Source organism: Heterodontus francisci, unplaced genomic scaffold, assembly GCF_036365525.1.
Source record: "Heterodontus francisci isolate sHetFra1 unplaced genomic scaffold, sHetFra1.hap1 HAP1_SCAFFOLD_54, whole genome shotgun sequence".
NCBI classification, from domain to species: domain Eukaryota; kingdom Metazoa; phylum Chordata; class Chondrichthyes; order Heterodontiformes; family Heterodontidae; genus Heterodontus; species Heterodontus francisci.
Genome location: NW_027140250.1, coordinates 2,886,061 through 2,958,149, shown reverse-complemented (window position 1 = coordinate 2,958,149; position 72,089 = coordinate 2,886,061).

Genomic DNA, 72,089 nt, shown 5'->3' with positions numbered 1-72,089 from the left:
ACCATTAGCAGCTGAGATACTGCCTTACCAGGAACTCCAATTGCTGCAAGTGCTGGATTGTAAATGTCTTCTATCTGATGCATTACTGGATATCCCATTTCTGTGAGAAGCAGAGACTTCTGTTAGCCTGAAATCCACAGCTCCAGCGGTCACTCTGAGATGATCCATTCCAATCGGTCCTGATTTATACAGGGGATAAGTCTCCACTGACACGGTTATACCCCTGATCATTGCTATTAGTTACACTCACCTGAACAAACACATTACATCAGCAGCTTTGACTCTGATGTAAATAATGTGGTAGATAAAACAAAATCATTTCAATGTCAATGGCATTTTCTGAGTCAGTCCTCTGTCGGGAATAATCCTGAAATCTGCACTCATGCGACATGGCTGCTACAATTATGAGTGGCGTCATTTATATTTTCCATATTATTGCATTGACCTTGTTCACTCCTGGCATTTCCATTATAAATTTAACTGATCTGTCTGCAGTGGACACTGAATGTTGAGGGTAACAGCCTAAAAACTACCGTGAGTGATATTCCGGGACAGACACGGTACATATCCATTAAGAAGGCACTCTCATCGTGATAATATCACTGGTCAAGTAATCCAGAGGCCCAACCTAATGGCCTGGGGACAGAGGCTCAAATCCCACCATGGCAGCTGTATAAAATAGGAGCGGCTTTCCCTCAACGTATAAACGGGATGGAGCTCTCTCTCTCTCTGTATAAAGTGGAGGGAGCTCCCTCTCTACGTATAAAGAGGAGGGAGCGCCATCACTACCTGTGAAGTGGATGGCGATTAAGGGCAAAGGAGAGAGGGAAAGGTAAACAAATGGAGAAATGGAGAGAAGAACGAAGTGAAAGACTGAGGGACAGTAGAGATAGTGAAATTAGACCTTGGCAGAACACCAGTGACAATACCCATTGTCTGACTCATCCGGTATTGGGGATTTAGTGTGAGTGTTTTGGGCTGAGTGTTTGCTCTAACTGTAGTGACATACCCAACAAGCGCAAGAATTACAGATTCAAAATTAACCATGGAATGGCTTGAAGCATTGCTGTCCATGGAGAGAGGGAGACAGAGATGGGTGGAGAGAGACACAGACAGAATGGGACAGAGACAGAGGGAGAGAGACAGAGTTAGAGGGAGAAAGACAAAGAGACAGACAGATACAGAGGGACAGAGACAGACAGAGAGAAGGAGAGAGAAAGACAGAGGGTGAAACAGAGACTGAGTGATAGACAGATAGAGAGAGTGTGACAGGGCGAGATTATAGGAGAAACTTTAGATCTGATAATGCTTGAAAAAGAGAAAATTAAAAACTAAAACCGGCTGTGTGCAAGAGCTAATTTTGAAAGGAAACATTGGGAATTTAGTGTGAGTGTTTTGGAGGCAACTGTTGGATCAGTGTTTCATATTTTCAAACTGCAGGGACATTTAATGTTGTTGAAAAAATATTATCAAAAATTGACAAACTTTAGAAGCAGGGGAAAGGGGAGACAGGTGTGAGGGGACCTTGACAGAACCTCAATACAATCCCCATTATCTGCTCAATCCTGTATTGGGGGTCCAGTGTGAGAGTTTAGGGAGTAAGTGCTGAACAGTTTTTGATATTTTCAAACTGCAGTGACGTTCCCAGCAAGGGCAAGAATTGCAGATTCAAAATTAACCAAGAAATGGATTAAAACATTTCTGTCCAAGGAGAGATAGAAGGAGAGATAGTGTGAGTGAGGCACAGGCACATTCATGGACTGCGGTGGAGAAAGAGGGAGAAGGAGATCGAGGGAGAGAGAGAGATGGAGAGAGACAGACATGAGAGGGAGAGACAGATAGAGGATGAGACAAGATGTAACGATCAGTAACAATCCTCATTCTCTGCCCAGTCCTGTATTGGGAGTTTCGTGTGAATGTTTTACGGGTGAGTGTTGGATCAGTGTTTAATATTTTCAAACTGCAGTGACGTTCCCAACAAGGCAGGTATAGAATAGAAGAGCAGGGAGGTTATGCTGGAACTGTATAAACCATTGGTTAGACCACAACTTGAGTACTGTGTGCAATTCTGGTCACCTCATTACAGAAAGGATGCAATTGCACTCGAGAGGGTACAGAGGAGATTTACGAGGATGTTGCCAGAACTGGAAAAATGCAGCTATGAGGAATGATTGGACGGCCTGGGGTTGCTCTCCCTGGAACAGAGAAGGCTGAGGGGAGGTATCATTGAAATGTGAGGGGCTTGGGTAGAGTGGAGGTGAAGGCTCTATTCACCTTAGCAGAGAGGTCAGTGACAAGGGGGCATAGACTTAACGTGATTGGTACAAAGATTAGAGGGGTGCTAAGGAAAATGTTTTTTCACCCAGAGGGTGGTGGGGGTCAGGAACACACTGTCTGAAAGGGTAATTGAGGCAGAAAACCTCACCGCATTCAAAAGGAGTCTGGATAAGCACCTCATGTGCCGTAATCTACAGGGCTACGGACCAAATGGTAGCAGGTGGGAATAGAACAGGTGGATCACTTTTCGGAAGGCACAGACACGATGGGCCAAGTGGCCTCTTGCTGTGCCTTAAATTTTCTATGATTCTAAAGGAAAGAGTTACTGGTTCAAAATTAACCCAGAAATGTGTGAAAGCATTGCTATCCTGGGACAGAGTGAGGAAGGGAGAGATGAAAAGAGAGAGAGAAGCAGAGAAAGAGGGAGCGACAGAGAGATAGGGAAGACACAGACAGATATGGAGTGGAGACGGAGACAGGGGAGATGGAGACAGGGGAAACAGAGGGGAGGGAAAGTCAGACAGAGAGGGATGACAGAGAGACAGATGGAGGGAGCAGTAGAGTGAGAGATCGGGAGGGACGGACAGAGGGAGAGGGAAAGACAGACAGAGGGACCGATGGAGATGGAGAGAGAGAGAGAGAGAGAGAGAACGACTGGGAAATAGAGGGAATGGGGGAGACAGGGATAGAGGGAGAGACAGAGACAAAGAGAGAGAGGGGAGGGACAGGGATTGGCAGAGAGAGGGACCTAGAAAGAAGGAGAGACCGAGAGAGAGAGAGGCAGAACGAGAGAGATGGAGGACGGGAAAGAGGCAAGGACACTGGGAGGGACTGAGAGAGACGGGGAGACCGAGAGAGAGAGAGAGACAGGAGAAAGAGATAGAGAGAGAGAAAGACTGTAAAGATAGAAACATAGAGCGAGACAGAGACAGAGAGTGGGGAGATTACAGCAGCAACTTTAGGTCAGTTATTTTAACTTCGGTGGTGGAAAACCTCCCGAAAAAATAATTCGTATCATTACCAAAAGTCACATGGACAAATGTGAGTTAATTAAGGAAAGGCAGCATGGATTTCTTAAGGGAACATCATGTATGACTAACATAATACCTTCCTCTATCCTCGTCACAGGTGCCTTACATTCTGTTAGTTAAGGTCAAACTTCTGTTCCTCCCGGTATACCCAATGTTTTTCCCGTGCACGCCAACCCATCTACTCCCGCATAATACAAATTTAAATCTTCTCACTCTCCTTTGTTGGTTCAAATTATCTTGATCTGCTGAGCAAAGTTGTTTCTGGCCACGGGACAGTCGTCCTGCGTCGACACTGCTTCAGGTGCGTTCATTCATCGTGACAGCTCCGATGCGGGTTCACCTACAGTCCCAAATATGGTCAATCCAATAGCAATGAATTGTATCACCCTCTTCATTGTGGGCTGGACCTGTCATCGGCAAGTGTAATTTCTGCTCTTATTTACAGTTTCCTTCTTAGCCTATTTTAAGTCCAGTCTCTCCATACACTGAGCCAGACTGTCTGTATCTTGTTCCCAATTTGTTTCTGATTCTAACCGTCCATTTCTTCTAGCTCACTTACTTCCCCTGTTTTCTTTATTTTTCTTTCGTTTTTCCTTCGATTTCTGTCTGCGTGCGGATGTACAACATCAGGTTGTCTTTCAAACACTTCCGCTTGGATCCGCAGTTGATCCTGCTCTTGATCTCCCTGACCTTCGATCGGAACATCGGTAGCATCAAACATCACATGCCAACTGTGATTATCTTGTTTATCTCCTACTAACTTTAACTGATTAATGTGATACCAGCCACTCTTATCTGGTGCCGTCAATACTTTGTATACAGATGCGCTAGCTTTATCTACTATCTCATAGGGACTGGTGAACTTTGGACTCAAGAATGAGGTGGGCTGGTATATTCTGATCATTACCCTTTGTCCGAGGTCCAACTCTATCGAGCTGGCTTTCGCATCAGAATAAGCCTTGCTTTGCTGTCTCTTCTTTCCTTGTTGGTGAACTGCTACGTAATTTGCTTCTCTCACTGTTTCTACTAGTTGTTGCACACATTTTTCTGATATAATACTGTCCACCTTGGGTTCAGAAAAGTTCAAACCTACCAACCCCTCTATCCCTCTCATGTCCCTTCCCGTCATGGTTTATAGGGAGTGTAGCCTGTTGATGAAGCTGCGGTATTCCTGATTGCCATAACACATAGGGCAGAACGACCTGCCAGGTCGTCTTGTGCTGCTGTACCATTTTAGCTATCATGTGTTTTAATGTCCGATTCATTCTTTCCACAATTCCACTAGACTGTGGTCTATAGGGTATGTGGAATTTCTGTTTGACCCCAAAGAGGGTCATTACATTTTGCATTACTTGTGCTGTGAAATGTGTTCCCTGATCTGATTCTATGCTTCGGGATAAACCCCACCGAGTGAGCGCCCTGTCTAACAGAATTTTCGCGGTGATTTTGGCTGTATTTGTTCTGGTTGGGAAAGCTTCCACCCATTTGGTAAACGTATCTACTATCACTAGAATGTACTTAACCCCTCCTGGAGTGGGGGGTAGGGGACCTACACAGTCTATTTGTAAATTAGTCCAAGGCCCTTGTTCTGGTCTAGTATGCCGGAGGGCCCCTTTTTTGACATTCCTATCGGAGTTGTGTTGTGCACAGATCAAACAATACTTGACGTAGTGTTCCACATCACCTTTCATCCCAGGCCACCAGCACACCTCCTTTATAATTTCCAGGGTACTCTCTATCCCATTATGTCCCCAGAAGTCATGGTACTAGTGGATTATTTGGTTTCGTCCCCCCTCTGGCACTACGAATTTTCCTTCACATAAAACCACTCCGTCCTGAATTTAGACCCCCTTGTACTCTTTCTATGTGTCTGACGCTACTCCTTCCATCAGTTTTTTTCAATTCTCCATCTTTCTTCTGCTCCTCTGTTAAATCCATTACCTTAACCTGTTTCCCTTTCTGTTCCCCAATGTCCTCAATCGGTGGCTGCCATTCTTGCCCACTAACAGCACCTTGTTTGGCTAGTTCATCCACTTTCCTGTTCCCTTCCAGTGTAAGTTTTGAATGAGCCTTCGTATTCCCATATCTTTCCCCTGTGCTCCTTCAAAGATGTATCTTAATAATGGGGCGGCTGGAAGGGGCTTCCCAACCGCTGAGACAAAACCTCTCGCCTCCCATAAGGGCAAATGTTCCGTGAGGCCTTTATAGACATACATGCTATCAGAATATATAACTGATCCGGGCGGGAGGTATTCTGGGTGGACAAGCACATATGCGACGGCTGCTAATTCTGCCGCCTGCGTGCTCATGGATTTAGGCAATTTCAAGGCTGCGCTAGATTTTTCCTGACCATGTTCGTCTTCTACATATATCCCGCACCCAGTTTCCCTCTTGCCATCCTGTACTGATGAGGAATCATCCACAAAAATATTTAAGTGGGGTTCTTCTTTTTCCTTTGCATCTTTTCTTTCGGGCCCTGTTGCTTTCTCCGATCCACTCCTACCCCCTCCTCTTTGTTTTGAAACAAATGGTCCCTTGGGCATTTGCTATCATGAATTACCACTCATGTTTCTCTCCTTGATACACTAGGTTGTCTGTAAACATCGTGGTAGTTTTTACTCCTTTTACACTTATATTTCTTCCTTGTAGCAATAGTGTCCACCTAGCAATTCGTTTCTGACATACTGACCCGTCTTTGATCCTACCGTCTAATAGTAACTGTACGGGAGTATGTTCTGTCAATATTCTAAGTGGGGTCAGTCCCACTATGTAAGTAAAATACTGTACTACCCAAAAAACGGCTAACAAATGTTTCTCACACGTCATATACCCCTGCTCTTACCGGTGAAAGCATGCGCGATGCATACGCTACTGGTCTTAATTTCCCGTGTGTCTCCTGTTACAGAACTGCCGAAAGGGTGGTGTCTGTGGTAGCCAACTCCAATAAAAGCGGCTCAGTTGGATTTGGGGTTTTCAGAGCAGGCGCAGAACCTAGTGCCTGCTTTAAATCTGAAATGGCCTGTGTGTGTTCAGTTTTCCACTCCCACGGGACATTCCTTTTCAATAGTTCCATTAATGGAGTCACTTTTGTAGCGAATCCATCAATGTGGCCCCTGCAATATCCCACCAAACCCAGGAAGGATCTCAATCCTTTTACATCCCTCGGGACAGGGAGACTGTCAACCGCTACTGCCCTTCGTTGGTCAATTTCTCTCTTTCCCGGTGTCAAGATCATTCCCAAGTAAGTAACCTACTGTGTCATAACCTGCGCTTTTTTATGGTTTACTTTTAGTCCCAATTTGTGCAACAATTGTCGCAATTCACTTCGTAACTGATAATGTTCCTGTTGCGTTTCAGTTTGTAGCAGTAAGTCATCTACATACTGCACCAGACATTCATGCTTTGAGAACCCTTTTAAACCTTCCCTTGGACGTTGGTGAAATATAGACGGGGAATTATGAAATCCCGATTAGGACGGTCCATGTACATTGCTGTCCTTGGAAAGTAAACGCAAATTTATATTGGCATACTTTCTCCAGTAGAATAGACCAAAAACCGTTACTTATGTCTAAAACCGTGAACCACTGTGCATCCTAATTTTGTTTAACTACCGTCTCTGGGCTAGTTGCTACGGTGGGAGCCGTTAACAGGGTTACCTTATTTAATTCTCAATAGTCTATCGTTAGTCACCAGCTACCGTCCGGTTTCCTCACTGGCCAAATAGGCGAGTTGTTAGTGGAGGCTACTGGTCTTAGTATCCATTGTAGCAGAAAACTCTGTATCACCTTTCCCACCTCCTCTTCTGCCTGTTTCGGAAAACCATACTTCTTCTGTGATTTGGGGTCTGGACCCTGTATACACACACTCCTGGTCATTTTCCCACAATTATGTTTATGTCGATCAAATGCTACTGAATTCCGTGTGATAATTTGTTGTACTTCACTTTCGATACTCATTTGTTCTGGTCTCGTCCACAGTTCCCCGAACATGCAAACCCGAACCTGGTATTCTCCCACCGGGACGGATGTGTGATCTGTACCACCCATGCCCAAGGGCATTTGCGAAATCGCGCAATTAACAGGGTCAAAACAGAGTCCCGCTTTAGCCATATAATCACACCCTAATATATGTGCTTGTTCTCTGGGTAACTGAATGAGAACCACTGAGTGTTCTATTGCTACGTCCCCCACACTGACTTCCAACGGTACACTCACATATCCCACTTGTGAATGTCCTGTGAATCCACGTAAAACAAGTTTACTTTGAATTTTCCGATCTACTTTATTAACATTTGTGGTGTTTACGGTGGTTCGGGATCCTCCAGTGTCCCAAAGGAACGTGACACGGCGGCCTCCAACCCTACGTTCACGAGGGGTCTCCCTGTGTTATCCCACCGCTTGTCACACACCCATAACGGAGAGGCCTGCGACCGTCATTGTGGTTCAGGCTACAAACCCGAAGACGGTGCTATCTCTAGTATATCACATTGAGGATTTGACCTGTTCGGTCCTCCCACGGGTAGGCTCTGGCGTTTGTTCTGGCCTCCTCCCCGACCTGCATTTTCTCATCTCGGTTTTGGGCATTCTCTTTTGAAATGTCCCTCCTGGCCACAATTATAGCAGTGGGTCAGCCTGCCCTGAGTTCTCCCTGTTCCTGGCACGGATCCTCTCCCCATGCCTCTACCCCTTCCTCCTGTCTGAAAGGCTGCGTGGGTGCCACCTGTGCAGTTCCCCTCCCTTCATTTCTCCAGGTTATTGTCTTATCTTTTACAGGCATCCTCTTTCCCCCAGGGGCCTTGGAGAATTTTCTTGTTTCCTTCTCCCATGCTCTAACCATCCTCTTGAGTACCCAAGCCTCTGTGTGCGTGTCATCAGAGGGATCAAATTGATCTCGGGCCCTTCTTCACTCCTCAGTGCCATGCGACACCAGCGTTCTCAGCCATCGCTTTCTAAACTCTGGCGTTGGATTGGCTGTATCTAGGTTTGCACCATACACCCCTTGAAACACTGCCCAGATGCGGGCCGCAAACGCGCGACAGGGTGGTCACCTTTTCTTTGATAGCATTTCGTTAGCGCCTCTACTGGGTCCCTCTGTTAGCGTCCATGAAATTTAATACTTGTTCTTTTAAAACCTCATTTGTGCCTCTACCGAGTTGCTGCTCCTCCGGTAGGGCGGAGTGTATGTGTGGATGAAGGCACATTATAATTAATTTTCTTTCTTCAGCATCATCTAAGCCGTGTATTCCTCTCTGTTGACTGACCGCTTGGAACAGCTCCCTGGGATCATTCCCGGGTGCGCACGTCCCAATATCTTTCGCAATATCCCTCAATTGTTGCACCACCATTGAAGTGGAATATGTCATACGCGGGCCAGCTGCCACCTGGTCATCTGCCCCTTTCGCTGCCCTAGTGGTCACAAGGGGGGCCATGGGGGCCGATTGCTCCTTTGGCTCTGCTTCATATGCTGGCGGAGGATCCTCGGGTAGAGGGTCTCCGTCATCATGGCCGTATCTGGCCGCTTCGTCTGCTAACTCAATCCAATCTCTGCCCCTTCACCATTCTCCTCACTTCCGTAGGGTGCAAAAGCACATATTATAACTCTCTGCACGGCTAGCTGTACTTGCAGTCTTGATATGCATTTTTTGACACTTTGTGTGATCACCTGTATTACTTCCTTTTTCCTGAGCTGCTCTCTAAATCACATTCATGGCAGTTTTTAAATCACTGCATTGCTGTATCCATTCTTCCACCTCAGCTTTAGCTGCTTGGGCTGCTCCCTCTCGCCTACTTTTTTCCGTAACTAGTTTTTTGCACTGTAACTGATATTGGTTAATATGCATCAAATCCGCACTTCTCTGTCCCTGTAAATCAGTTACTTTTTCACTAAGGCGGGCTGCCTCCTCATCGAGTTTTTTAAATCTCTTCCTCTAATCTGTTCTGCTCTTTTTGAGCCTGCTGTTAGCATTCTATCCATTCCTCAAGTAAACAGCCGAAAGCTACTGACTTCTGCATTTTTAAAGAATTCCTAACTGACATCTTTGCTTGTGCAATTTTCCAAAGGGCTTCTCCTACGGGTTTTCCCTTGTCGCTAGTGTGATCTGCATACTCCCCGTATTGCGGCCACTTCCCTATTACGATTTTTTGGAGGAGTCCCTTCCAATCAAAACAATCCAAGTCTCCGGGGCTTGGAGATTCCCTTTGATTCGTCATCTTATGTTAGTCGCTACGAATTAACCCCTAAGTTCCTGTTCTCTCTGTACTTTCCCATTTCGGTTTGGCTCGAGTCTGCCGCTGATTCAACGGAGAGATTGATCCTCGTGCCCACCCATGGACGCCAATTGTGTAAACCATGGCGCGGAGTCAACTCCCCCTTGGCCCATTTATTCCCTTCACCCACTTGATCCTGGCCGTCACGTGGGACTAAGGCCTCTTAATTCAGGTTCAGGCTGGGTGTTTGGGATATCAGGTTTACAGGAGAGCCACCCTCCACCTGAACCACCGGCGACAGTTAATGGCTTAGTACAACGAGGAGGAAACTCAGTCCTTTCTTTTACTATCAATTTACTTTATTCACGTTGTTGTACAAGGCTTATACACTTAGTTAAACAAAAGCATGCAACTCAAACTGGGTTATACAGTTAATAACAAAGCTAGCTAGAATTGATAAGCACACCCATTAGGTTCCTCTGACCTTTCCCTGACCTAGTCACAGAAAACAAAGGATAATACCCGAAAAAAGGGGAGAGCTGACGCTGGTCAGGCGTTCCGTTCTCTCTCTCTTTTACGTCGTCGCCGCGTTGCTCACGCAGGTTCCTGCACTTCTGCGATGGTTGGTCTCCGGTGTTTCTCGCTGGCTCTATGCCTGAGAATCTCTATACTTATTCTCTTTCTTATCTCTTCAAAACTGTGCTGTCTCTTCCCGGTTGGTTTTAGCCTATTCACCTCAGTCGTATTTTCTCCTTATTGGCCCAGGCCCAAGACCCCGGTATCACACCGTGTGCAAATAAGGCTCTATTCCTGTGATCTCTACTTTGTCTTGCCACATAAATTAATTAGTTCAAACTGGTTTATACCAGCACAGGCCAGTGCCTGAACTCCGGTTACTATAGTTCATGAACTGTTCAACATTTTGTAACAGACTCTGTATTTCTTGCAGCCCCTGGCCAACAGAGTCCAGCTCATACACAATGAGAATAGCCTATATTGCCATATCATAATCTGCAGGCGCCTCTTCAGGAAGCATGGAATAAACGTCATGAGCTCTGCCTACCATGCTGCTTTGCATAAGCAGTACCCAGTTTTCCTTCAGCCAATTCATCTGTGTGACTATGTTTTGAAATCATATGAAAATGCCTTTACGTCCCTTTACTCAAACTTACGAAGAGCCTGCATAAATTTAAACAGCTTTGCGCTGTGTCCTGAACAGACTTCAGATTTTTTCTGGCACAAGTTTTCCCTGGAGTCAGGACCACCCTTCTGTCTTAATTCCATCTCTTTTAACCAAAATTCCCTCTCTTCTCTTTCACTTTCTCTCTGAAGTTCGAGTTTTCTTATTTCTATTGTATGTCCAGCAAATTCTACTGCTTCACACTCTGACTCACGTCCTTCCTGTCTCACGTCTTCTTTTTCTTATTTGTTCTTCTAATTCCAGTTGTGGGGCTGTTATGTCAGTAATCTCTGCATTTCTGGCACCTTATTTCAATTGCAGCTCAATTTTGTTGCCTATTCTTTCAGTTTGTTCTTAGTTAACGTTTTCAAGTCATTGAGGGAAACATTCTGCTTTCCCAAAAATGCTGCTGCAACCGTTAATGCCATTGCAATGTTATCGACTGTACTTTATTGTACAAGACACTTGGTACCTTTTATTTTAGGTAATTGGTGTTAATCGAGTTTCCGGTTGATTTGATCCCAGACACAAAAGCCCAATTTGTATGTTATCCCAGAGATGAGCAATTAATATCATTCCAAATGTGAGCTCTCCAAATTAGTCTGATTCTGATCCCAGACGCGATCCACCGAAATAAATATGATTCAATTCCGCATGAGCTCCAATTAAGATATGTTATTACCGCGCAGGACAAAGCCCCAAATTGAAATATATGTTTCAGATCGTCGTGGGAGCAACACACTGTCAATTCATGACCGTCGCTCCACAGATCGCCGAGTATTACTGCAACCCTTACAAATCAGAGAAAGCACCGCAAAATGAACACTGCAGTATCCCCTGAATAAAGTGCACCAAATCAGGTATCAATAGATAACAACAAATTGACTATTTAAAAAAATCTTAGACACGACTAAGATAAAACAATGTCTAAAGACATTATAACTTCTTATTTAAGGTCTATCTACCACATTCTGATATATATACTAACACTGACTGCAATTCAGTTTTTAATCAGCTGATAAAAATAAAAATAAAGTCTTTGCAAGTTACATTCCTGATGAATGGAATCGTTCAATGTTGAAACAGTCAAGGGTGGTTTGAAGTCTTCACAGTGGTACAATGGGGAAAAAAAGTCCTTCAAAAAAAATAAATTCAGCAGTTCAGCTGCTGGAGCATTAACTGTCCCTTTCGTGATGAATACAGCAATACCGTTAATTTGTTGAGAAGGAAAAGATTTTCTTATTTTCTCAGGGAATTAATTTGGCTTGTTGTTTGGTAGAATCATTAGAGTGAAAACAGAGCTTCGGTTGTTAGAATTTTGAGAGAGAAATAACCTAGCTCCTTCCGTTCAAATCACATCAGACCTCTCTCTCTGCTCAAACTCGTCTGTACCAGCTAGATTTCAAAAGTCAAATTGCAACACTGAATCACGTCACCTCTCCCTTGCTGCTGTTGCATGGCAACCAGAATGCACTCTGGCAGACTGAGTGTCTGGAACTTTCTGTCTTAAAGGTGCACTGATATTTTTACAGTTCTAAAGCCACACACAATATTTCTGATGAGAGAAAAAAAGACTGTGACCACATACTGGGAGATGTTGGCTATGTCGTCCTGTCCTTTACGGAAAGATCTAAATGCATAGAAGTTCAAAGAAACTGTGTTTTTACCTCCACTTGTAGCTCCATCTGCACCCTGGTCTGAGGCGCCAGCTTGTGTTACAAGAGGTGGCACAGCTCGGTGGACACATCCTGATTGAATTAGAGTCAACTCACAGACAGCTCTTCGGTTCGCTGTAGGTAGGAAAATTGTTATTGTAAACCTGGGCTGGCTAGGGCAGAGCCCCCTCCTTCTCCATCTTTCCAGGGCTTCCCATCTCTGCAGCCTCTGCTCCATTTGTTGGTCATGTTAAAGCCTAGAGGCACTGTAACTGCAGTCCCCATACCTCGTCCAGAGTTGGGTCACTAAATCCTCTTGCCTCCCTGAATGTTTGCAGCAGCTCAAAGCACAACCACCAGAAAAGCATTCACAACACCTCCACTAACTTTTCAATAGCAGAACTAAGTCAAAAGCCCCTCACCTGTAAGTTGGATTCCTGCTGTTTTTAAATAACACTGGAGGGGTTCCTCATGCTGCTGAATACATGTTCAGCTGAGCGTGACTAACATAGGCAACCAATGGGCATGCACAGACTAAGTTCCAAAGATATGCGTCAAAGCTTCTGGAATAGTACACATAGATGGGTCACTGGGATCTTTTAGAACAGTTCTTTTCAGGTGACATTGAGAATTAATTCAGCAGGCTTTTCTTCAAAAATAGAAGACGATATGAGTTCAGACAGAGGACTTCCCAGGCTCTTTTAGAGAGGTGGTGGGAAGCTGGGCTGGGTTTTGGTCTCCTCTCCTTCCTTGGGAATTGTCTTCTCTCCTTGAAAGTTCTCTCCTTTTTCATACAGTACAAATCCATCACAAAACAATTCAAAAGCGAAGCCGACAACAGGATTGACCATGTCAACTTTTTGACCGCCATTAATCTTGACCTCTCAGTTCTTTGTAAACAACTTCTCCAGGTGTTCAAAGTTCTCTGTTGTTTATTGAGCTGGAAATCAGGTGGTTTCCTAACAAGGCGTGTTTCCTTCTAAGACGTCTAAGTGCCCTTTAAAAAAAACATTTCCGTGGACTGTTTTTCAAAGTTAAGTGGCCTTTACAAGAATCCTTTTGAGAACCCCAAAGGTTAATATGTCCGCAATCTTTCAAAAATGAACTATAGAACCATAACAAAACGATGGCATAGAAGGAGACCATTCAGCCCTGCTTTATTTTACTCTGTAGGCTACCAGATCAGCAGGGAACCTTAGATTTGGCAGTACTACGCCATTTCATTGTGGGAACATGTCTAAACTGTGCCTGTGGCATCTCGCTTTTGAATACCTCCCACTGGTTTGTCAGTAATTCCCTTTAGCAGCTGTATCAATTCCACTCTGCCTGGATTTAGTTACTGGGTATGGCTCACGCTGCTCTTTGCCTCTGGTTACTGAAATCCTTTCATTGCTCCCTGACCTTGCTTACTAGGGTCCTGCCCTCACTAATGCCCAGCTTCAGTTACTGAGCGATGGCTCTTGTTGCTCCTTTGTCTCTGTCATCGTGCGCGAGCTCTCATTGCTCTCCAGCCTTGGTTACTTGGCTCCCGCTCTCACTGCTCTGTGGCCCCTGTTGCCGGCCGCTGGTTTTAACTGTTCTGTAACCTCAGTTACAGGGCTCCCCAGCCATGGTTACCGGGCTTCTGCTCTCAGCGCTCATCAGCATCAGTTACTTGTCTCTGTCTCACGCTGCTCTCCAGCTTCGTTTATAGGGATCCAGCTCTCACTCATTGCTGGTCTAAGTTAGTGGGGTCTGCCTCTTAGCAATCCCCGAACTCAGTTACTGGGCTCCACCTCTCACTGCTCCCATGCCATATCTGTGCATGAAGAGAACGAGGATAACTATGGAAAGGGCAGGGCCTATCAGAGATGTGCAAGGTAACTTATTTTGGATGCAAAGGATGAGGGCAGAGTTCATAATGAGTACTTTGTCTCTGTCTTCATAAAGGAGAGACATGATGACCACATTTTGTTTAAAGAGGATTGTGAAATTTTAGATACAATGAGCATAATGAGAGAGGAAGTGATCGAGGGTCTGACATCCTTTGGTGACTGGCCTCCAGCTCTCGTTGCTCCCCAGACTCGATTACGGTGTTCTGCCTCTCACCCCTCCTCATGCTCAATTACTGAGACCGGCTGTCACTGTTGCCTCGTCTCAGTAACTTGGATAAAGCTCTTGTTGCTTCCTGGCCTCTGTTACCGGGCTCCATCTTTCATTGCTCCACAACCTCGCTTACTGTGCTATGGCATTTGCTGTTCCTGGCCTTGGTTACTGAGCTCCAGCGCTGACTGTTCTCTGTCAAACCAAAAAACCAAATCTTTGGTTTTTGCTGCTTCCCAGACTCGGTTACTGGATATTGGCACCCATTGATCCCCTGACTCGGTCACCAGTCACTGGCTCCCGTTAATCCTCTGCCTCAGCTATTTGTATCCGGCTGTCACTGCACCCATGCCTTAGTCACTGGGCTCTGGATCTCACTGTTCCCTTGCGTCAGTTACTGGGCTCCAGCTCTCAGTGTTCCCCTGCCTTAGACACTGGGCTCTGGATCTCACTGTTCCCTTGCGTCAGATACTGGGCTCCAGCTCTCTCTTCTCCCCAGCCTCTGTTACAGGGCTCTGGACCTCCTGCCTCAGTTTCTGGGCTCGTCTTCCCATTGCTCCCCTGCCTCGCTTTCTGGGCTCTATCTCTCATTGCTCCCCTGTCTCAGTTTCTGGGCTCCATCTCACACAGCTTCCTTGCCACAGTTATTGGCTCCAGCTCTCATTGCTCCCCTGCCTCAGTTTCTGGGCTCCAACTCACACTGTTCCCCTGCCTCAGTTATTGGCTCCATCTCTCATTGCTACCCTGTCTCGGTTTCTGGGCTCCAACTCTCATTGCTCCCCTGCCTCAGTTACTGGGCGCCACCTCTCATTGCACCCCTGTCTCAGTTTCTGGGCTCCAGCTCACACTGCCTCATTGCCTCAGTTATTGGCTCCAGCTGTCATTACTCCACTACCTCAGTTTCTAGGTTCCACCTCTCATTGCTCCCCTGTCTCAGTTTCTGGGCTCCACCTCGCACTGCTCCCTTGCCTCAGTTACGGAGCTCCAGCTCTCATTGCCTCCCTTGCCTCAGTTACTTGGCTCCACCTCTCGCTGTTCCCCTGTCTCAGTTTCTGCGCTCCACCTCGAACTGCCCCCTTGCCTCAGTGACGGGGTTCCACCACTCATTGCTCCCTTGCCTCAGTTATGGGGCTTCAGCTCTCATTGCTCCCCTGCCACAGTTACTGGTCTCCACCTCTCACTGCTCCCTTGCCTCAGTTACTGGGCTCCAACTCGCACTGCTCCCTTGCCTCAGTTACGGGGCTCCAGCTCTCATTGCTCCCCTGCCACAGTTACTGGGCTCCACCTGTCATTGCTCCCTTGCCTCAGTTACTGGGCTCCAACTCACACTGCTCCCTTGCCTCAGTTACGGGGCTCCAGCTCTCATTGCTCCCCTGCCACAGTTACTGGGCTCCAACTCACACTGCTCCCTTGCCTCAGTTACGGGGCTCCACCTCTCACTGCTCCCTTGCCTCAGTTACTGGGCTCCACTTCTCATTACTCCCTCCATCAGTTAATGTGCTCCACCTCTCATTGCTCCCCTGCATCAGGTTCTGGGCTCCACTTCTCATTACTCCCTTCCCTCAAATACTGGGCTCCACCTCTCATTGCTCCCCTGCATTAGGTTCTGGGCTCCACTTCTCATTATTCCCTTCCTTCAAATACTGATCTCCACCTCTCATTGCTCCCTTGCCTCAGTTTCTGGGCACTAGCTCACACTGCTTCATTGCCTCAGTTATTGGCTCCAGCCCTCATTACTCCACTGCTTCAGTTTCTGGGTTCCACCTCTCATTGCTCCCCTACCTCAGTTACTGCGCTCCACCTCTCACTGTTCCCCTGTCTCAGTTTCTGGGCTCCACCTCTCATTGCTCCCTTGCCTCAGTTACGGTGCTTCAGTTCTCATTGCTCCCTTGCCTCAGTTTGTCGGCGGCACCTCTCATTGCTCCCCTGCCTCAGTTACTCGGCTCCACCTCTCACTGCTCCCTTTCCTCAGTTATGGGGCTCCAGCTCTCATTGCTCCCCTGCCACAGTTACTGATCTCCACCTCTCACTGTTCCCCTGTCTCACTTATGGGACTCCACCTCTCATTACTCCCCTGCCTCAGTTTCTGGGCTGCACTTCTCATTACTCCCTTGCCTTTTGGAAATGGACTCCACCTGTCGTTGCTCCCCTGCCTCAGTTTATGGGCTCCACCTCTCACTGCTCCTCTGCCTCAGTTTCTAGGCTTTTGCTCCCACGGTATCCAGCCTCATTTCTGGCCTTCGGCTCTCGTTGCTCCCCTGCATCAGATACTGCTCTCTCGTTCTCACTGCTCCCCGGACTCCATTAGTGGGCTCTGCTTCTCACTGTTCTCCAACCTTGTTTACCAGCCTGGAGATCTGAATGCTTTGATGCCTCGGATACCGGGCTCTGAGTCTCGCTGTCCCGGATTTGAGTACTGGCCAGCCACTCACATAGCACCACGGCCTCCTTTGCTTGGCTCTGGTTCTGACTGCTGACTGTTCACCATCCTTGATTACTGCACTCCAGCTCTTTCCACTCACTGTCTTTGATTACCCGACCCTTGCACTCATTGCTTCCGTCCTCAGCTAGGGGTTCCAGCTCTCACAGCGCCCTGGCCTTGGCTACTGGACCCCTGCCCTTGATGCTCCCTGATCTAGATTACTGGGCTCCAGCTCTTACTGTCACCCAATGTTTCTCACAGGGCCCTGGCTCTCACTGTTCACCACATTTGGTTACTGGGCTCCATCTCTTGCCACCTCCAGACCTCTGTTACTGGGTTCTGGCTCTCGCAACATTCCACTGTAGGTTACTGGGCTCCAGATCTCGCTTCTCCCTGGTTTCCGTGAGTGTACTCTGGCTCTCACCGCCCCCTGGACTCGTTTACATGGCTCTGGCTCTAGTAGCGTGCTGACCTCGGTTACTGGGCTCCCAGTCACGCTGATCCCCGGCCTAAGTTACTTGGCTCTGGCTCGTAGTCTTCCCCGTTGTTGGTTACAGGGCTCCACCTCACCAGCCTTGGTTACTGGGCTCCGGCACTTGCTGTCCTTAGGATATGTTACTGGTATCTGGTCCCCACTGCTCCCCGTCTTGTTTATTGGTCCACAGCCCTTGCTGATCCCTTGTCTTCGTTATTGGACTCCAGCTCTCACTGCTCCCTGCTATTGATTACTAGGCTCTGGCTGTTGCTGCTCACTGGCCTCAATTACTGGACTCCACCTCTAACTGCTCCCAGCCTTAGTTGGTGGATCGTAGCTCTCGTTCCCATGGCCTCTTTTACTGGTCTCTGGTTCTTGCTGCTGCAACACTTCAATTACTGGGCTCCAGCTCTCACTGCTCTTGATCATCAGTTACTGCTCTGCGGCATCCCACCAACTTCTGTTGCCAAAAGAGGGCAACGGGTGATGACATGATGGCACAGTTGGTAAATAGGGTAGATCGGAGGGCTGTTTGTTTGGGAGGGCTTTGAATGTAGTAAGAACAGCAAGGCAAGAGGAAATGTGTGGGCATGGAAGGGATGGAATGGGAGATGGGGATTTTTCGGGAGAAGGGGTATGATGGGTATGCGTTGGGACTGATATGAAAGGGATTAAACGAATAGGCTGGGTATGGTATGAGAGGGATAGCATTGGAAGGTTGAAGGGGATGTCGATTTAAAGATATACTGATACAATAAATATAGTAATGTCACTGAAAATATTTTCCAGCTCTCTTCTAGTATGCAAGAAACAGTAGTGGTCCTAGTATGGAACTATGAGGAACACCACTGCCTACCTCACTCCATTCTGAAATTAGCCTTTCACCACAATGTTGATAAAAGTACTCCTGAACTCTGATACTGTCCTCATCAATATGTACTGGGTGCTAATTTATTATTAACCTTTTATTGTGCATGTTTAATGTAATTCTCTGATTTTATTTACATCTCAGTCCCCCTCTGTTTTCAACTGAAATTCCACTTTAATGCTGCATTTGTAAATCCAATCATGATTATTTAACGTATTCCATATCTCCAGCAGAAAGTCTGCCAAAGATACAATGAATAGATCCGTGCTGAATGTCATAACAAATGAACAAATGTCAGCCTGAACTCCTCAAAAACTGTTGATTTAACTCCCAACCTGATGTATAGTTTCCCTGATAATTGCCCTTGTCAGTAGTTAACCTAGTAAAGATTAGAATTATTTTTCTCGTTGATTTTTACAGTGGACTCATTTCCAATCATATGTTTTGAAATAATTTATTTCCTTGCTGCGTGATACAGATGAGGGAATCTCACAGTCAGTCCAACAAATACCTTTCTCTAAAAGATCAAAATACTGCAGATGCAATAAATATGAATTTTAACAGAAAGCACTGGAAATACTCAGCAGGTCTGGCAACATCTGTGGGATGAGAAGCATAGTTAACATTTCAAGTCGATGACCCTTCGTCAAAACAGGGAGTGCTTAGAGATGGAACAGTTTATTTTTTTAGCCAGACATGGAAAGGAGTGAAGGGCAGAATTATTATCAACATTAAGTTCAACAATTTCAGCATCATCCTTAATTTGTTTAATCACTCCGGCCTTCCAGCGTATCACAGACCTTCCTGTTTGTTCGTTCCGGTCCAAGCATTTCAATACAGATCTGGATACATTATATATTTGTAAATATTCATAAATCCTGAATCAAATGTTTAACTTTGCTCCCAGTTGATGTATAATTTGTCTGTTCATTTCCCTTCCTCACAGTTAACTTGCTGACGATTGGGATCCTGTCTCGGGGAAAGTGTGGTCTCTCCAAATGTGCCACTCGCTACTTCGTGGCGATGGTAGTGGCAGGTTTACTGGTTGTTAGCCTCGACCTGATGTTGAGGCAGATTCCCGTGGTTTATCGAGAACAGTTTATTTTCCTGCGGTCCATCCAGATATGTAATATCCACGCCATCCTGCTTTACACAACCACAGACTGTTCTGTCTGGTTCACCGTCATTTTCACCTTTGATCGATGTGTGGTCATTTGTTGCCAGAAGCTGAAAACCAAATATTGCAGTGAGAAAACGGCAGCTGTGGTTCTGGCAACAGTGACTGCGCTGAGCTGCTTAAAGAATATTTTGTGGTATTTTATATTAACAGGTAGGTATTCACTGATGAACGCTCCCTCGTTTTGCATTGTCACAGCGGATGTTCAGGAATCTCTGGTCTGGGTAACAATTGAGTCCTCCCATCACATTCTAACCCCGGGGTCTCATTTGTAGTGATTCTGCTGCTCAATGCTCTCTCTAACCGTCAGACACATTTTAATGAGCAGCAGATTACGCAGGAGACTCCGGATTCACCAAAGTGGGGTGAATCGCAGAGACCCAGAGATGGAGAGCCGAAGTATATCCATCATATTACTTTTAGTTGTCTCAGCCAACTTCATACTGTTGTGGGCAGTCTTTATGCTGTATTCAATATGGCAGCGAATGTGGGATTTGGGGTCTGTGCCTGTAATTCTACCATATTTTGTGCTGGAACTGGCCTTCATGTTGCAGTTCCTGAGTTTGCTGCATAAATACTATTTATGCTGTGAAACAAAATCAGTTCAGAGAGCAGTTGAAGAATGTGCTTAAATATACCTTGACTTCAATTATTAAATTAAATTATTAAATGATGAAAGGAAATTAATCACTGACTATTTCCAGCAGCCTGCAGGCGGGGCCTGTCACTATGATGACAAGGTGGGAGCGGAACTTGTCGCTATCATGCTGGAATGGAGAACGGGGCTTGTCACTTTGGAGACAGGGCAGGGGTAGGGCCGGTACCCATGGTGACAGGGAGTGGGAGCGGAATCTGCCTCGCAAGGTGACGAAACAATAAACAGGGACGTGTCCAGACGTCGGCCGGCCCCGCCCCACGACACTCGCGAATTAGAGTGGACAGAGAAAAGCGTGTGTGCAGGTCTGGGCTCCAGGTACGATATATGTAGAGGGAGGAAGGAAGGCTGGATAATTAGTGTGCACAGCTCTGCAGTCCAGATACAATATATATAGAGAGAAAGAGAGGCTGGGAAACTCTATCTTGCACTTACTTCGTGACTGCAGATACCTGGAGCCAAGCGATAGCCTCCTCATTTGCTGATAAGGTGATTAAACTGCCACTTAGTCTCTAGAGGGGACACTCCTTGGTAATGTGCAACATTGTTTGGGTCCTTCCACAAATTCATAACGGTTTTACACTGAGGCCCCAGCAATGAAGGTTGGGTGCACAGAGGTCCTGGCTTGTCCTGAACCTGTTTAGCAAGGACCACTCTCCCTATAGTTGCTCAAAGACTGCTATTCGACAGAGGGGGTTTATCACAAGCAACTTGTTATTGACTTCTCCTTTTCCCTATTCCTTGATCCAAAGGATGTCTGCTGGTAGATCTTGCTGGGAAGTTTTCTCCATTAGGGGCGCCGAGATGGAAGGTGGGCAGTATATGGATTGAACATGTCATTATGGAGCGGTAAGTGAGGTTCAAAACGCATGGTTTAAATCAGCTTGTAGGTTTTGGACAGTCAACAGATGTGTAGGGGAGTGGTGTTTGCGAGGAAAGGAAGCTAGGCCAGGGGGGTTGAGATAGGGCAAGAACTGAGGTCCGGACTGTTGTTGCAGCAGGAGGCTGGATAAGGTGTACGTCCAGCTCTGGATTTCAGATACTAGCTATATAGAGAGAGGGAGAATGACTGGATAAAAAGTGTGCACAGCTCTGTGATCCAGATACTAGACAAATAGAAGGAGGAAAGGAGACTGATAAAGGATGTGGAACGTTCTGGTCTCCACTTACTAGATATATAGAGAGAAGGAGTGAATGAGGCTGGATAAGGAGTGTGCACAGCTCTGGGCTCTATTTCCTATATATAGAGAGAGAGATAGAGGGGAGGAGTGAGGATAGTTAACAAATGTGCACAGCTCTTGGCTCCAGATAGTAGATACAGAGAGGGAGGGAGGGAGGCTGGTTAAGGAGTGTAAACTCTGAACACTACATACTGCATATATAGAGGGAGGGGGATGCTGCATAAGGTGTGCGCACAGCTCTGCTCTCTGGATACTAGCTATAGAGAGGAAGGGATGCTGGATAAGGCGGTTGTAGAATTCCGGGCTTCAGGTTCTTCATAATTAGAGGGAGTGGGGGAGGCTGCATAAGGAATGTGCACAGCTCTGAGCTCCAGATACTAGATATATGGATGGAGGGAGGCAGTCTTGAGAAGGAGTATGTGCATCTCTGGGCTCCAGCGATAAGATACATAGCGGCATCTAGAAAGGCTGGATAAGGAGTGTGCACAGGTCTGGCCTGCAGATACTAGATGTATAGAGAGAGGGATGGGAGGAATGGATAATGAGGGAGACATTATAAAGATTGTGCGCAACTCTGGGATCCTGATAATAGACATAGAGAGGGAGATAAGGAGGCTGGATCAGGAGTGTATTTAGCTCTGGGCTCCAGATACCTGATATATAGATGGAATGGGGCTGGATAAGTAGTGTTTGGAGCTCTAGAACCAGATACTAAGTATATAGAGGGATGGAGGGAGGCGATAAGGGATGTGTACAGCTCTGGGTTCCAGTAACTAGATAGATAGAGGGAAGGAAGGAGCCTGGATATGGAGCATGTGTAGCACTGGCATTCCACTGCTAGATATATAGAGGGAGGGAGGGAGCCTGGATAAGGCATGTGCACACTTTTGGACTCGTAATATTAGCTATATAGAGGGATGAAGGCTGGAAATGGAGTGCTCAGCTCTGGCCTCCCGCTACTCGATATGTAGAGGGAAGGAGGGAGTCTGGATAAGGAAAGTGAACAGTTCTGGACTCACAATACTAGATCTATAGAGGGAGGGCAGCTGGATAAGGAATCTGTACAGCCAGACTTCAATAGTTAATGATATTAAAGGTAAATGGTTAATTATGTTAAAGGTAAATAGTTGAAGGGCTTTGTTTAATTAAGGATCGGAATTGAATATAAAGTGAACCTGCTGGACAAAGTGCGGTTGCTGAACAGAAGGCAAAGCTATGTAATGCGGTATTCTTTGAATAAACGGAGCAGGCAGGAAAGAATCTGCAACGAGCTTCATTCTTCACTGTTTGTCCTGGATCCATTTGATGTAGCAGCAGAGGATGGTTGCTTAAAGCTGAAGATTGGAAAGTGAATTTTCTTCAGCTATATGTTTGTAATCTGGATTACTTCCGAGACGAATGTCTGAATCCAAGCGTAAAGTGTCAGGATATGATTCCTACTGATACTCTCTGAATATGAACCTTATGACCAATGGAAAAATGACTTAGATATGTGGACACAGAGATAAAACAAAAGAAAGCCTTGCCTCTGTCAATCCAGCAAAAGCAAGATAGGGTGCAAAGTATTTTGTGAGCTGGATCCTGGCCATTTGCACACTGAGGCAGGTTTCAAACGTCTATTAAGCTTGATGGACACAATTTATAACAAAGCTGATCTATTAAACACATTCCAGCCATGGTCAGATTGTGATAAGTAGAGAAATATAGATGGGCATATCATAGAGAAGGTATTGTATAATGTAATGCACAATATAACAGAGCGCATAAATTCAAATTGGACATTCCTTGTTCAGTGCATGTTTTTAAACTGTTTGGTTGTGCTAAATTGTCACACATGGTTTAGGCTCCTCGTGTTAACTGGAGTGAGATTCTCAGACAGAGACACAAGTTTGGATCAGATGTCTGATGCTTAAACAAAATCCTGAGAAAACAGTCATTTCCATCAGCATTCATGGTAAAAGTGGGAAATTCGGTGGTGTCACAGAGGATGGAAAACTGAATGGTTGCTGCATTTCGAAATTGTTCAGATACGGGGCGCTGGTGCCACTACAGTAGAGGAATCACAGACAAAGGTCATGAGGACGCATATATTTTTGGCAGATCTGACAGACAATAAGAATAGAGTAACAACAATGCACGAATGAACCCCAGGAATGCCCACCGAATTTGGAGCTGCTGTTTCAGATGTGATTCAAAATATCATTATGTAGTAAACTGTCCAAAATGGAACAACACCGATTTCGAGGCGTTACTTGACAAAGAAGTGGAAGATAATGATAGTGATCAGGTTGAGGGAATTGTACTGGTCGGAAGAAATTTCACTCCGGTTATATGTGTACTAGTTGATGATTAATTTCATTGCACCATGTTGGAGAGTTGTTATACATCTGCAGTATGTGGAGCAGATTGGTTGAAATGCTGTTTAGATTTGTTAGGTAGTAAGGACTGAAGTACGGTCAGAGAGGATGAAAGTTCTACTTGCTTCAGGGTCGGAGATGACAACACATTAAAGGGTGGTGATTCCATGCAAAATATCTAGAGCAAGCCACTTTATATATGTTATATCCAGCGCGATAACTTGCTGCTGAGAAAACATTTCATGAAAAAGGCCAAATTAAATTGAACATAAAACATGATAAAGCACCAGCTCCAGCGCTGCCACATTTCTAGTTGGACTGAGAACATACTGATCAAGGAATTTTCCGTGGACACATTTCAGAAATTCATCACCCTACTTACCCGTTTTGTACCTCAACTCTAAACAAATAAGTTCTGTCCTTTCCCCTTCAAGGACACCCTCCCCTTTCAACACTGCAATGTCTTCCCTAATCAGTACTGTCACTCCACCTCTTTTTTTTTCTCCTTCCCAATCTGTACATCATTGCACGTTATGCAATCAGGCCTCACTATGTTTAAGCCACGTTTCCGTTATTGCCATTACATCTTATTCCCTTACTACCATTTGTGCGTGTCGCTCACCAACCTTATTCAGCACACTTTGCATACACACTCATACATTGTAATCCAGTCTTTACATTCCTCGTAGTCTCTGTCAATCTATGCCCATCGGATACGGAACTATTCCATTCTTTGGTACTGTTTAACACTCTCACAGTATGCACCTTATTCGGATTTTCTACTTTTATATGCTGGTGCCAATCCCCTTGCCAATTTAGTTTATACACTCCACAAGCATACCGGTGAATCTCCCCATGAGGACATTGTACCTTGTCCTGCTGATCCACAACCTGTCTCTTTTGAATAGGTGCCTCCTGCCCAGATCTGGTCCAATGCCCGAAGAATCTGAAGCCCTACCTCCACCGCCATGCTTCAAGGCATGCACTGATCCTCTCTATCTTCCTAGTTCTACTCTCGCTAGCGCGTAGTATGTAGCTCTTTATCTCCCTCCCGAGTTCCTGAATATCTGACTGAAGGAACTCAATGCATGCCATTTCTGTGCTACCGGTCGCAAATGGAGGAGTTCGCAGAGACAGGAAAGGTTGCAAAGGCTGGAGGGGTTTTAAGAAACATGGAAAATCCAGGGGCTGGAGGATGCTACAGAGATAGGGAGTGTTTTCGGGGCTGGGGGAGGCGAAAGGCAATAGCGTGGGTTGTAATGCTGCAGCAGGTTACAGCGATAGAGAAGTATGTAGTCGCTGGAGGAGGGTAGAGCGTTAGAGAGGCTTGTAACGGTTGGATGATGTTACTAAGACAGGTGTGTTGTAGGAGTTGAAAGACGTTACAGAGGTAGGATGGGTTGTAGGAGCCATATGAGTAGACAGTGTCAGGGAGTATGGGAGAGACTGCAGGGGTTTACAGGGATAGGGATGTTTTTAGGCGCTGAAGGAGGTTGCAAACGTAAGGAGACGTGTAGGGGTTGGAGGTGGTAACAGAGATATGGAGGTCTGTCATCCAGTAAGAGATGACACGGAAAGCGAGTGCTGTAGAGGCTGGAGGAGGTTACAGAGATAGGGAGGGTTGTAAAAGCTGGAGGAGTTTACCATGATAGGGAGTATTGTAAAGGCTGGAAGCGTTTGCAGAGTTAGGGATGTTTGTGGGCAGTAGAATATTACAGTTATAAGGAGTGCTGTAGGGGTTGGAGGCGGTTACAGAGATAGGGAAGGTGGTAGGGTCTGGGAGACGTTACAGAGCATTAGAGGATTGTAGAAGCTGGAGGAGTATACTATGATAGGGAGTATGTGAGAGTCTGGAGAGGATTATAGAGATAGGGAAGTTCGAAAGAGCTGGAGGATTTTAAATAGATAGGGAAGATTGCATATACTGCAGCTTTTTTACATAGAAACGGAAGGGTGTTGGACTGGAGGAGGTTACAGAGAGTTGGAGTGTTGAAGTGGCTGGAGGATGTTACAGAGAAATGGAGTGTCGTAGGGGATGGAAGTGGTTACAGGCTTATGGAGGGATGTACAGGATGGAGAATGTTATGGAGATAGTAAATAGTGTTTACATTGGATGAGGTTAGAGGGATATGTGGTGTTGAATGGGCTGGAGGAGGTTGCCAGAATGGGGAGGGTTGTCCTGGCTGGAGGAGGTTAGAGAGGTAGGGAAGGTTGTAGTGTCTGACGAACGTTATAGAGATAGGGAGCGTTGGTGGCGGATGGAGGATGTTACAGAGACAGGGTGCGTTGCAGTGGTCACAGGAGCTTGCAGTCATAGGGATGTTTGTAGGGCCACAGAGAGTGAGAATTGAAGCGGCAATAGGAGTGCACAGGCAGATGGAGTGTTGCAGAGACTAGAAGATGTAATATAAATATGGAGGGTGTAGGTGGAGAGCGCTTGAGGAGTTTAAATAAAGTGGGAATTTTGAAAGGACCAGAGAAGTTTCAAGAGCTAGGGAGGGGTGTAGGAGCTGGAGGAGTTTACAAAGGCAGGGATGTTTTTTGAACTGAAGGAGTTTACATAAATAGGGAGTGGTGTAAGGAATGGTGGATGTTACAGAAAAAAGGAAGGGTTGTAGTGGTCGGAGGAGGTTACAATCATAGGGAGCATTGTAGTACTGGAAAAAGGCTGCACAGCGAGTGGGAATTGAAGGGGATATCGGAGGGAACAGAGATCTGGAGCGTTGTAGTTCTGGACAATATTGCAGAGATAGAGAGGGTTTCAGAGACTGGAGGAGTGATTTTTTCTTATTCATTCATGGTATGCGCGCATCGCTGGCTAGGCCAGCATTTATTGCCCATCACGAATTGCGATTCTTGAACTGCTGCAGTCCATGTGGGGTAGGTACACCCACAGTGGTGTTAGGAAGGGAGTTCCAAGATTTTGACTATGCAGCAGTGAAGGAACGGCAATATAGCTCCAAGTCAGGATGGTGTGTGACTTGGCGGGGAACTTGCAGTTGGTGATTTTCCCAGGCATTTGCTGCCCTTGTCCATCTAGGTGGTAGAGGTCGCGGGGTTAGAAAGTGCTGTCAAGGTTATACAGGGTTGTAGGGTCTGAGGAAGGTTACAGCACAGGAAGGATTGCAGGGTCTGGAGATATTACAGTGATTGAGAGACTTGTATCACTTCTGAAGTTTACACAGAAAGGGACTTCTGATAGAACGAGATGAGTTTATAGAGGCAGGGAGGGGTGTCAGACCTGGAGGTACATACAGAGAAAGGGAGTTTTTTTCGCGCTGGAGGAGTTTGCAGGAATAGGGAGAGGTGTAGGGGCTGGAGGAAGTTAGAGAGATAACAAGGGCAGTAGTGGCCAGAGGAGGTTCCAATCATCGCGAGATTTGTAGGCCTGGAGGAGGTTACACAATCAGCGAGAATTGAAGAGACTGTCAGAGGCTACAGAGATGTGGAGGCTTGTGGTGCTGGGCAAGATTGCAGGGAAAGGAAGGGTTGCAGTGGCCGTGGAACGTTATAACGATACGGATGGTTGTACAGGCTAAGGAGGTTCCCAAGGCAGGAAGGATTACAGGAGCTGGAAGATGTTACAGAGATAGGGAGTGTTGAAGGGACTTGAGGAGTTTATAGTGATAAAATGCGTTATAGACTCTTTAATAGGTTGCATAGATAGGGAGGGTAGTAGTTGCTCGCGGATGTTACAGAAGTAAGAAGCGTGATAGGGGCTGGAGGAGATTGTGGTGAATGGCGGATTGTCGAGGCTGGAAGAGTTTGCAGAGCATGGAATTATTCTAGAGGCTGATGGAAGTTACAACCACAGGGAGCTTTGTAGGGACTGGAGCATGTTACACATATAGGGATGGGTGGAGGGCCCGGAGGATCTTACAGAAGCAGGGAGGGTTGTAGTGCTGTGGGAGGATACATAGAAAAGGAGGGCTTACGTGGTGTAGGAGGTTTCAGTGATAGTGAGGGATATAGGGGTTGGAGGAAGTTGCAGACAAACTGAAGGTAGTAGAGTATGCCGGTCGTTATGGTAATAAGAAGGGTTGAAGGGTCTGGAGGAGTTACAAAGATAGGGATGGTTCTCGTGCCTGGAGGATGTTACAGAGGTAAGGATTGTGTCGGCCTGGATATGATAGAAGATTATGCGGATTATGAAGAGAACTGGGTATGGTTGATGGAGGGAAACATTTTCCTGCTGGTGGTGGATTCAAGGCCAATGGGACAGACCCGTCAATCAGGAGTGAATTTAAGAAACTGTTCTTTGCACACAGGATGGCAGGTTTGTGGAACTGTCTTCCAGAAAAATGCAATAAATGCTGGTGTTCAATTAATCATTTTAAATCTGAGCTGGATGGATATTTGATCGCCAAGGGAACTAAGTGGTATGGGGAACTGTGTTCGGATACCAGACTGTTCTGATTGCACTGAATAGCAGAACAGGCTCAAGAGGCTGAAAGGCTTCCTGGTGTTTCTATATATATAAGTATTCATCACACTAAACAGAGCAGGTTGGCTCCGGTTATTCTGTATATTGAATGATTTTCATTCATTTTTGGATGTATTTGCAGACTCACGGTAGATGTGCCTGCCATCCAGGATTATCACAATAACACCAACATCTTCATCTACCCGCTTCTAACCTTCAATTCTCCTCCACATACGGGAAATGGTTCCACTACACAACGGGGTAAATGGATACTGGTTTGTTAGTGTGCGATTGTGAGATTGCGAGTGTGTGCATGCGTGTGTGTGAGAGCAAGAGAGAAAGAGAGCACGGGTTTGAGCATGAGTGCCTGTCTGAAAGTGTACATATATGAGTGTGAATGTGTGTGTGAGTGCGTGTCTCCGAGAGTGTGTGTACAGATTGTGAATGTGTGTGTAATAGGGAGTGTATGTTTGTGTGTGAGTGTATGTTTGTGAGTGTATAGATTGTGAATATGTGTGTGAGAGATAGTTTATGTTTGTGTGTCAGTGTATGTTTCTGTGTGACGGAGTGTGTGTATGTGTGTGTATGTGAGGCTATGTTTTTGTGTGAGTGACTATGTGTATGTGAGTGTATGTTTTTGTGTGAGTGACTATGTGTATATGAGTGCATGTTTGCGTATGGATGACTGTGTGTATGTGAGTGTATGCTTATGTGTGTGTGTATGTTTTCACAAGCACTACTGTGCAAAATTATGATTTTTTTTTATTCCACCAGCTGGAAACATTTTTTTTTAAATGGAACTGATAAAAAGTGACTGCTAGCAGGTAAAATTGCCACTGCAATTAGCATCACAACTCCATTGCATCAGGTGGAGACGAATTGTCTGACAAGCCCCTCCAGAAACAATGCCCTGGGAATATGGAGTGAATTAATTATCCATTCCCCATTAACAAGACATTAAAGTCAATCCCTTTGGAATTGAGTTGCAAGAGGGAATACACACTAAGCCATAATGTTGAATGAGTGGGCAATGGGCAATGAGGCCGCATGATGTGCTTGTTTAAGTGACTTTTTTCTCACTGTAGAAACCAGACAAGCAACTAGACACCAGCTAGGTAAGGCCCATGTGGGATCTCTCTCTCTCTCTCCCTCTTTCTGTCTCTCTTTCATTCTCCTTCTCTCTCAACCTGATCCAGCTTACAAGCTTCGAACCCTGCCTGCTGACAATACCCATCTCGGCCAATCATTGCTGCAGATCGGCACCCGGTGACTGAACTGTCTCTGTCGCTGTTCTCCAGGAAAATCCGAAACTTGTGGTGTGGGCGGGTCGGGGGGGAGTGGGGTGGGATACAGAGTGGAGGTGCAGTAGGGGTGATGCACAGTGAAATATGCAAGGGAAGCTGAGACAATCTGGAAGGCAGATCAGAGATAGACAGGTTAAGGCAAAAGTGAACAATGAAAGGCTGTATTGCATCTGTTCTAACGCAAGGAGTCTTACTAGCAAGGGAAATGAATTGAGGGCGTCGTTTTACAAATGGGAATTTGTTATTATTGCTATCACACCAAGATGGTGGAGGGAATGGCAGCTCAATATTACGGGTATAGAACCTTCAGGCGTGACCGGCGAGGGTGTTAATGAGGAGGTGGTGTTGCACTGTTGATCAAGTAGTCAATCACTGCTGTAAGGAGGGATGATATCTTGGAATGTTGCTCAAATGAGGCCAAATGGATAGAAGTTCAAAACAAAAATAGGGCAATCACTTGGCTGGGAGTGCACTACAGGCTTCCAAACAGTCAGGGAGAGATAGAGGAGCAGATGTGCAGGCAAATCACAGAGAGGTTTACAAAGAATGGGGCAATAATAGTAGAGGATTTCAACTTCCTCAATATCAACTGGGATAGTCATAATGCAAAAAGATTAAAGGGGGCAGAATTCGTAAATTGCATACAGGAGAGCTTTTGGAGTCAACACGTAGAAATGCCGACAAGAGAAGGGGCGGAACTGGACCTAATCCGAGGAAATGAAGCCGGACAAGTGGTACAAGTGTCAGTGGGGGAGCATTTCTGGGATCATGACCATAACTCTGCACGATTTAAGTTATTTATGAAAAAAGACAAAGAGGGACAGAAATTAAAATTCCTGAATTGGGGGAAGGCTGATTTCAATATGATAAAACAGTATCTGGCAGAAGTACACTTGGAACAGCTACTTGTAAGAAAGTTTACATCAGACGAATGGGAGTCATTCAAAAAGGAAATAGTGATAGCTCAGGACCCACATGTTCCAATAAAGATGAAGGGTAGGACCAACTAGCCTAGGGAACCCTGGGTGCCAAGAGAGATAGAAGGTTGGATAAGGAAGAAAAAAGAGGCTTATGGCAGATTCCAAGCCTGCAAAAAGCGGAGGCCCGAGAGAAGTTTAGAGAGTGTAGGGGGTACTTATAGAAGTAATAAGAAGTGCGAAGAGTGGGCAACAACAACACTGGCGGGCAAGATAAAGGAAACTCCCAAGGCCTTTTATAAGTATATTAAGGGCAAGAGGATAAGCAGGGAAAGAGTAGGGCCCATTAGGGATCAGAGTGGCAATCTGTGTGTGGAGCTGGAGACATAGGTGGGATTTTAGGTGGTTACTTTTCCTCTGTGTTCACTATGGAGAAGGACGATGTAGGTGAAGAGATCGGGGGTCTTGGGGGGCGGCGCTTGGTGGGGGAGATATACTTGAACAAATTACCATTGAAATGGAGGAAGTATTTTCTGTTTCAGCGGGCTTAAAATTGGATAAATCCTCAGGCCCAGATGAGATGTATCCCAGGCTGTTATGTGAGGCAAGGGTGGAGATATCACGGGCTCTGAAACAAATTTGCAAGTCCTCTATTGCCACCAGAGGACTGGAGGATAGCGAATGTGAGACCATTATTAGGCCAGTGAGTCTCACATCAGTGGTTGGGAAACTATGGGAAAAAAATCTGAGGGACAGAATTAATCTCCACTTGGATAGGCAACGAGTAATCAAGGATAGCTCGCATGATTTGGTCAGGGGGATTTCGTGCCTAACGTACATGATTGAATTTTTAGAGGAGGTGACTAGATGTTTAGGTGAGGGTAAAGCAGTTGATGTTGTCTCCCTGTACTTCAGTAAGGCTTTTGATAAAGTCCCACATGGAAGATTGGGTAAGAAGGTCAGAACCAAAGTGATCCAGGGCAATTTGGCAAATTGGATCCAAAGTTGGCTTCGTGGAAGGAGGCAGAGGATGATAGTCGAGGGTTGTTCCTGCGAGTGGAAGACTGCGTCCAGTGCTGCAAGGTTGGAATCGGTGCTGGGACCCTTGCTGCTTGTAGTGTACAATAATAACTTAGATGTGGATATAGGAGGTATGATCAGTAAGTTCGCAGATGACACGAATGGTGTCGTAAATAGTGAGGAGGAAAGCTTGAGCTTACAGGATGATATAGATGGGCTGGTAAAATGGACAGAGCAGTGGCAAATGGAATTTAATCCTGAGAAGTGTGAAGTGATGCTTTTTGGGAGGACTAACAAGGCAAGTTAATATACAATGGGTAGCAGGACCCTAGGAAGTACAGAGGGTCAGAGGGACCTTGGTATACTTGTCCTTAGATCACTGAAGGCAGAAGCACAACAAGATAATGTGGTTAAGAAGGCTTATGGGATACTTGTCTTTATTAGCTGAGACATAGAATATAAGAGCAGGGAAGTTATGATGGAGCTGCATAAAAGACAAGTTTGCCCACAGCTGGAGTACAGTGTACAGTTCTGGTCACCACACTATCGGAAGGATGTGATTGTAATGGAGAGGGTGCAAAGGAGATTCACCAGGATGTTGCCTGTGCTGGAGCATTTCAACTATGAAAAGAGTCTGAAAAGACAAGTGTTATTTTTCGTACAGCACAGAAGGCTGGTGGGGGGTGGGGGGGGGGGGGGGAGGTGGGAGGGGGAGCCTGAATAAGATATACAAAATTATGAGGGGCATTGATAGGATAGATAGGAATCAACTTTTTCCCCCTTAGCCAGGGAGCACAGATTTAAAGAAAGGGGAAGGCGTTTTAGTGGGGATTTGAGGGGGGCTGGAATCTGGAATATAATGTCTGAAGGTCTGGTAGAGGCAGCAGCCCTCACAGCACTTAAGAAATATTTAGATGAGCACTTGAAACGCCATAGCAGACAAGGCTAAGAGCCAAGTGCTGGAAAATGGAATTGGAATAAATAGGTGCTTTACACGAATGGCCTGTTACTGTGCTGTATATGTCTATGGCTCTATGGCTCTATGGCACTATACTATCCACATCTGCAAGCTAGTAGCCTCAGGATTACCGAGTTCATCCGGGAAGAGCACTAAGTCTCCAAACCAGGACACTTTATATCCCAGTTTATTGCTCAAGACTCCACTTAGATCAGTCCAACCCTCCCAATTACGTGACATATTTGTCTTTGTGCGTGTGTGTGCATGTGTGTGTGTATAGGTGCGTGTTTATATGTGTTCTTGTGTGTGAGCTTCCTGGGGTATTCAGTATTTAGGAAGGATGGACAAAAAGCAAAAGGCGGTGTAGTTGCATTGCTGGTTAAAGAGGAAGTCAACGCAATATTGAAGAAAGATATTAGCTCTGACGATGAGGAATCTGTATGGGTAGAGCTGAGAAACACTAAGAGGCAAAAACACGTTAGTGGGGGTTCTATATAGACCCCTGAACTGCAGTGGTGATGTTGGGAATGGCATTAAACAGGAAATTAGAGACGCATGCGATAAAAGAACATCTGTAATGATGGATGACTTTAATCTGCATATAGATTGGGCAAATCAAACTAGTCAAAACAACGAACAGGAGGAAATCTTTGATTGTATACGGGATGGCTTTCTGGACCAATATGTTGAGGAACCAACTAGAGAACAGGCCATCCTAGACTGGGTACTGTGTAATGAGAAAGGAATATTTGACAATCTAGTTGTGCGAGACCCCTTGGGGATGAACGACCATAATATGATAAAAATCTTCATCAAGATGGAGAGTGACGTAGCTGATCCCTAAAGGACATTAGTGAACCAGATGGCCTTTGACAACAATCGACAATTGCTTCATGGTCACACTAGACTAGCTTTTGAATTCCTGAATTGAATTCAAATTTCACCATCTGCTGTGGTGGGATTCTAACCCACGTCCCCAGAGCATTAGCCTGGGCCTCTGGGCTACCAGTCCAGTGACATTACCACTACGCTACCGCCTCCCCGTCACTTAAATGAATGACAGTGGAAAGGCAGTGGCAAACATTCAAAGAGCGCGTGGATGAACTGCAACAATTGTTTATCCCTGTCTGGCACAAAAGTAAAATGGGAAAGGTAGCCAATCCATGGCTTACAAGGGAAATCAGAGATGCCAAGGAAGAGGCATATAAATTCGCCAGAAAAAAACATACCTGAGGATTGGGAGAATTTTAGATTTCAGCAAAGGAGGACGAAGGGATTGATTAAGAAGGGGAAAATAGAGTACGAGAGAAAGCTTGCCGGGCACATAAAAACTGACTGTAAACATCTGTATAGGTTTGCGAAGAGAAAACGATTAGTGAGGACAAATGTAGGTCCCTTCCAGTCAGAAACAGGGGAATTTATTATGGGGTACAAAGAAATAGCTGACCAACTAAATGCCTACTTTGATTCTGTCTTCACCAAAGAGGAAGCAAATATTACACCAGAAATGTTGGGTAACACAGGGATTGGTGAGAGGGAGGAACTGAAATAAATCAGCATGAGTAGAGAAATGGTGTTGGGGAAATTGATGGGATTGAATGCCGATAAATCCCCAGCGCCTGATGGTCTGCATCCTAGAGTACTTAAGGAAGTGGCCCGAGAAATATTGGATGCATTGGTGGTCATCTTCCAGATTCTTTCGATTCTGGAACAGTTCCCACAGATTGGAGGGTAGCTAATGTAACCCCACTATTTAAAAAGGGAGGTAGAGAGAAAGCAGGGAATTATAGACAAGTCAGCCTGACGTCGGTAGTGGAGAAAATTCAAAAGTCCATTATCAAAGATTTTATAGAAGAGCAGTTGGTGAACAGTGGTCGAATCGGACAGAGTCAACATGGATTTATGAAAGGGAAATCACGCTTGACAAATCTGCTAGAATTCTTCGAGGATGCAACTAATAGAGTTGAGGAGGGGGAGCCAGTGTATGTGATTTATTTGGACTTTCAGAAGGCTTTCAACACGGTCCCAAATAAGAGATTAACGTGAAAAATTAAAGCGCATAGGATTGGGAGGTAGTGCATTGCGATGGATAGAAAATTGGTTGGCAGACAGGAAACAAAGAGTAGGGATGAATGGGTCTTTTTCCCAAATGGCAGACAGTGACTAGTGAGGTACTGCAGGGATTGGTGCTAGGACCCCAGCTATTCAAAACATATATTAATAATTTAGATGAGGGAACTTAATGTAATACCTCCAAATTTGCCGATGACACAAAACTGGGTGGGAGGGTGATTGTGAGGAGGATGCAGAGAGGCGCCAGGGTGATTTGGACAAGTTAGGTGAGTGGACAAATGCATGACAGGTGCAGTATAATGTGGATAACTGTGAGTTTATCCACTTTGGTAGGAAAAACTGGAAGGCAGATTATTATCTGAAGGGCTCTAAACTGAGAGAGGAGATATGCAACAAGAGCTTAGGGGTTCTCGTACACTGTAGGTCGCTGAAGGTATGCAGGCAGGTCCAACAGGCGGTAAAAGAAGGGAAATGGTAAGTTGGCCTTCACAGTGAGAGGATTCGACCACAGGAGCATGGATTGCTTGCTGCAAGGGTGGCCTTGATGAGGCCACACCTGAAATATTGTGTGCAGTGTTGGTCTCCTTATCTGAGGAAGGATGTTCTTGCTATGGAGAGAATGCAGCGAAGGTTTGCCATCCTGATTCCTGGAATGGTGAGACGTATGAGGAGAGATTGAGTCGGTTAGGATTACATTGGCTGGAGTTCATAAGAATGAGGAGGGTTCTCATAGAAACCTATACAATTCTAACAGGATTTGACAAGGTAAATGCAGGAAGCGTGTTCCCGATGGTGGGGGTGTCCACAATCAGGGGTCATAGTCTAAGGATACAGGGTAAACCTTTCAGGACTGAGATGAGGAGAACTTTATTCACTGATAGAGTGGTAAACCTATGGAATTCGCTACCACAGAAATCAGTTCAGTCCGAAATATTGCATGTTTTGAAGAAGGAGTTACATATAGCTCTTGGGTTTAATTGAATCAATGGTTATGGGGCGAAAGCGGGAATAGTTTACTGTGTTGGATGATCACCCATGATCATAATGAATGGCCGAGCAGGCTCGAAGGGCCGAATGGCCTACTCTTGCTCCAATTTTCTATGTCTCACGTCTCTATGTTTGATCAGGAGCTTTTAAAAGTTTCATGATGTTGATATAACCGGTCCTGGATTTTTTAATGGATGTTTTCTCAGTGATTAATGATGAGACGTCTCATGGTCTTAGTGTTGCAAGGGACCAGCACAATGTCCTCGCTCCCCGATGGCAAGGTTCAATTTAACTAGGAGTTCAATGTATTTAATGGTTATCACTGTTATAAAATATTTCTTTCCCATTCATTGTGTGTCTGATGCTGCTTCAGAGGTCTGGCTACTGAACTGATTTTGCTGCTAACTCTTTCACATCTCCTTCTCTGCTTCATGGTGGAGCCTTTACCATCACTGGAGTACATTGTAAAATAGAAAACATTGATATGATGTTTTATTGGTTCACCCTCTATCAGTTGGAATCAAGAGTCTCCCATTAATCTGTAGATTATCAGATGCACTCTGATGGTGGTGTTTATTAATTAAACAATCTCACATTCTAGCGGTGTACTTTATTATTCCAGGAGAAGGAATTTCAATGATTGTGAGGTTTTTATGAAGGAATCTTTTTATCCTGTTTATTCCATGCATTGCAGATGAGATGAAGAGTGTAGCTGAACAAGTGGAGACTTGAGTGTTCTGTCGACACATTAAAATTATTCACAGACGTTTCACTATTGAACAAACTGAATCTGCGATAAAATCATTGAATACGGGGCTGGTAAACAGAACACATGTGTAGAATGTTAGGAATAAAACGTAAGTGAAAAGTAGCATTAAGTAACAGTTTGCAGAGTGTAATTACTCCAGAGAGATAGGGAGGGCGACTGAGAGAAAGAAGGGGAAAAGAGCAGGGGGAACGAAACCGAGGGAAAGAGATAAGCAGAAGGAAAGAGAAAGAGAAAGAAGCAGCAGCGTGAATAATTCACTATCATAAAGTGTTGGAATGTCCAGAACAATTAGTGAGAGAAACTGTGAGTTGAATTTGTGTGTTGTCAGATTGCGTTAATGTTACTGTTGGACTTGATCCTCTGTGTTTATTTGTGTCAGGTCCTCACATATTTTTATAGGAAGTTCCTATTCTTTACTGATTGACTGCATAAACACAATGGAATCAAATCTTCACAGATATTAATTTATTATTTAAGTTCTCAACTTTCAAATCTCTGTGATTGCTGAAATCAGTAAAATACGAGGCTGATATCAGAAATTTCTTTCAATTTATATTTAATTGCCTGTACAAACTAAATCTATTGACGATATTGCATAACCAATGAACTGTTCGCCAACACCAATAATCACAGGGATAATTGGCTGAATGTATTAATTGAGAACAGTTACTGGGATCCATCGACTAGATTTCCTCTAACACTCTGCTGCAGTCTCTCCCTGTGAATCTCAGCCTCTTCACTCACTGTATTGAATTCTCTGTCTCCTCATCCACTGCTTCACTTTATCCACTTTCCCAAACCATCTGCTCCTGTCTCCCTTCCAGATGCAACAGGTCTTTTACCCTGTCTCACCTCCAAATCGTATTCACTGCCTCCTCTGTCAGTTGCCTTGTCCAACCTAAATAGGATCAGAGGAACATAGGAGCAGGAGGAGGCCGTTCAGCCCTTCGAGCCTCCTCTGCCGTTCTAGATCATGGCTGATACGAACACTCAAACTCAGCACTGCAGTTTTCAGCCTTTTCCAATTTGGCAACAGTACTAGGCGGTTCTCTGAAGCCAGAGTAGCAAAGTGACTGCACTTCCCGCTGTCCCCAAACCCTCCCGAACAACAGTCTGGAGCCAAATTCCGATTTAATCCATTGGATTACATCTCTGTAAAACTCCTTCTCATTTCCCCACCGGCCCTGCATCCTCACTCAGTACTTTCAGTCGATCCAGTGCTAAGTTTATTGCCTTTCTGTATCAATTTCCCAATTCATTATTAATAATTGTATTTCACACAGCGAATCTACAGCTGCTATGAAGCAATAAAAAACATTCAAGCTCTTTCACTCAGTTTGGATAAATTAGGAGAGACTGTTTTCAATAGCAGGGTGGGGGGTGGTGGGGGAGGCGCTGCGGTCAGAAAGCAGAGAACATTGTAAATTGCCCCTAGTGCAGGTGGGTGCTAGGAGAATTGAGGGAAGGTGGGGATGGGAGAGGGAAATGGGATTAATGTAGGAGTAATATAAATGGGCGGTTGATGCTCGGCATGGACGCGGTGCGCCGAAGGGCCTGTTTCGGTGCTGTATCTCTCTACGACTCTGTGACTCGATAACACAGAATAAAGGTCAATAATAACGTGAGAGCTATACGTTTAGAGAACCAGGGGACATAATCCACAGCAAGTTGTTCTGGTTTGGAATTCACTGTCAACAGATTGGTGGAAGAAGATTTAATATGCACGATCAAAAGAATTGAATTTGGACAGTGATGAACATGCGGAAAAAAAACTCAGAATCCTCCAGGAAAGCAGAGGACAGAAACAGTCAAGATGAAAAGTTATACAAGTGACACCTATTACAGCAACAAAATCGTTTCCAGATTTTTGAGTTAATTATTGCTGAACTTTATAAAAACTGGAGTTGAAAAGTGAAAGAGCTTCCATACAATTTGTGGTCAGTGGTCGATTTCCAACTTTGTAATTTTTTGTAACTTTAAACTGGCAAATGTAAAGAAAATTATTTTGAATAATTCCAAGCTAATGCATAAATGCAGCAACATCAAATAAAATACAAATAATCATTTACAGATACAACTGTAAATATGAATCCGAATTGTTGTGTGAAATGTCACCAGGTGGAGAAGTTCTCTTGGCTGCATCATTTAACTGGTTCTAGTTTGAAGGATTGTCAGCCAGTGGAACTGAGATTCCTAATAAAAACTGTCTGTTCCTCAAACTGCAGGAAACCGGCCTCTGCAGCAACAAGTATTTGCCAGAATTTCAAGTTAGTTATAGTTGCAGTTTCTCTAAACTGGAGGCGGCAAGTGAAAGACATTTAATACAATTTGTGATAAATGGCCATTTTCTAAAAAATGTCCCTCCAGGTTTTATATTGCAGCAGCGTTTTTTATTTCTACCTTCAGTTATTACTGAGGTTTTGCGGGATCGCGAAAGATACACACAAACAGACAGTGTCCTGGGTTGTACCATTTATACCATTGGCTGAAATATCCTTCCCCCATTTCCTGTTTACAGAGAGAGCGAGGGGGGGGGGGAGGGGAGAGATTAAGACGAGGGAGGGAGAAAGAAAGTGAGGGACATTAAAGATTTAAAACTCACTATCCCACGCAGTCTTTGCTCTATCATTGGACTCTCAACCCTTCCCGCCATCAGTCCAGAGAAAATAACTCATAGAAACAGCTGCAGAGAAGCAGAGAGAGAGAGAGAGGGAAGAAGAGACAGCCAGAGAGCCAACTTGGACTGTCCCATATTTGGGAGGAAGTGCCCAAGTGGAGGAGGCTGAGAGCTGTTGGATGAGCCGTACTTTGGGAGGACTTGGTGTTTGAGTGATAGGTTCTGGGATATATGAGGACAACGTCAGGCCCCATTCTATTTTTTTTCATGTGGTGTCCGAAGGTGCGTTTCTGTATCCCAGTCTCTGTATCTCTGTACCCAGGTGAATTGGAGCTAACTAAAGTGTGTGTGTGTGTGTGTGTGTGTGTGTGTGTGTGTGTGTTTGCGCGCGTGTGTGTGATTCCAGCCTGAATTACCCTCTCTATCTCTGTCTTACTCGCACCTTTTAACTAAATTCCCACCCTATGGCCACCCTGGCCCATAGTCATGCCACCATGGACGAGCTGATGGTGGGAAGGGTTGAGAGTCCAACGATGGAGCAAAGACTGCGTGGGATGGTAATTATTAAATCTTTAATGTCCCTCACTTTCTTTCTCCCTTCCGTGTCTCAATCTCTCTCTTTCATCTCTCTCTTTGTGTGTCTGTTTCTACCACTGTGTGTGTCTCCCTCACTGTCTCAGTCTCTCCCTCTCTCCCTTTCAGGCTTTTCAATCTATCTCTCTCTCACTCTCTCTCTTTCTCTCTCTCTCTCTCTCTCTCTCTCTCTCTCTCTCTCTCTCTCTCTCTCTCTCTCTCACATTTTCTTTCTCTCCCTCTTTGTGTGTCTCTCTCTTTCACTTTATTTCTGTCACACACTCCCAGGCTTCCTTTTCTCTCTCTTTCTCTGGCTCTCTCTTTCTTTCTCTGGCTTTCCCTTTATCTGTCTCTTTCTCTCTCACACTCAGTCTCACTCTCTCTCGCAGGTTTTCTTTTCTCTCTGGTTGGTTCTTTCGCTCTTCCTTTCTCAGCGTTTCTTTACTTCTCTCTCACACTCTCAGGCTCTCTGTCTCCCATTCTCAGGCTTTTCATTGTCTCTCTTTCTCTCTCGCTCTCTCACTCTCAGTCTCTCTCTCAGTTTCTCCCACTCTCCCTCTTTGCCTCTTTTTCTTTTCTCTTTCCCAGGAATTTTATCTCTCTCTAGCTCGCTCTTTCTCTGACTTGCTGTTTCTCTGGATTCCCACCCCCCCCCACCCCCCACCCCCCCCCCCCCCCCCCCCCCCGCTCTTCTTTGCCTCTTTCGCTTCTCTGGGTTCCTGTCTCTTTATTTCGCCCTCTAACTCTTTCACTCTCTTCTCGGCTTTGTTTTCGAGTACTTTTCTCTGCTTCTTAGTATTTCTTTCTTTCTCTGCTTTTTTGCCCCCTCTTGTTCGCATTATTTTTTCTTTCTTAGGCTCTTTCTCTCTTTCTTTTGCTTTTTCACTCACTCTCTCTCTCTCTGACTTTCTATTTTCCTCACTCTCTGTGGCTTCCTTTCTGGCTCTTTGTCTGTCCCAATGACTTTCTCTTTGACTGTTTCTGTGACTCCCTTTCTCTTTCTCTCTCTCGCTCTCTGGCTGTCTAGTCCACCCTCTCTTTCTGCTCTTCTCTGCAGCTGTTTCTCTGAGTTCTTTTCCCTGACGTTCTCTTTCTCTCTGGCTCTTTCTGTCCCGCTCTTTTGCTCGATCTCTTACTCTGTGACTTTTCCAGTTTTTCTAGATTTCTTCACCCATTCCTGCAGGATAGAGGAAATCTGCTGAAATGGTCAGACACTTAGCAGGTTAACTTCAGTGCTGAGAATTGCAAAATGATGCATCTTGGAAGGAAGGCTGAGGAGAAGCGATATAAACTAAATAGTACAATGTTAAAATGGGCGCATTGACAGAGAGATCTGGGATTTCATTTGTGTCACTTTTTATATCTTAAAGATTTAATACGGGCTTAAAATCTTTCAGTTGAACAAAGAACAAAGAAAATTACAGCACAGAAACAGGCCCTTCGGCCCTCCAAGCCTGCGCCGATCCAGATCCACTATCTAAACATGTCGCCTATTTTCTAAGGGTCTGGATCTCTTTGCTTCCTGCCCATTCATGTATCTGCCTTGATATATCTTAAAAGACGCTATCGTGCCCACGTCTACCACCTCCGCTGGCTTCGTGTTCCAGGCACCCACCACCCTCTGCATAAAGAACTTTCCACGCATATCCCCCCTAAACTTTTCCCCTCTCACTTTGAACTCGTGACGCCTAGTAATTGAATCCCCCACTCTGGGAAATAGCTTCTTGCTATCCACCCTGTCAATACCTCTCATGATTTTGTACACCTCAATCAGGTCCCCCCTCAACCTCCGTCTTTCTAATGAAAATAATCCCAATCCACTCAACATCTCTTCATAGCTAGCGCCTTCCATACCAGGCAACATCCTGGTTGACCTCCTCTGCACCCTCTCCCTCTAATCTTCCAAAATGCATCTACATTATTTTGGTAATGTGGCGACCAGAACTGCACGCAGTATTCCAAATGTGGCCGAACCAAAGTCTTATACAACCTTAACATGACCTGCCAACCCATGTACTCAATACCCTGTCCGATGAAGGAAAGCATGCCGGATGCCTTCTTGACCACTCTATTGACCTGCGTTGCCACCTTCAGGGAACAATGGACCTGAACACCCAAATCCCTCTGCACATCAATTTTCCCCAGGACATTTCCATTTACTGGATAGTTCACTCTTGAATTGGATCTTCCAAAATGCATCACCTCGCATTTGCCCTGATTGAACTCCATCTGCCATTTCTCTGCCCAGCTCTCCAATCTATCTATATTCTGCTGTATTCTCTGACAGTCCCCTTCACTATCTGCTACTCCACCAATCTTAGTATCGTCTGCAAACTTGCTAATCAGACCACCTATACATTCCTCCAAATCATTTATGTATATCACAAACAACAGTGGTCCCAGCACGAATCCCTGTGGAACACCACTGGTCACCCGTCTCCGTTTTGAGAAACTCCCTTCCACTGCTACTCTCTGTCTCCTGTTGCCCAGACAGTTCTTTATCCATCTAGCTAGTACACCCTGGACCCCATGGAACTTCACTTTCTCCATCAGCCTACCACGGGGAATCTTATCAAACGCCTTACTGAAGTCCATGTATATGACATCTACAGCCCTTCCCTAATCAATCAACTTCATCACTTCCTCAAAGAATTCTATTAAGTGAGTAAGACATGACCTTCCCTGCACAAAATCATGTTGCCTATCACTGATAAGCCCATTTTCTTCCAAATGGGAATAGATCCTATCACTCAGTATCTTCCCCAGCAGCTTCCCTACCATTGACGTCAGGCTCAGCGCTCTATAATTATCTGGATTATCCCTGCTACCCTTCTTAAACAAGGGGACAACATTAGCAATTCTCCAGTCCTCCGGGACCTCACCCGTGTTTAAGGATGCTTCAAAGATATCTGTTAAGGCCCCAGCTATTTCCTCTCTCGCTTCCCTCAGTAACCTGGGATAGATCCCATCCGGACCTGGGGACTTGTCCACCTTAATGCCTTTTAGAATACCCAACACTTCCTCCCTCCTTATGCCGACTTGACCAAGAGTAATCAAACATCTGTCCCTAACCTCAACATCCGTCATGTCGCTCGCCTCGGTGAATACCAATGCAAAGTACTCGTTTAGAATCTCACCCATTTTCTCTGACTCCACGCATAACTATCCTCCTTTGTCCTTGATTGGGCCAGTCCTTTCTCTAGTTACCCTCTTGCTCCTTATATATGAATAAAAGGCTTTGGGATTTTCCTTAACCCTGTTTGCTAAAGATATTTCATGACCCCTTTTAGCCCTCTTAATTCCTCGTTTCAGATTGGTCCTACATTCCCGATATTCTTCCAAAGCTTCGTCTTTCTTCAGCCTCCTAGACCTTATGTATGCTTCTTTTTTCCTCTTAGCTAGTCTCACAATTTCACCTGTTATCCATGGTTCCCTAATCTTGCCATTTCTATCCCTAATTTTCACAGGAACATGTCTCTCCTGCACGCTAATCAACATCTCTTTAAAAGACTGCCACATATCAAATGTGGATTTACCTTCAAACAGCTGCGCCCAATCTACATTCCCCAGCTCCTGCCGAATTTTGGTATAGTTGGCCTTCCCCCAATTTAGCACTCTTCCTTTAGGACCACTCTCGTCTTTGTCCATGAGTATTCCAAAATTTACGGAATTGTGATCACTATTCCCGAAGTAGTCCCCTACTGAAACTTCAACCACCTGGCCGGGCTCATTCCCCAACACCAGGTCCAGTATAGCCCCTTCCCGAGTTGGACTATTTACATACTGCTCAAGAAAACCCTCCTGAATGCTCCTTACAAATTCTGCTCCATCTAGACCTTTAACACTTAGTGAATCCCAGTCAATGTTGAGAAAATTAAAATCTCCTATAACCACCAGCCTGTTGCTCCTACATCTTTCCATAATCTGTTTACATATTTGTCCCTCTATCTCACGCTCGCTGTTGGGAAGCCTGTAGTCCAGCCCCAACATTGTTACCGCACCCTTCCGATTTCTGAGTTCTGCCCATATTGCCCCACTGCTCGAGTCCTCCATAGTGCCCTCCTTCAGCACAGCTGTGATATCCTCTTTGACCAGTAATGCAACTCCTCCACCCCTTTTACCTCCCTCTCTATCCCGCCTGAAGCATCGATATCCTGGGATATTTAGTTGCCAATCATGCCCTTCCCTCAACCAAGTCTCAGTAATAGCAATAACATCATACTCCCAGGTACTAATCCAAGACCCAAGTTCTTCTGCCTTACATACTACACTTCTTGCATGAAAACAAATGCACCTCAGACCACCAGTCCCTTTGCGTTCATCATCTGCTCCCTGCCTACTCTTTCCCTTCGTCACGCTGACTTCATTATCTCGTTCCTTACAATCTTTAGTTACTACCTGCTTACTGTCCACTGACCTCCTCATTTGGCTCCCATCCCCCTGCCACATTAGTTTAAACCCTCCCCAACAGTGTTAGCTAAAGCCCCCCTAAGGACATTGGTTCCAGTCCGGCCCAGGTGTAGACAGTCCAATTGGTAATAGTCCCACCTCCCCCAGAACCAGTCCCAATGTCCCAAAAATCTGAACCCCTCCCTCCTGCACCATCTCTCAAGCCACGCATTCATCCTGACTATTCTTTCATTTCTACTCTGACTATCACGTGGCACTGGTGGCATTCCTGAGATTACTCCCTCTGAGGTCCTACTTTTTAACTTGGCTCCTAACTCCCTAAATTCAGCTTGTCGGACCTCATCCCGTTTTTTGCCTACATCATTGGTGCCTATGTGCACAACGGCAACTGGCTGTTCACCCTCCCCCTTCAGAATGTTCTGCAGCCGATCTGAGACATCCCTGACCCGTGCACCTGGGAGACAACATACCATTCTGGAGTCTCGTTTTCGACCACAGAACCGCCTATCTACTCTCTTTACAATCGAATCCCCTATGACTACAGCCCTTCCACTCTTTTTCCCTCCCTTCCGAACAGCAGAGCCAGCCACGGTGCCATGAACCTGGCTACTGCTGCCTTCCCCTGGTGAGCCATCTCCCTCAACAGTATCCAAAACGGTATACCTGTTTTAGAGGGAGATGACCGCAGGGGACACCTGCGCTGCCTTCCTGCTCTTTCTCTGCCTTTTGGTCACCCATTCCCTTTCTCCCTCAGCAATCCTAATCTGCGGTGTGACCAATTCACTAAACGTGCTATCCACGACCTCCTCAGCATCGCGGATGCTCCAAAGTGAGTCCATCCGCAGATCCAGAGCCGTCATGCGGTCTAACAAGAGCTGCAGCTGGACACACTTCCTGCACGTGAAGGAGTCAGGGACATCAGCCGTGTCCCTGAGCACCCACATTGAGCCAGAGGAGCATAACACGGGTCTGAAATCTCCTGCCATTTTGAATCTCAAGCTTAACTTAGATGAAAGAAAAGGGAACGAAAAGTGTTTACTAATCACACGGCAAAAAAATATTTAGAAAAAGCCTTACCTTATCTACACACCACAGAGTCCTTTTTTTTTGGTTAGTGGAGGAGTGCGGGTAGGAGACACTACAGGTGTAGTGTCTCGGGTTCAGAAACGGCCCACATATATAGGCTTTTACTTACCCAGAAGCCCCCTGGTCCGCCGAAAACAAAAGGAAATTAGGTTTCAGTTGAAACTTACCTTCCCAGCCGATCACTCGCTCGCAGTCTCTGCTCCCGAATAAGCTGCTGCAATGAAAGGTAAGTTATTTTAAACGGCCCAAATACATAGGCTTCGTACTTACCCAGAAGCCCCCTGGTCCGCCGAAAACAAAAGGAAATTATGTTTCAGTTGAAACTGACCTTCCCAGCTGATCACTCGCTCGCACTCTCTGCTCCCGAATAAGCTGCTGCAATGAAAGGTAAGTTATTTTAAACGTAAGTTGAATCTAGCTTCACCCAGATAAGTGTTCGCAAATGGGTTGGGAAAAGTGACAAAAGCTGTTTCTATTCAGATATTCCTGCACAGTGGAAGTGTGAGCTATCTTTGCAAATGCAGGAATAGGGATGTCTGAATGGACCTGCAGGTTTTGGTTGATGCAATAAGGTGAGAATTTGATCTGTGTCCCTTGCAGATGCACAGAATAAAAGGTATTTACAGAACACCACATGAAGGAGTTTACCAATGTCTGACAAACTTCAAAGATTTCAGACAAATGGAAGAAGAGGAGAAGGGAACAATGTACAAAACCGACAGACATGCAACAGCAGTAGGAACATTAATCACTCTAAAGGTGTTTTAATCTGAAGGCCTCAACTCATGATTGATAAAGCAGGAGTTCAAATCCCACACTGGGCTGCTGTAAATTGGAATTCTGTTTTTGTTTAAAAAACACATATATCTGGAGTTATAAAACTTCTAGGATGGAATTATTCACTCCTGTCTACGATTGCAAAGCCCGTGTGTGTCTCAATTTCGCTGTATTTCTTAATGATTTAAGATGTTGGGGTAGAATGCCACATACCCATGTTATAAATGACACAAAATGAGGCAGCACTGTGTGCAGTGTAACTAAAAGCACAAAACTGCAAAGAGATATTAATGTCTTACGTGAATGGGCAAAACTGTGATAGATAGATTTCAATGTCAGCAAAAAAAGACTAGAACAGAGTACTTAACAAATGGTGAAAAGCTAGAAACACTGGAGTTCCAAGGAGACGTGAGAGGTCCATATCCATTTGAGTGCCGCGCAGATATACCAGAAAGATAACTGGACTCCAAGGGTTAAATTACGAGGTGATAGTACACAGGGATGCATTGCATGGAATTTAGGAGGATCAAAGTGATTTGATCAACGTTGCTGAGATATTAAGGGGAACTGATGGGTGGATTGGGAGAAACTATTTCAGCAGTTTGGGAAAATAGTAACAGGAGTAGGCTATTCAGCCCATCGTGCCTTCTCTGCCATTCAATATTATCAAGACCTTTTCCCACACCAGCTTCATATCCATTTTTCCATTGGTATTTAGAAATCTGTCAATCTCTGCTTTAGATTTTTTAGATTTTTAGATTTAGATATACAGCACTGAAACAGGCCCTTCGGCCCACCGAGTCTGTGCCGTCCATTAACCACCCATGTATACTAATTCTACACTAATCCCATATTTTTGCCACATCCTCACCTGTCCCTATATTCCCCTACCACCTACCTAAACTAGGGGCAATTTATAATGGCCAATTTACCTATCAACCTGCAAGTCTTTTGGCTGTGGGAGGAAACCGGAGCGCCCGGAGGAAGCCCACGCAGACACAGGGAGAACTTGCAAACTCCACACAGGCAGGACCCAGAATTGAACCCGGGTCGCTGGAGCTGTGAGGCTGCGGTGCTAACCACTGAGCCACTGTGCCACTAAGCGTACTCAATGACTGTGTTTCCACAGCCCTCTGGGGTACAGAATTCCAAAGATTCACAACCCTCTGAGCAAATAAATGTATCCGCATATCTGTCCTAAGTGGCTTCCCCCTTATTTTGAAATTGTGTCCCTTGGTTCTAGACTCCTTAACCAGGGGAAACATCTTACCTGCATCTATCCTGTCGATCCCTTTAAATATTTTGCAGGTTTGACGAAGATCACCTCGCGTTCTTCTAAATTCCAATGAATATAAGCCCAACCAGTTCAACTATTTCTCATAAGACAACCCCTTCATCCCATGAAGCCTAGTGAACCTTCTCTGACCTGATGCCAGTGCATTCAGGCCTGAGCATTTGTCCACTTTCAAAAGTGCCAAATACCTTAATATTTACCCTTTCACTCTGTTTAGCCCATCCAATATTTCACACTGTTCATCTTTAACTACAATGTTGAACTACATCGTTCCCCCTCTTTTATGAAGACAAACACAAAGGTTTCATGAAGAACCATGCCCACATCTCCCACCTCCACACATTCCCTTTTTGGTCCTTAATACCCTATCCTTAGTTATCCTTTTGCTGTTCATGCATTTGTAAAGCAAAATTGCTTTTTCCTTGCTTTTACTTGGTAATATTATTTTCTGACTATCTCTTAGCTTTCCTAATTTCCTTTTTACTTTCAACCTTGAACTTTCTTCACTCCTCTCGTCTTTCTGTAGCATTGAGCTCCCGCTATCTGACATAAACTTCCTTTTTGTGCCTTATCCCATCCGGTTTGATCCTTGATATCGTTAATCATATAGTTAGTTACAGCAATTCAGTAAGGATTTAACAAGTATTTATTTACTTAAAATTAATTTATTAATTAGTGCTATAAATGTCAGTTAGAGGGGTGAAGTGCTTCACCTGTGAGATGTGGGAGGTCCGTGACGCTTGCAGCGTTCCGGACGGCGACATCTGCAGGAAGTGTACACAGTTGCAGCTTCTCACAGACCGCATGGATCGGTTGGAGCGGCGACTGGGTGCACTTAGGAACATGCAGGTGGCAGAAAGCATCACAGACAGAATTTTAGAGAAGTGGGCGGCACAGTGGCGCAGTGGTTAGCACCGCAGCCTCATAGCTCCAGCGACCCGGGTTCAGTTCTGGCTCCTGCCTGTGCGGAGTTTGCAAGTTTTCTCTGTGTTTGCGTGGGTTTCCGCCGGGTGCTTTGGTTTCCTCCCACCTCCTAAAGACTTGCAGGTTGATAGGTAAATTGGCCATTGTTAACTGCCCCTAGTGTAGGTAGGTGGTAGGAGAATGATGGGGATGTGGCAGAGAATATGGGATTATTGTAGGATTAGTATGAATGGGTGGTTGTTGGTCGGCACAGACTCAGTGTTTCAGTGCTGTATCTTTAAATTAAATTAAAAATAAAGTGGCTCCACCCAAGGTGCAGGCAGATAGATGGGTGACCGCTAGAAGGGGCAGGTAGTCAGTGCAGGGATCCCCTGTGGCTATCCCCCTCTCTAACAAGTATACCGTTCTGGATACTGTTGTGTGGGGGGGATGGCCCATCAGGGGAAAACAGCAGCAGCCAGTGTAGTGGCACCACGGCTGGCACTGTAGTTGAGCAGTGAGGGACAAAGCGCAGAAGAGCAATAGTTATAGGGGACTCTATAGTCAGGGGCACAGATCGGCGCTTCTTTGGACGTGAAAGAGACTCCAGGATGGTATGTTGCCTCCCTGGTGCCAGGGTCAAGGAAGTCTCTGAACGAACAGGGGACATTCTGTCGGGGGAGGGTGCACAACCAGACGTTGTGGTACACATCGGTACCAACGACATAGGCAGGAAGAAAAACGAGGTCCTGCTGGAGGAGTTTAAGGAGTTAGGTAGAAACTTAAAAGACAGGACCTCTAGGGTTCTAATCTCGGGATTACACCCTGTGCCACGTGCCAGTGAGGCGAGAAATAGGAAGATGGTGCAGCTAAACATGTGGCTGAACAGCAGGTGTAGAAGGGATTGTTTCAGATATCTCGACCATTGGGATCTCTTCAGGGACAGATGGGACCTGTATGAAGAAGGACGGGTTGCATCTAAACTGGAGGGGCACAGATATCCTGGCTGCGAAGTTTGCTGGCGTCACTGGGGAGGGTTTAAACTAGTGTGGCAGGGTGGTGGGAACCAGAGCAGAAGGACAGCAAGTGAAATAAATGAGGGGGAACTAGTCAATAAGGCCAGTAAGACTAAGAGGAAGAGCAGAAAGGGAGATGTTGCGAAGAACAGCAGGACTGGTGGTCTGAAATGCATTTGTTTCAATGCGAGAAGTATCACAGGTCAGGCAGATGAATCTCGAGCTTGGATTAGTACTTGGAACTATGATGTCTTTGCTAATACAGAGACTTGGTTGAGGGAAGGACAGGATTGGCAGCTACATGTTCCAGGATTTGTCAGCTTCAGGCGGAATGGAGGGGGATGCAAAAGGCTTGGGGGAGTTGCATTACTGGTTAAGGAGAATAGCACAGCTGTACTGCGGGAGGACACCTCAGAGCGGTCATGCAGCGAGGCAATATGGGTGGAGTTCAGGAATAGGAAGGGTGCAGTCACAATGTTGGGGGTTTTCTACAGGCCTCCCAACAGCCAGCGGCAGGTAGAGGAGCAGATATGTAGACAGATTTTGGAAAGATGTAAAGGTAACAGGGTTGTAGTGGTGGGTGATCTCAACTTCCCCTATGTTGACTGGGACTCACTTAGTGTTCGGGGCTTGGATGGGGCAGAATTTGTAAGGAGCATCCAGGAGGGCTTCTTGAAACAATATGCCGATAATCCAACTAGGGATGGGGCCATACTGGACCTGGTATTGGGGAATCAAAGCGGCCAATGGGTCAAAGTTTCAGTAGTGGAGACTCAATTATCTCATTATCAAAAAGGAGGATGTTTTGGGTGTCTTGCAAAGCATTAAGATAGATAGGTTCCCAGGACCTGATGGGATCTACCCCAGAATACGGAGGGAGGCAAGGGAAGAATTTGCTGGGGCCTTGACAGAAATCTTTGCATCCTCATTGGCTACAGGTGAGGTCCCAGAGGACTGGAGAATAGCCAATTTTGTTCCTTTGTTTAAGAAGGGTAGCAAGGATAATCCAGGAAATTATAGGCCGGTGAGCCTTACGTCAGTGTTAGGGAAATTATCAGAGAGGATTCTTCGGGGCAGGGTTTACTTCCATTTGGAAAGAAACAAACGTATTAGTGAGAGGCAGCATGGTTTTGTAAAGGGGAGGTGGTGTCTCACTAATTTGATTGAGTTTTTTGAGGCAGTGACAAAGATGATTGATGAAAGAAGGGCAGTGGATGTTATCTATATGTACTTCAGTAGAGCCTTTGACAAGGTCCTTCATGGCAGACTGGTACATAACGTGAAGTCACATGGGATCAGAGGTGAGCTGGCAAGATGGATACAGAACTGGTTCTGTCATAGAAGACAGAGGGTAGGAGTGCAAAGGTGCTTTTCTGAATGGATGGCGGAGACTAGTGGTTTTCCACAGGGATCAGTGCTGGGACCTTTGCTGTTTGTAGTAGATATAAATGATTTGGAGGAAAATGTAGCTGGTCTGATTAGTAAGTTTGCGGACGACACTAAGGTTGGTGGAGTTGTGGACAGTGATGAGGATTGTCAGAGGATACAGCAGAATATAGATCGGATGGAGACTTGGGCAGAGAAATGGCAGATGGAGTTTAATCCGGACAAATGTGAGATAATGCATTTTGGAAGGTCTAATGCAGATGGGAAGTATACAATAAATGGCAGAACCCTTAGGAGTATTGAAAGGCAGTGAGATTTGGGCGTACATGTCCACAGGTCACTGAAAGTGGCAACGCAGCTGGATAAGGTAGTCAAGAAGGCACACAGCATGCTGGCCTTCATCGGTCGGACCATAGAGTATAGAAATAGGCAAGTCATGCTGCAGCTGTATAGAAATTTAGTTAGGCCACACTTAGAATATTGCGAACAGTTACAATTCAAAGTTGCAATTCTGGTCGCCACACTACCAGAAGGATGTGGAGGCTTTGGAGCGGGTACAGAAGAGGTTTACCAGGATGTTGCCTGGTCTGGAGAGCATTAGCTGTGAGGAGATGTTGGATAAACTCGGATTATTTTCACTGGAAAGACGGAAGTGGAGGGGCAACATGATAGATGTTTACAAAGTTATAAGCGGCATGGACAGAGTGGATAGTCAGAAGCTTTTTCCTCGGGTGGAAGAGTCGGTTACTAGGGGACATAGGTTTAGAGTGAGAGGGGCAAAGTTTAGAGGGATGTGCGAGGCAAGTTCTTTACGCAGAGGGTGGTGTGTGCTTGGAAGATGCTTCCGAGGGAGGTGGTGGAAGCAGGTATGATAGCGACGTTTAAGAGGCATCTTGACAAATGCTTGAATAGGATGGGAATAGAGGGATACGGTCTTCAGAAGTGCAGAAGGCTTTAGTTTAGGCAGGCATCAAGATCGGCGCAGGCTTGGAGGGCCGAATGGCCTGTTCCTGTGCTGTATTGTTCTTTGATCTTTGTTCTATCCAAGAGGCTCTAGATTTGGGAGTCTCACACTGTTTGTATTTGTAGGAAAATATTTGTTCTCAACCGTCACTAACTCTCACTGCTCTGACACTCATTTACCTTCAGGTGGCTGCTTCCAGTCCCCTTTGATAAATCCTCCGTTCCCTGGAATTACCATCTCCTCTGATCTCCCTGCAGTACCCTCACATCCTTCCTAATGTGTGGTGACTAGAACTGGATGCGGTATTCTAGCTGTGGCCTAACCAGAGCTTTGTAAATGTTCCGCATAACTTCTGTGCTTTTGTAGTCATAACTATTTATGAAGCCCAAGATCCCGTAAACATTGCTGACGATTCTCTCAATATGACCTGCAACCTTCGAAGATACAAGCGCATGTATCCCGTGGTCCCTCTGTCGCTGCACACTCCCTAGAACTATGCCATTAAGGCTATCTCGGCTCTCCCTGTCTCTTCTGCAAAAAAGAGAACTGGGGGGAAGAGAGAGAGAGTTGATGAGAGAGAGAGACTGGAGCAAGAGATGTGGACAGAGAATGAGAGAGGGAGAGAGGGGGAACAGAGGGTGAAAGAAAGGGACGAGAGTGGGAGGGGAGGAGAGAGAGCGAGGGGCAGAGCGAAAGAGAGAGAGATGGAGGAGAGAAAACCGTGGGGGGGAGAGAGGGCTAGAGGGTGTGGGTGTTATGGCCATGAGAGAAAGGTGTCTACTGGTCTGTTACTGTCTTCACCTGGTCTTATAGTAACAGGGTTAAATGTTAAACACACGATGTTTTGAGTACATCCTTGGTGAATCCTTGTTCACCGCTTTCCAATTATAAGGCAATGAAATGAGCACAAACAGGCTTTCTTAGGTTTAAAGAAGAAAGATGAAATTTATTAAATCTAACACTTAAACTGTAATACGGTTAACGCCTACGGATATACGACTCGCCCACTCTAGCATGCACAAGCAATATAAACATGCAACGAGGGACAAAACAGAGCGGACGGAAAGATAAGTAGAGTAGTTATAGGTAATATCATGTTACTATTCCCCGAACTCGCTGTGGTCCTTGTTTGAAGATATGGTCTTGCATTTCATTGGAGCCGAGTGTTCTGTTTAAACCTGGTTCACGTCGGAGACCTTTTTGTTCTCTTTGAGTTTACGTGTCTTCAATTGTTTCCTAAGCTGGTGAGAGCGAGATGAGGGCAGCTAGGAGAGAGGTTTTATCAAAAAAGGAACCAGGAGTTTTCTCAGTTAGAATCCTTTGTTGGAAGTTCAAATCTCAACAGCCAGTTAGTAATATGACTGTGTTCAGTATGGAGAAGGAGGATGTAAATGTAAAGATCAAGGAAGGAGATTGTGATATACTTGAACAAATTAGCAATGAAAGGGGGGCGGTATTAGCGGTTTAAGCGGGCTTAAAAGTGGATAAATGCCCAGGCCTAGAGGAGATGTATCCCAGGCTGCTACGTGAGGCAAGGGATGAGATAGCAGGGGCTCTGACACAAATTTTCAGATCCTCTCTGGCCACAGGCGAGGTGTCAGAGGACTGGAGGACATCGAACGTGGTTCCATTATTCTATGGTACTAGGGTTAAACCAGGTAAGTACAGGCCAGTGGTCTGAACAACAACAGTGATAGGCAAACCATTGGAAAAAAAATTCTGAGGGGCAGGAATAACCTCACTTGGAGAAGCAATGATGAATCAAGGATAGTCATCATGTCTAACTAACTTGATTGAATTTTTCTATTCGACTAGGTATGCAGATAATGGTAAAGCAGTTGGTGCAGTCCACATGGACTTCAGTAAGGCTTTTGATAAGGTCCCACATGGGAGATTGTTAAGAAGGTAAGAGACCATGGGGACCAGGGCAATTTGGCAGATTGAATCCAAAATTGGCTTAGTGGCAGGAGGCAGAGGGTGAAGGTCGATGGTTGTTTTTGCGATTGGAAGCCTGTGACTACTGGTGTGCCGCAGGGATCGGTGCTGGGACCTTTGCTGTTTGTGGTGCACATTAATAATTTAGACGTGAATATAGGAGGTATGATCAGTAAGTTCGCAGATGACACGAAAATTGATGGGGCTTTAAATAGTGAGGAGGAAAGCCTTAGATTCCAGGACGGTATCGATGGGCTGGAAAGATGGGCAGAACAGTGGAAAATGAAAGTTAATCCTGAGAATTGTGAGGTGATGCATTTTTGAAGGACTAACAAGGCAAGGGAAAATACAATGGATGGCAGGACCCTATGTATTACAGAAGGTCGGAGGAACTTGGTGTACTTGTCCATCGTATTTTTTAGTTTTAGAGAAACAGCACTGAAACATGCCCTTCGGCCCACCGAGTCTGTGCCGACCATCAACCACCCATTTATACTAATCCGACACTAATCCCATATTGCTACCACATCTCCACCTGTCCCTATATTTCCCTACCACCTACCTATACTAGGGACAATTTATAATGGCCAATTTACCTATTAACCTGCAAGTCTTTTGGCTTGTGGGAGGAAACTGGAGCACCCAGAGAAAACCCACGCAGTCACAGGGAGAACTTGCAAACTCCACACAGGCAGTACCCAGAATTGAACCCGGGTCGCTGGAGCTGTGAGGCTGCGCTGCTAACCACTGCGCCACTCCAGGCAGCAGCACAGTTAGACTAGGTGGTAATGAAGGCATACAGATCCTTGCCTTTATTCGCCGAGGCATAGACAATGAGAACAGGGAAGTTATGATGGAGTTGCATAAAATGCTAGTTCAGCCATAGCCTGAGTACTGTGTACAGTTCTGGTCGCCACACTATAGGAAGGATGTGATTGCACTGGAGAGGGTGCAGAGGAGATTCACCAGGATGTTGCCTGGGCTGGAGCATTTCAGCTATGAAGAGAGACTGAAAAGGCTAGGGTTGTTTTCCTTAGAGCAGAGAAGGTTGATGGGGCAGCTGAGTGCCGTATACACAATTATGAGGGCCATAGATAGGGTAGATAGCAAGAAACGTGTCCCTTAAGAGAGGTGGCAATCACCAGGAGGCATAGACTTAAGGTAAGTGGCAGGAGGTTTAGAGAAGATTTGAGGAAATAATTTTTCAAGCAGAGAGTGTTTGGAATCAGGAACACATTGCCTGAAGGGGTGGTAGAGGCCTGAACCCACACAATATTTAGGAAGTGTTTAGATGAGCACTTGAAATTCCATTGCAGACAAGGCTGCGTTCAAAGTACTAGAAAAGGGGATTAGAATAGGTAGGTGCTTGATGGCCGGCACAGACACGCTGGGCTGAAAGGCCTCTTTCTGCGCTGTGTATCTCTATAACTAAAAGTGCTCTGTTCTGACCACTTCTTCTGTCTATTGGGGACGCAACTACAGGATCTCTCTTTTTCCAACACTGCTAGTACTATGCAAATAGCCTTCCTATCAGGGGCTTGAAATTTTAAGTTTTAATGTTCATGTGACAAAATCATGTGTGTCTCAGTCTTGGCAGGTGGGGGATTGCCTGACAGGGGGGAACAGGGAGCGAGAGAAGGGGACGCGAGAGATGTACAGAGAGAGAGTCAGAGAGAGAAAGAGGGGAGGAGACAGAGAAGGAGGTGGAAAAGAGAGAAAGAGCGAGTGGAGCAGTCAGACAAATTAAGAGAGAGAGGTGGCAGAGAGAGAGAGTGGCGACTGGGTACGGAGAGAGAGGTAAGGGGGAGAGAGGTGAGGGGGAGAGATGGGGATAGAGAGAGCGGAGCAGAGAGAGCGAAAAGGGAGGAGGGAGAGAAGGGGAGAGCGAAAGGGGTGAAAAGAGGGAGCAGAAAAAGAAATAGAGGGAGAGCGAGAGAGAGCACAGCACAGAGGAAGGGGGCAGCGAGAGAGGAAGGCAGAGAGAGAAAGAGGGGGACATAGAGACTACAAGAGCCGGTCAGAGGCTAGGAATTCTGCAGCATGTAACTCATCGCATGTCTCCCCAATGCCTGTCCACCATCGACAAGGAAAAATTCAGGGTTGTGATGGAGTACTCTCCCTTTGGCCTGATGGGTGCAGGTAGAAAACACTCTAGAAGCTCGCCACCATCCAACACAACGCACTCCTCTTGATCGGCAACTCATCCAAAAACATTCACTCCCTCCAACACCAATGCCCAGTGGCAACAGTGTGTACCATATGCAAGATTCACTGCAGCAACGCACTGAGGCTACGAAAAGAGCACTTTCTAAACCCGCGACCAGAAGACCATACAAGTTCGGAGCAGAAAGAGGCCATTCGGCCTATCAATCCTGTTCCACCATTCAATTAGCCGGACATCAGTTGTGTGGAAAATGCTAGAGTCCATTATAAAAGATGTAATAACAGAGCACTTGTAAAGTAATGACTGGATCGGACAAAGTCAACATGGATTTACGAAAGGCAAATCATGCTTGACAATTCTACCTGAATATTTTGAGGATGTAACTAATAGAACAGGTAAGGGAGAAGCAGTGGATGTGATGTATTTGGACTTTCAGCAGACTTTCAAGAGGATCCCACATGAAAGATAAGCGTGTATAATTAAAGCACATGTGATTGGGGGAAAGGTACTGACATGGATAGAGAACTGGATGGCTGACAGGAAACAAAGAGTCGGAATAAACGGGTCTTCTTCTGAGTGGCAGGCATTGAGTAGTGGATCAGCACAGGGATCAGTGCTAGGACCCCAGCTATTCACAGTATATATTAACGATATAGATGAGGGAATTAAATGTAATATTTCCAAGTTTGCAGACGACAAAACACTAGATGGGAGTGGAAGCTATGAGGAGGATGCCGAGAGGCTCCAGTGCAATTTCGACAGGTTGAGTGAGTGAGCAAATACATGGCAGATGCAGTATAATGTGGATAAATGTAAGGCAATCCACTTTGGTGGCAAAAACAGAAAGGCATATAGATTGGGAAAGGGGGAGGTGCAGCGAGACCTGAGTGTCCTTGTGCACCAGTTGCTGAAAATAAGCATGCAGGTGCAGCAGGCAGTTAAGAAGGCAAATGGTATATTGGCTGTCATAGCGACAGGATTCGAGTACATGAGCAAGGACATCCTGCTGCAATTACACAAGTCGACGTGGTGGGCGGCACAGTGGCACCGTGGTTAGCACCACAGCCTCACAGCTGCAGCGACCCGCGTTTAGTTCTGGGTACTGCCTGTGCGTAGTTTGCAAGTTCTCCCTGTGAAAGCGTGGGTTTCTGCCGTGTGTTCCAGTTTCCTCACACAGCCAAAGACTTGCAGGTTGATAGTAAATTGGCCATTATAAATTGACCCTAGTGTAGGTCGGTGGTGGGAGAATGGTGGGGAAGTGGTTGGGAATATGGGATTAATGTAGGATTAGTATAAATGGCTGGTTGTTGGTCGGCACAGACTCGGTGGGCTGAAGGGCCTCTTAAAAAAATAATTAAAATGTCCTTGGTGAGCCCACATCTGGAGTATTGTGTGCAGCTTTGGTCTCCTAATCTGAGGAAGAGTGTTCTTGCTATGGAGGCAGTGCAGGGAAGGCTCACCACACTGATTCCTGGGATGACAGGCCTGAGGTATGAAGAGAGATTGTGTCGATTAGGCTTGTAGTTGCAAGAGTTTAGAAGAATGAGAGGGGATCTCATGGAAGCCTACAACATTCTAACTGGACTGGACAGTCTAGATGCAGGAAGGATGTTCCCGACTGCGGGAAGTGCAGGACCAGGGGTCCATGTCAATGCATTAGGAGTAAGCCATTTAGGACTGAGAGCAAGAGAGATTTTTTCACCAAGAGAGTGGTGAACCTGTGGAATTATCTACCAAGGAAAGCAGTTGAGGACAAATCATTAAGTATGTTCAAGAAAGAGTTAGATATAGTTCTCAGGGCTTATGGGATAAAGGGTTACGGGGAGAGAGCGGAAACAGGTTACGGAGTTTGGATGATCGGCCATCATCGTATTGAATGACGGAGCAGGGCCGAATGGCCTACTCCTGCTCCTATTTTTCTATGTTTCTATGTTTATTCCATCACATTGCTGATGACCGACAGCACACTGATCTGGTCGCAATTAACCTGGTTCATTTCCTGCTTTTTGTGGAGAGGATATAGCGGGATAGTTTTCCACATTGATGCGTAGCTGCCAGTGTTGTAGCTGTTCTGGAACGGCATTTAGGGACATAGCCAGTTACATATGAACATACGATCATATGAATTAAGAGCATGATTAGGCCATTCACGCCCCTAGAGCCAGCTACGCTATTCAATAAGATTATGGCTGATAGATTTGTATCCTCAACTCCACATTCCTGCCTACCCTGAATAACCTTTCACCCTCTTGTTTATCAAGAATCAATCTACCTCCGCCTCAAAAATATTTAAAGACTCTGCTTCTGAGGCCTTTGGAAGAAGAGAGTTCCAAAGACTCACGATCCTTTGTGTGATAAAGAAATCCTCATCTGTGTATTAAATGGGCGTCCCCCTTATTTATAAGCATTGATCGTCGTTCTAGATTCTCCCACAAGAGGAAACATCATTTCTACAACCACTCTATCAACACCCTCAGAATATTTTTAGTTTCAATCAATTCGCCCCTTACTTTTCTTAAATCCAGTGTATCCAAGCCTATCTGTCCAAACTTTCTTCATTAGCTAACCAGCCCATTCTTGTGAACCTTCTGTGAAATGCTTCCAATGCATTTACATCCTTCCTTAAATAAGAAGACCAATACTGTACACTGCACCAATGGTCTCACCAATGTTCTGTATAGCTGAAGCATAACATCCCTACTTTTGTATGCAATTCACTTCGCAATAAATAATAAAAGTGTTTTAGCTTTGCTTATTAATTGTTGTACCTGCAAAGTAACCTTTTGTGATTCATGCACGAGGACACCCATAGCACTTTGCAATTTCTCATCATTTAGATAAATAATTATTTGTTATTCAACCTGCCTAAATGGATAATTTCAAATTTTTTCTCGTTAACTCCATTTGTCGGATATTTGCCCACTTATTTAACCTATCTATATCCCTTTGTAGCCTCCTTATGTCCACTTCACAACTTACTTTCCTACCTATCTGTTTGTCACCAGCAAATTCAGCAACCATATCATCGGTCGCCTTGATCCACGTCATTTATATAAATTGTAAAAAGGCGAGGCCCTTCACTGATCCCTGTGGTGCACTATTCGTTACAACTTGCCAACCAGAAAAAGACACATTTATGCCGACTCTCCTGTTCGTTAACCAATCTTCTATCCATGTCATTATGTTACCCCCTACTCTATGAACATTTATACTCCACAGAAACCTTTGATGTGGCACCTTATCAAATGCCTTCTGGAAATCTAAGTACAGTGTAACCACAGGTCCCCCTTTATCCACAGCACGTGTTACTTCTTCAAAGAACGCCAATAAATTGGTTCAACATGTTTTCTCTTTCACCAAACTATGTTGACGCTGCCTGATTCTGTTCAATTTTTCTAAGTGCCCTCTATAACGTCTTTAAGAATAACGTATAACATCTTCCCTATGACAGATGTTAAGCTAATTGGCAGGTACTTTCCTGCTTTCTGTCTCCCTCCTTTTTTGAATAAAGGACTTACGTTGGAATTTTCCAATCTAATGTAATCTTCCCCGAATGTAGGAAATTTTGGGAAATTAAAATCACGCATCGATGTTCTCAACCACTTCTTTTAAAGACCCTAGGATGAATTCTATCAGGACCCGAGGACTTGTCAGTCTGCAACTCCAACAATTTGCTCTGCACCTCGCTCCTGGTGATTGTCATGTTCTCACGTTTTATTTATGTCTGCATTTGCCGACAACGCAACCACTAGTTGGCGCTGTACTGGCACATGCGCAAATGCAGTCTGTACCACTTAAAGTTCACAGTCTGCGATGTTAAGGCAGCTGCCATGACTAAAGATGGTGCTGCTCAAATAATCAGAGAATGGCAAAGTAAACATATGGCAGCACGCAATGGAAATCCAAAGTACAGCACCTCTGACAGTGCTCCACATTTCTAATTTTTTTCCATGCCATTCCACTCTGGCCGCTCGCTCCTTACCCCCTGTTTCCTTCCCGCACCGCCCTAAGAATCAAGCGATGTAGGAGCACGTGGCAGAGAGGAGAGAGGTGGCGCCGCCTCGAGCAAGCGTCTGGAGGAATGGGGGAGAGAGCGGGTAGTGGGGGGGAGAGAGGCGGGGTAGGGGATGGAGCGGAGCGGCCGGAGAGAGCGGCGGGGTAGGTGGGGTTGTGGGGAAGAGCAGCCGATCAGGCGCGTTGCATGAAGATGTACACTTTACATGATGAAGTTGCCTACGCATGCGGTAAACAATCATGGCTAGTCGGAACGCCACGCACGCGAAGAGAACTGGAGCCCATCTGCACATGTGCGCATTTGGCGCAGACTGATGTTGTCAGCGGCTTGCTGTGTTGTCAGGAATCACTTTGAAGAAAAAAAGATAATTGCGTACAGTTGGGTAACAGGTCACAAGATTGGACAGAATATACAAAGCTGCAAAGAACGACTGAAAGATTAATAAGTAGCGAAAGATTAGCGTCCAAGAGAAAGCTGACAAGAACTATTTAGACCGAGCGCAAGAGTTTCCATTTTTTTAAGAAACGATTTAACCAAAAGATCGCTGGTCATATGGAAAGTGCGTATCGGGAAGAAATAAGGGAAAATAAAGAGATGGCAGATGAATTGAACAGATACTTTGCATTGGTCTTCTCAATAGAAGATACAATCAGCATCCCAGAAATGACTGCAAATCAGGAAATGGAAAGGAGGGAAGAAAGGAGGGCGGCACAATGGCGCAGTAGTTAGCACCGCAGCCTCACAGCTCCATGGATACGGGTTCGATTCTGGGTACTGCCTGTGCGGAGTTTGCAAGTTCTCCCTGTGTCTGCGTGGGTTTTTGCCGGGTGCTCTGGTTTCCTCCCACATCCAAAGACTTGCAGGTGATAGGTAAATTGGCCGTTGTAAATTGCCCTTAGTGTGGGTAAGTGATAGGGAATATGGGATTACTGTAGGGTTAGTATAACTGGGTGGTTGTTGGTCGGCACAGACTCGGTGGGCCGAAGGGCCTGTTTCAGTGCTGTATCTCTAAATAAATAAAAGCAGCACTCAATGCAAACGCGCAGCTCCAGGACTCCACTGAATTGACACTGTCTGAAAACAATGATCTGTCAGCTTTGCTGGAGCTCAGAAACCAGTTTCAGCTAGCTACCTAATTAAATAGCTGCAGCTTGGTTTAGAGAGATTGCACATCCCTGTTTAAAATTGTAAGACACCTCACATGCCTCTTAACATAAAGAGTGATTTCAATTAATTGCCAAATGTATACACAATAAAAACTAGACTTTAAAAAGGTTCAGCCTTAAAAAATACACACTTACCAAACTCCCTTCTTTACCCTCTGTGCCCTCCTGCAACACTCAGTAGAGGCCAAAGGGCTGCAAAGATTTATAAATTGCTATCAATTGTGATGAAGAATATTAAGGGCTACAAAGGGTTAAAAAGAATTAGAAAGGATTATAAAGGAAGTTAAATAATTTTGAAGGATTCTAATGGATTATAAACGAATTGAAAGATTAGAAAAGCTTCTAAAGATTCTGAAATTCAACCATGCTTTGGAAAGGTTTTAGCTACTATAAAGTGTTATACTGTGCTATAACTATTTATGAAGGATTATGATTGTCATAAAGGATTACCATGTGCTGTGAAGTATCTGAAGGGCTATAAAGGATTATAAATAAGTTTAAAGGATGGTAAAGGATTATAAAGGCTAACAAAGCGTTATAAAGTGTTAGAGCATTTCATAATGCGTTATAAAGTATTACGAAATGTTAGAAAGAATTATAAAATGTTCTAATGTGTTGTAAATGATGATGAAGAATTCAGGTTGAAGATTCCCACTATCATTTCTCTTTCAACTGTTTTTATCCTACTTAATATGGAGACGGCTGGTAGGTGTGACCGCTCCTGACAGGTTACCCTCGCGCTGTCGCTCTGCTCCAATGCTTGAGCACGGTGGGTGGGGCTGGGGATTTCAGACACCGCCCCCTGTCCCTTCTTCCTTCTGCATTGGGAACAGGCGTCGCCCCCACTCTGGTCACGATGGGAACAGCACTCGCCCCCACTCTCCCATTACCATGGGAAAAGGAACCTGCAGCAAAGCCCCATCCCCATGTGGAACATGTCCCACCCCCTGGCCCGTCACTCATCAGAACAGCTCCGACACCATTCCCGCATTACTTTGGAGAACAGGTCCCGCGGCCATAACCCCACCATGGGAAAAGGACACCTTCCCCGCCATGTCACCGCATAATGACTGGTCCCACACTGGCTCTTTTCTGATTGCAAAGCGCCCCAGTCCCACTACCCTGTCAGCATGTAAGACAATATCCACCAACTACCCGGTCAGCAAGTGGAACAGGCCCAGGCGAACTACCCATTCCACTTGTAGAGCAACACCCGCCAACTACCTCCACAGCATGCGGAAGAGGCCCGGTCAAACTACCCTGTTAGCATGAGCAACAATCCCTGCCCAACTATTCCATCACCTTGTGAACAGACCCTGCACTTGCTGTGACAGACCCAGCCTCCGGCTGTTTGAGAAAATGAAATAAAATGAAAATCTTTTAGAAACGGTCAGTGATTACAGTCCCTCTTATCACTGAATGAACTTAACAATTCGCATAAAGGGATATTTCAGCATTTTCTTCAACTGCTCTCTGAACTGAGTCTGGACCATGGCATAAATCACAGTGTTTGTGCAGCAGCTAAGGGGCTGCAGCATGAAGGCCATTTCCCGCACAGAACCAGGAATTTCAGCCCCAGCCCCAGAATGAAAGTTCATATACTGTATTCTGGTGCATATCAAAACTACCATTAGCATTGCCCATAAAAGTATGAAACTGGCTGAGATAACTAACAGTAAAATGATAGATTTCCGTCGGCTCTCCATCTCTGGGTCTCTCGGACTCTCGGCACTGCTGTGAGCCCGGAGTCTCCTGCGCCCTCTGCTGCTCACCAAAATGTGCCTGATAGTGAGAGCATTTAGCAGCAGAATCACCACAAATGGGACCCCCGGGGTTTGAATGTTATGGAGGAACTCGATTGCTTCCCAGACCAGAGAGAAGCCAGCATCCACTGTTATATTACAAAACCAGGGTTGGTTGTACAGACTATACTGACCTGTTAACATAAAATACCAGGTGATGTTCTTTAAACAGCTCAGCACAGTCACTGTTCCCAGAATCACAGCTGCCGTTTTCTCGGTGCAATATTTTCTTTTCAACTTCTGGCAGCAAATGGCCACAAATCGATCAAAGGTGAAAGTGACGGTGAACCAGACAGAACAGTCTGTGGCTGCATAAAGCAGGACGGCGTGGATATTGCAAACGTGGATGGACTCCCGGAAAATAAACTGGTCATGGTAAACAACGGGAATGTGCCTCAGTATCACGTCGAAAATAATGACCAGTAGATCCGCTGCTGCCATGGCCACCAAATAGTGAGTGACACATTTGGAAAGACCGCACTTGCCTCGAGACAGGATGACAATCGTCATCAAGTTAACTGTGAGGAAGGGAAATAAACAGACAAATTATTTAGCAGGCTGTGAGTAAAGTTGCCACTTTGATTGAGCACTGACTGAGATTTTCAAATGTGTTACTGCGTCCAGCGATTCATTGATTGATACTGAAGGAAAAAATGAGAATACCTGTGACAACTTGGAAGGAAGGAGAGATTAAAGGACAAAAGGATGATGCTGAAGTTATTCAACTCAACGCTGATTATAATCCTCCCCATCCGGCCATTCCCTACCTGGTTTGAAGACAGTTCTGTCTCAAAGAACTCGCAGTCCTGACAAACGGTCAGCGGCCAAGACGATTAAGTCTATTTCTCCCTCCACAGATGCTACCAGACGTGCTCAGCATCTCTAGCACATTCTGTTTATTTTTAATTTCAGCTTTCCAGCATCCGCTGCACTTTGGTCCTATACAGCACGTTCAGTGCTGGATTGACAGGGAGCTTCCCTCGCCTGTGACAGGTAACACTGAACAATCAATGAAACAAATAATCCCAATTATCACTAAGTTAACTATGAAGAAGATAAACTTAACACCAGTTTGGGAATAACAGCAGCAGTTTGAAGAAGTATGGGCTACATTTGTAGATTTGTTACACATTCAGTGATGGAGTCACCTTTGAGAGAGCTTGCTGTTAGAGACAGGGGCTCAATCTAGTGGAGCCAACGAGGGTCCCCATGGCAGGACAAAAAGGTGAACGAAACCCCACCGCGGTCTTTTGGACCATCCCGGGCAATTAACTGCCCGGTGCCTCGTCCCAGTCTATTTAATCAAGGAGATCCCGCCTGCCGAAACGAGGTAAACAGTCACAGGACCAATAGCTCGGTACTATTGGCAATGTAACTGGGAGCAGTGGAGCTGCTGGTACTACAGCAGGCCTATGATGAGAACCATCACTGGAGACCTGACTCCAGATAAATGTGTCTGCACCACTGCGACAAATCAGGTAGCGGGCGCCACTAACTATACTTCACCAGTTTTGGGAACAGATGAGTTGCTGGAGCTCCAGACCACAGTTTAGTTTGCTGGCGCCAGCCAGTGAGGGTGGGCCACTGACAGTACGAAGCCAGGCCATGGGCCAGGACCATTGTTGGGGATACTGACCCAGATTTCTGTGGTGAGGTCGCTCAGAACAATCATAGAGGGGACGCCACTGCCGGTAATACTCCAGACCTGCGACTGGGACCATCCCAAAAGCCTCAGACCCCAGGGGAGTGTAGCAGAGTCACTGGGGCCAGTCAGAGAGTTGGGGCCACTGCTGGTACTGGCAAAAAAGGATTACTGCTTAAGTTCAGGCCCCAGATAATGTGATGCGGTCACCAGGGTCAGTCAGGGTACAGGCAATTCAACCATTAGAGCACTAGGCCTAGGAGCAGGACAGTCGCTGGAGGCCAGGACCACTACTGGTGTTGAACTAGCATTGGGAACAGGACCATCGTGGTGAACTGAACTCCAGGTAAATATGGCAAATTCAGCAGAGCCAGACAGGGAACGACCAAATGCTCGTACTGCACCAGACCTGGAATTTGATACATTGCTGGAGTCAAGGACAATAGAAAAGTGAAACATATTGCTGGGAACAGTAGGGGTGGGTACTGCCAGCACTAAACCAGGATTGAGGCCAGGAGCATTGTTGGAGATGCGGAAGCCAGGTAAGTGAAGAAAGGTGGTCGGGAACGATCAGGGTGCAGGGGAGCCACTGCCGGCACGACACTCGGCACGTGAACAGGACCCTGGCTGGAATCGAGACTACAGTTAAGTGACGCAGGGTCAGCAACGACAGTCAGGGATAGGAGGCCACTGGCCATATTGTATCATCCCTGGGAGAAAATCCAGAAAAGAAGGTACAGACTTTGGTTGAGTAGCGCAGCAGCTCCAGGGCCATACAGGGTTTGGAGCAGAAAAGCAGGAAATGCTGGTCTGGCAGCATCTGTGCAGAGAAAAGAAGAGTTAACGTTTCAGGTAAGCGACACTTCTTCAGAATTGCGATTGGGGCCACTGCAGGCACTAAACCAAGCCTGGAATCAGGACAATAGCTGCAGAACCAGACCATTGATAAGTGTGGTGGTGTCACTCGGGCCTGTTAGGCATAGGGGCCATTGCCATTACTGCAGCAGGCCTGGAACCAGGACGATTTCTGGGCGTATGAATACCCGATAAATGTTGCAGGGATGTCAAAAAACAACCGCCGAGCAGCAGCCACTGACGATGCTATATCAGCCCTCAGAACCAGGTCCATCACTGGAGTCCCAAATACCAGGTGCGGCATGTCACCTGGATCAGTGCGGGAGTCGGACCCATTGCTGATTCGACACCAGCCTAGAGGCAGTAACATTGCTGCAGACCTGGACCCCAGCTAAGCATGGCGGGTTCGCTGGGGCCAGTCACTGAACAGGCATTACTGATGGTACTAAACCAGGCCTGGGACCAGGCCATCACTGGAGCCGCAGTTACTATGTATTTGCATTGTGATCACCAGAGCCAATCTGGGATGGGCGGCCGCTGCCAGTACTACACCAGGACTGGGAGCATACACTTGTCTGGAGACCCAGTACCAGGTAAGGGGGGTGGGGTTGGTGGGAAAGTCAGTAAGCAGACCCTACTTTTTGTACTACACCAAGCCAGGAACCAGACCCATCGCTGGATTCCCAGATACAAGTAAGTGTGGTCAGTCACTGAGGGAGCGGGGCCACAGTCAGTACGACACCAGGACTTGGACCAGGTCAATGGCTGGAGACCCAGATGCCTCTTAAGCATGGTGGTGTTCCATTGACATTCAGGGTGCATTGCGTGTCCTACACCTGATCTGGAACCATAACCATCGCTGGACACCCGGATCTCAAATGATTGTGGCAGGGTCAGCGAGCACAGAAAGGGAAGGCTGGACCATGCCATTAATTAAGATATGTCTTTCTTTTTCTTTCATTAAATAAAGCTTAGAGTTTAAAACGTACACGCATTTCAAAACAAATGCAAAATAAATTGCATATTCTACACCAAGCATCTCATTGATTTTTGTAAGACATTTGAGAAGGTCTCACATGGCACACTGATCAGTGAAATGAAAGCCTATGGGATTCAGGAGAATGCTGCACGTTGGATCCAGAAGTGGCTCAGAGATAGGAAACAAGGGCGAGACTTTGACGGTTGTTTTTGATAATGGAAAGCTGATTGTAGTGGCATTCCAAAGGGCTTAGTGTTGGGACCTCTGCTGTTTGCGGTATATGTTATGATTTAGAATTAAATGATTGGGAAATTTGCCGATGGCACAAGAATTGGCAGTCGATAGTGGAGAGGATAGTCATAGACTCCTGAAAGATATCAGTGGTTTGGTTGAGTGGGCAGAAAAGTGGCACATGGAATTAAACCCGGATAAGTGTGTGGTAATGCATTTGGATAGGGCAAATAAAGAAAGAAAATATACAATAAACGTGAGGATATTGAGAGGATTAGAAGAGGTGAGAGAACTTGCAGGTCGCTGATGGTGGAGATAGTTAGGTAGATAGAATGGTGAAGAAGGCACATGGAATGATTTCCTTAATTGATCAGGTATAGAATACAACAACAGGGATATAATGCTGCAACAGTATAAAACACTGGCTAAGTCACAGCTGGAGTACTGCATAATGTTCTGGTCACCACATTGCAGAAAGGACATAATTGCTCTGGAAGATGTACAGAGGAGATTTACAAGAATGTTGCCAGATCTTGAAAGTTTGAGCTATGAGGAAAGACTAGATAGGCCAGTTTTGTTTTCTTTAGAACAGAGAAGGCTGTGGGGTGCATTAATTGACGTGTGCATAATGATGAGGGGCCTAGATAGAGCAGACAGGAAGGACCTGGTTCCACTAGTGGGGTGGTCAGTTACCAGGGGCACAGATTTAAGGTGATTGGTAGAAGGATTAGTGGGGACACGAGGAAACGCATTTCACCCAGAGGGTGGTGGGTGTCTGGAGTTCACTGCCAGGAACGGTGATGGAGGCAGAAAGCATCAATTCTTTTAAAAGTTACCTGGACAAGCATCTGAAGTGCTGGAACCTGCAGGGCTATGGACCAGGTGATGGAAGGTGGGCTTACATTGGGCGGCTAGTTTTTTGACAGGCACAAGCACGACGGGCAGACTTGCCTCCTTCTGTGCTGTAATTGTTCGATGGCTCTTTGCCAGACACCTCTAGGACCAAGAAAAATTTCTTTGTACAGGCGGTGGAGGCAGGGTATTGAATATTATTCAAGGCGAGGTGGATAGATTACTGTTAGGTGAGGATATCAACGGTTATCGGGGGTCGAGGAGATTGTAGAATTGGAGACACAAGCTTATCAGCCCTGATCTTTTGAATAGTGGAGCAGACTCGAGGAGCCGCTAGGTCTACTTCAATTATTAATTCTATTCCTTTGATGGGGCGTCTCTGATGGATATTTCTTGCAGAATGGGTGTAAGAAAAAAGTTATCCTATTTGCACTGGAGTGTTATCAGGAACTTTCTCACAACTTGTCTGGGTTGAAGGGATCCAGATAATATCCTCCTCCTCCTCCACCACATGAGTGGCTTCCGATTTCTGTGCTGTCATGATGACAATGATATGAAGGGCGCATCAGAAAACCACAAAGTTGTGCACCTGTTCCAGCGTGTACTGGAGTGCTCGCCATGACCGGTTCACACATTGGAGGCAGTGCTTCATCACGCTGATTGTTTGCTCCACGGTGTATCTGTTGGCTCCATATTTAACGCTAAACATGTGCTAATGTTGCATGGTTGGTTGGCGACAGAAGGGTGGATGTATGGGCAAGGAGCATTCATTAGCTATGGATAGAGTTGGTGGTCTTTGTCTCTGGAAAACCACGTTTTGGTTCTCCTTGGAGGGTCGAAGACGTTGGGAACACACACTGCTTCGAATGAAGGTATCATGGCTGCTTCCAGACTAGTGGACATTCACCGAAATGATACATTGTGCATGGTCACACGGCGGCTGTACAATAATGGAGTGAGAGTTCTTTCAGATCCTTTACCTTTCCCCATCGACATGCGAGGCTCCACAGAGCCACGTACACCATTGGGAATCCCGCTCTCCTGGCAAAGCCCTGGGACCTCACATCGTGCTGCTCCCTGCAAAGGGAGAAAACAATGTATTCGCCTCACCCAGTATTAGATGACATCTGTCATCTCCCGGACGCATCGATGAACAGTATACAGTGAAACACTGGATACGTTGCCGGCTCCTGCCTGCATAGCTCGGGGTGCAGAGAAGTTCAATGAAACTGTAACAGTAAAGGCCACTGGCTGCGCCATCCTTGCCCTGGTACGCATCTCCTGGTCGTGTTGCAGGAGGTGAAACAGCTCTGTGACTACCTCCTTATTGAATCAAAGAGAATTGATGAATGCTTAAAGGGGGACAACTTGTAGGAATATGGGAAGCAGATAGGGGAATGGGATTAATTGGAGGGGGAGGCCATGTATGGATTCAAACACAAGACTAAGAGTATTAAAACTGAGGTTCTGCTGGATGGGGAACCATTGTAGTTCAGTCAGCACAGGAGCGACTGTCGATTGGGATTTGTTGTGAGCTGGGATACGGGCAGTACATTGTTAGGTGGGATGTGGTTTATGAATGTAGTATCTGGGAGGGTGCGCAAGGAAGCATTGGGAATCTGTATTAAGCAAATGTTTGGATGATGGTTTGTGCAGCAAACAGGTTTATACAGAGGTGGAAACGGGTGATATTAGGTAGGTGGTAGCAGATATAATGGGTACTGAAGAGGATATAGGATCAGAACTCAGTTGCGGGTCATAGAGATCGTCGAGGTTGTGAACAGTCTGGTTCAGCGTCAGTCATTGGTCTAGTGGGGGGATGGAGACAGTAGATAGGAAATGGAATTTGTGATGGTGACCAAAGCCACTGTGCTAAATGGGATAGATATAGAACAGATAGAGCAATGCAAAACTGGGCATACATGAGGCGCCGTGGGCCAGCAACAGGAGCAGAATTGTACTCAACCACAATCTGTAACCTCATGGCCCGGCGTATCCCCCAGTCTGCAATTACCATCAAGCCAGAAGACTGGTTCAATGAAGAGTGCAGGAGAGCATGACAGGAGCAGCACGAGGCGTACCTCAAAATGAGGTATCAACCTCGTGAAGCTGCAACACATGACGTCTTGCGTGCCAAACTGTGTAAGCAGCATGCGATAGACAGACATAAGTCGTCCTATAACCAGCGGATCAGATCTAAGCTCTATAGTCCTGCCACATTAAGCCGTGACTGGTGTTGGACAATTAAACAACTCACTGGAGTAGGTGGCTCCACAAATATCCCGATCCTCAATGATGGGGGAGCCCAGCACATCAGTGTGAAAGATAAGGCTGAAGCATTTGCAACAATCTTCAGCCAGAAATGCCGAGTTAATGATCCATCTTGGCCTCCTCCTGGTTTCCCCAGCGTCACAACTGCCAGAATTCAGCCAATTCACTCCACACGATATCAAGAATTAACTGAAGGTACTGGATACTGCAAAGGCTATCGGCCCTGACAATATTCTGGCAATTGTACTGAACACCTGGGCTCCAGAACTAGCCGCACCCCCAGCCAAGCTGTTCCAGTACACCTACAAAATTGGCATCTACCCGGCAATGTGGAAAATTGCTCAAATATGTCCCATCAGTAAAGTGATCGATGCTGTCATCAAAGGTGCCATCAAGCAGTACTTGCTCAGCAATAACCTGATCAGTGACGCTCTGTTTGGCTTATACCAGAGCCACTCAGCTCTTTATCTCTTTACAGCCTTGGTTCAAACATGGACACAAGAGCTGAATTCAAGAAGTGAGGTGAGAGTGACTGCTCTTAACAACAAGGCAGCATTGGTCCGAGTATGGCATCAAGGAGTCCGAGCAAAACTGAAGTCATTGGCAAACAGAGAAAAAAAAAATCACTGCTGGTTGGAGTCATACCCAGCACAAAGGACGATGGTTATGGTTGTTGGAGGTCAATCATCTCAGCTCCAGGACATCACTGCAAGAGTTCTTCAGTCTAGTGTCCTGGGCAAAACTGTCATCAGCTGCTTCATCAATGACCATCCTTCAATCGTAAGGTCAGAAGTGGGGATGTCTGTTGATGATTGCACTATGTGCAGCACCACTCGCGACTCTTCAGATACTGAAACAGTCCATATAGAAATGCAGCAAGACCCGGACAATATCGATTCTTGGGCTGATAAGTGGCAAGTAACATTCACGCCATACAAGTGCGAGGCAATGCCCATATCCAACAAGCGAAAATCTAACCATTTCCTCTTGACATTCTATAGCATGACAATCGATGAATCCCCCACTATCAACATCCTAGGGACTACCATTGAGCAGAACCTGAACCGGATTAGCCATATAAATATCGTGGCTACAGGAACAGGTCGGAGGCTAGGAACCTGCGCCGAGTAACTCAACCACCTGACTCCCAAAACCTGTCCTTCATCTACAAGGCACAAGTCAGAGTGTGATGGAGTGCTCTCCGATTACTGGATCGGTGCAGCTCCGACAACACTCAAGAAGCTCGACACCATCACGGACAAAGCAGCCCTCTTGAATGGCACCCCACTCCCGACGCTCAGTGGCAGCAGTGTGTACCATCTACAAGATGCACTGCAGCAATGTTCCAAGACTTCTTAGACAGCACCTTCCAAAACTACGACCTCTACCAACTAGAAGGAGAAGGGCAGCACTTGCATGGAAACACCACCACCTGAAAGTTCTCCTCCAAGTCACACACCGTCCTGACTTGGAACTATATCTCCATTCCTTCACTGTCGCTGGATCAAAATCCTGGAATCTCCCTTGCTTACAGCACTGTGGATGTACTTACCTCACAAAGACTGCAGCGGTTCAGCAAGATAGCTCACAACTACCTTCGCAAGGGCAATATGGGATGGGCAATAAATGCTGGCCTAGCCAGCGACGCCCAAATCCCATAGATGAATGAATAAAGTAAAAAAATAAATACAAAGCTTAGATGAGAAGAACAGTAATTCCATGAAATGTGGTCCGCACAGATAATGAATCAGTTTTAAAGATCTCATAGTTGCATACAGAATATTAACAGAGACACCAACAGTAGTAAAGATGAGAGTATATTAAAAGAGTATATTAGAAGTACAGTTAGCAATGCTTTTTAGAGTTAAGAGCCATATGCAGAGACTTATCAGGAATAACAACAACAAGGAGGGCGGAGTAAATGGCAGGAGAAGTAATACAGTTAAACATGGTTTGTAAAATCAATAGCTTGATAGGGAAGCTTACCAGGGACAGCAACGATAGCCAGGATGGGGTAATAAAAGTATTGAATAATCGCAAGTGCGAGCATAATCCGCCATTCTAGAGATAGCTGATAATAATATGCAGAAAGATAGACAAACTCCCAGGAGAAACTCCTATCCGTTGTTGTAACATTCCGATCTATTGTTCTCAGATTATGGCCCATGGTTGTAACATTCCAATCTATTGTTCTCAGATTCCAATGTATTCCCTCCCTCTCTCCGATGCCGCTGAACACTGTTAGTGCAGAGGCGATGTTCCCTCTGACATGATGGGGTAACACATTGAAAGATGTCCCTTATTAATGAAGAGGTAAAATTTCCAGTTACACAATTTGGGTCCATGGAGACTGACATTAATCACAGTCACTGAACAAACAGGTTCAGTTAACTCCTTCCAATCCAGCACAGTTTGCACCATAATAAAGTGGGCGTGGTGCTGGAGGGCTGGGGGTTACAAATGTTAAGCCCTGTTTTACAAAAAAGTAGCGATAGGATACACCATGTAATTACAGCCCCATTAGGCAAACCTCGTGAAATGTTGGGGAAATTCTTCGCGTCTATAATCTGGGACTAGATAATTGCGGTTTACAAAAAATATGAGATTATAAATGAGAAGCAACACAGATATGTTCATGGTAAATCATGTCTGTCAATGGCGGTGTAGTCGTTTGCAGTCGCATTGGAGAGAGTTGATGAGGATTGCACTGTTGATGCTTTGTATATGGACTATGAAAAGCCGTGGAATCAAGTAACATTTAATAAACTCATTGGGAAGTCTGAACTTCGTGGATTAAAGGGGCAGTGAGGGTATGGAGATGATATTGGCTGAGGAACAAAATACAGAGAGAAGCGGTGAACATTTGTTGTTCAGAAGCTAGAGTGGTGGGTATGGAGCCTAGCCGTCAGTATTGGAAGCAGTGCATAGACTGATATCGAACGAGAATAATTTAAAATTCCTCAGACGATAGAGAATCAGGAATATAAAAGAAAATGTGAATGAAATGTGGTAAGAAAGAGGATGAGGTCCTGAAAGCAGATTTATCGGGAGCGAGGAAGGATATGAACAGGCAGGACCTCAAAATCAGTAATCTCAGTATTACTCCCAGTCCCACGTGCAAGTAAGCATAAGAA